Raw genomic sequence first — 68,141 nt, 5'->3', positions numbered from 1 at the left:
CTGCACGTCCCCAGGGCTGCAGTGTACCCCCATAATGTAAATAGTTGTACATTGAATGTAAAAGGACCTTTGATATGGTCACGTGATAATGGTTGTCACATGTGAAAGAGGTACTCCGCAGCCCTAGACATCTTATCCCCTATCCAAAGGATAGGGGATAAGATGTCAGATCGCGGGGGTCCCGCTGCTGGGGACCCCCGGGATCTCGGCTGCAGCACCCACCTGTATGGCTTCCACCTCACACCGGCAACGCTGAAGGCTTCGGATCCCAACCACAATGGCAGAAGAGCGTGATGTCACGACTTCGCCCCATGTGACGTCACGCCCCGCCCCCTCAATGCAAGTCTATGGGAGGGGGCGTGACTGACTTTCCATAGACTTGCATTGAGGGGGCGGGGCATGACGTCACATGGGGCGGAGTCGTGACGTCACGCTCTTCCGCCATTGTGGTCCTTTGGATAGGGGATAAGATGTCTAGGGGTGCGTAGTACCCCTTTAAAGTCACATGTTTTGTTACCCAGAGAGCACCAGGTGACCAGGTGACCCACAGTTGGCCTATGGGCTCCTTGCTCAGCACCCTTTATAAGAGGGGGGCAGGTACTACAATCTCTCTCTTGTGTTTCACTTTCTGCTGAGGTCAAGTCCAGTCCAGACGTCTCAGGGTCAGTGTCCAGCACATCTGGAGGCCTCAAGCCTAAATTACAGCCACAAGTCAGTAAATCAAGTCATCTCTGTCTGCTGTCACTATCTTCAGTCAAGTCTATTATAGTCAGCGTGGCTGTGCTAAAGTCTGTCAAAGTCACTGCAAGTCCCAGCAAGCTGCGAGGTCCCCTGTGTTACTATCCCCTTCTCTGGGATCCTGGCCTAGCTGTAAGGACTATTTCCATCTGTCTACCTCAGTAAAGCTACCATTAACCCTGACCTGGCCTTGGACTCTTATTTGCCCTGCCTAAACTAGGACTAGCGGTGCTACTGTTCGGGTGGTTCTCGGTTAAAACCACACCCTGGTGTCACAAACATTGAGGGGTTAATACCATCCGCCCCTACACCTTGCATCACCCCCGACTCCATCACATGTGATTTTATTTTAAATTTTTGTATAGATAGAGATTTAACCTAGGCACACATATTGTACATTAAGGGCTACAGTGACCCATTGTCCAGATCAATAAAGTTAGTTGTAGTTATTTATATGTGTAGAAGTGGCCTGTGTGCCACGAAACGGACGTCGTTCCATGTTTGTCTGCTCCCTCCCTGCATGACCTAATGTCATCCCCTTATGTGAGGACAATAAATGTAAAGTTTGTTTGCATCTATCATGTTGGATTTTTCAATCTATGTTCGCTGCTTTATGTCATTATAAGCAATCATAAGATTGCTAATACTAAAAACTTCTATGCCTTTCGCGTAAGAACAGTGTTTCCCAACCAGAGTGCATGCAGCTGTTGCAAAACTACAACTCCCAGCATGTCCGGACAGCCGTTGGCTGTCCGGACATGCTGGGAGTTGTTGTTTTGCAACAGCTGGAGGCGTCCTGGTCGGAAGCCTTGTCATTGCATTACTTAGTGTGATCGGCGATATACTGATAGGGGGGAGATTTATCAAAACCTGTCCAGAGGGAAAGTTGCTGAGTTGCCCATAGCAACCAATCAGATTGCTTCTTTTATTTTTAATAAGGCATCTGCAAAATGAAAGAAGCGATCTGATTGGTTGCTATGGGCAACTCAGCAACTTTTCCTCTGGACGGGTTTGGATCAATCTCCTTCATAGAGTCTGCCTCAGCAGGACCCGCACAGAGCATTGAAACCAATTGGACTCCTGCATATATGTTGCTGGGTAGCGATCGGGCAGCGGATGCGTCATTCAGACTCGTAATGGAGTTCTCCGGCAAAGTGTTTTTTATTTATTTATTTTTTTAAATCAAAATACCTTTTGTGTCAGGAATAAAAAAAATGTAATAAAATAAACCCCCCCCCCCTGGTGCCTCTGTAGTCCCTGGTGCGCTCCTCTTCTGAGTTCCCTTGTGTTCAATACGTCAATCACCAGACTTGGCAGGACGTTGCTCGGTCAGCAATTCGCTCAGCTACAGAGTGACTGTCAACCCCCATAAACATAAAGAAGACCACAGTGGGGACTGCAGCAGGACACCGGAGGCACCATAGGAGCGCTTGAGGTGAGTAGATGTTTATTTTTTTTATGTACCGTGCTATGGGCATAGGTTTCCTTACCTACCTGGGGGGGGGGGGGTCCTTGCCTACTGGGGTTTTTCCTACCTACTTAATGAGTCCTTTTACCTGATAGGGGATTACCTACCTACTGGGGGCTTTTACCTAATAGGGAGCGGGGGGCTACCTACTGGGGGCTTTTACTTTATAGCAGGGCTGTGGAGTCGGAGTCGGACAAAATTTTGGGTACCTGGAGTCGGAGTCGGCAAACAATGCACCGAATCCGACTCCTACTAAATTTAGATTGGAAAAAAAAAAAGCAAGTTTAAATGTCCCAATTTACAAAAAGTTATAATTAATGACTTCTCTACTATAAGAATAAAGACCAATGCATGCAGTGCCTCATGTAACCGCAAAATGAACACGTTAAGTGACTGTGAAGAAGCTTTTCATGTGCTTCACTATATGACACACAACGCACAATTAGGAGCGGCAATACTTATACTTTCCATAGTGTTGTGTCCTGCTGTTACAGGGAACCCATGGGTAACCTAGCCTCTCACTGATAAGGGATTAAGGAAATATGTTTTTTGCAGGACTAGAGACACTTGCATAAGTGAAGGGAATGGAGGGTCAATAGTTCAAGAATGAAGCTGTAAACCATTGGAAAAACTGCTGCCATTCAGCTAAGGCTATAAAAACTTGTAAACTCGATTGTTGGCTTAAAGGGGTACTCCGCCCCTTTACGAGGGGCGGAGCCGTGATGTAGTGATGCTCCGGCCCCTGTATCGCCCGTCATTACGCACAGAGCGAACTCGCTCTGTGCAGTAATGATAGCGCGGTGCCGCAACGGCGATCCCGGGGGTCCCCAGCAGCGGGATCGCGGCGTACTGACATCTTATCCCCTATCCTTTGGAAAGGGGATAAGATGTCAGATCGCCGGGGTTCCGCTGCTGGGGACCCCCGGGATCGCCGCTGCGGCACCGCGCGCTCATTACTGCACAGAGCGAGCAAGTAATGACGGGTGCCGGAGCATTGTTACATCACGGCTCCGCCCCTCATGATGTCACGGCCCACCTCCTCAATACAAGTCTATGGGAAGGGGCGTGGGGGTCGTCACGCCCCCTGCCATAGACTTGCATTAAGGGGGCGGGCCGTGATATCACGAGGGGCGGAGCCATGATGTCACGCTGTTCCATCCCCTGTATAGCCCATCATTACGCACAGAGCGAACTCTCTCTGTGTAGTAATGAAAGCGCGGTGCCGCAGTGGCGATCCCGGGGGTCCCCAGCAGCAGGACCCCGGCGATCTGACATCTTATCCCCTATCCTTTGCATAGGGGATAAGATGTCTAGGGGCGGAGTACCCCTTTAAACTTGACTATGGGATTCTACTAGGGAAATCATGTTTTATAATAAATGCCCCTTCCTGGATCCTCCCACTGCCCTATCTTCAGCAGCAGATCAGCACACAAACTGTTCAATACAGTAGATTGTTGGCTTCCCAGCCAGTAGTCCTGTGGTAATGACATGTATGTTGCCTTTCTTTCCTTCAAAGAATGTATAAAATACATTCACATATTAATACAGAGGAGTCGGAGTTGGAAGCACAGAAAACTCTGTAGTCGGAGTTGGAACATTTATCTACCGACTCCACAGCCCTGCTTTATAGGGGGGATTCCATAGCTACCCACTTGGGGCTTCTACATAATAGGGAGAGATTCCCTATCTATTGGAGGCTTCTACCTAATAGGGTGATTCCCTACCTACTCACTGGGGGGGCTTCTACCTATTAGTGGGGGGCTTACCTACTGGGGGCTTCAACCTAATAGGGGTGATTCTCTACCTACTTACTGGGGTTTCTACCTAATAGTCTTGGGCTTTAAACTAATAAGGGGAATTTCCCGGGCCCGAAGAAGCGCATAATCTCTGTGCGTGAAACCGACGGCAGTCGCCTCTGAGTGCCCCACGCTAAGCATGTTTGCCAGTCTGGCGGAGGACCCGTGAGAGGAGCCAGACGTCCTGTACCTAAGCGGTGATTGCAGGATTGCCTTTTCTTCTGTATATTGCACGTGGAATTTCCAACCTACTTACTGAGGGCTTCTACCTAATTGGGGTGAGCTTCTACCTACCTACTGGAGGCTTTTACCTAATAGGGGGATTATCTACCTAAATATTGGGGCTTCTACCTAATAGGGGGATTCCCTCCCTACCTGAGCTCCAGAGTTATTGTTGACCACCAAAAGCAGAAAGAAAACTGCATCAGGGACCAAAGCAGGACACCAGAGGCACCAGGGGAGTGCTGGAGGTGAGTAAAGGATTGTTTTAATGTACTACGCTATGAGCATACTTCTGAAGAAAAACTTCTGCCGGGGTTATCCAGAAGTAAAAAAAAACATAGCGCCACCCGTGTCCTCAGTTTATGTGTGGTATGGCAGCTGCGTTCCATTAAAGTGAATGGTGCAGCGTTGTTACCACACACAACCTGAGGACAGGTTGTACTCCTGGAACCTGATGAGATAATAGAAGATGATGTAATAGAAGAAATGAGTGTATAATAATAATGTTAATAATTCCGTTCTTTATAGAATGGCGCGCATTGGCTTTACCTTTCATTTCCTCTCTCACTTAGCTGTTTTTTTTTTGGCTTTACAGCTGCTCATAGCAAAACACTTTGAGCATTTCAGGGCCCAAGCAGCAAAAGCGTAAATGAATGCATAAATATTTTACGTGTTGTGCTTCAGTGTTGCGGCCGCAATATCAGATGAGCAAACAACCAAGCTGAAAAGAATAAATATTTTAAATGAGGACCTGTAGTTCATGGTTACACCTTTAGGGGGCAGACATTGAGCATCTGGCCACATGGTGATAAATTTAGGCTCTGTGTTACTGCTGCTCTATATTTATACCCAATTATCGCGCAGACCTGTTGTGATCGGATTTATTATGGGGCTCGCCCTTTCCCTTGCTTGGAAATTGGTCTCCGGCTGCGGATTTACATACAGGAGGATCCTGCTCTGAGGAAGAGTGTGCGAAGGCGGCGTGCGTCAGAAGTGACTGGCCAGAGAGATGCTAACATGCATTGTGCTCAGGGCTGTCATCCCCACAACTGGGGCTATAGCATAGATATGTATAGGTTTACATGTGCCAGGGTGCAACACTCTACTGATCCCTGCAGATTGATGGGATAAAATTTTTTTGCTCTAAAGGAGCAGTTTTTTCCAATCAGTGTGCCTCCAGCTGGGATTTGTAGTTTTGCAACAGCTGGAGGCACACTGATTGGGGAAAACCACTGCTATAGAGATTAAGTAAGGTCACTATTAAACATCTGAAATGTCACCCTGTAATATGCATTATAGTCCTGAATTACTCGTGCAAATGTCCCCGCTACCAGTCCCGATATCTGCAGATCGTACACGCCTGCCTTTTCATTGTTCGCTCTATTATCCAGAGTGGTGCAGGACCTGATGCACGGTGACGTCCTTTCAGGAGAAGGTCCTGCCCCACGAGAGCAGAGGATGCAAAGGCCACAGTGCAGGAGAGAAGGGAAGGTGAGTGGGATTTTTATTGCTTTCTTTTGTGTGCTTCTACCTAATAGGGGGGATTCCTTACTTACTCGGGGCTTCCATACCTACTAACTGAAGACTTCTACCTAATAGGGGGGGGTTACCTACCTACTGGGGGCTTCTACCTAAGGGTATGTTCACACTACGGAATTCCATGAGTGTAATTCCGTGAGTAGAATTCCGCGCTGTGAACATTATCATCAGTGTGAATGGGTCTTCTGCGAGACTCGTTCACACTGCGGAATTTCAGTGGCGAACAATTCTGCCGCTGAAATTGTTCTGCGCAAACTGTAATACTGGATTAGGCCTACTCCTCAGGATGTGGCGGATTTAATTGCTCGGGTTAAATATATAGTCAGATTGGAAAAGGGGATCTACCTTAACCCCTTAAGGACCAGGCCATTTTACACCTTAGGACCAGAGCGTTTTTGAACATCTGACCACTTTAAACATTAATAACTCTGGAATGCTTTTAGTTATCATTCTGATTCCGAAATTGTTTGTTAGTTTTTTCGTGACATATTCTACTTTAACATGGTGGTAAATTGTTGTGGTAACTTGCTTCCTTTCTTGGTGGAAAATCCCCAAATTTGATGAAAAAATTGAAAATTTTGCATTTTTCTAACTTTGAAGCTCTCTGCTTGTAAGGAAAATGGATATTACAAATAAATTTTTTTTTTTATTCACATACATTCAGTCAGCGTTTTAACCCTTTAGGTGTTTCACAGGAATAGCAGCAAAGTGAAGGAGAAAATTCACTATCTTCATTTTTTACACTTGCATGTTCTTGTAGACCCAATTTTTGAATTTTTACAAGGGGTAAAAGGAGAAAATTTATACTTGTATTTGTAGCCCAATTTCTCTCGAGTAAGCACATACCTCATATGTCTATGTAAAGTGTTCGGCGGGCGCAGTAGAGGGCTCAGAAGGGAAGGAGCAAGAAGGGGATTTTGGAGAGTACGTTTTTCTGAAATGTTTTTTGGGGGGCATGTTGCATTTAGGAAGCCCCTATGGTTTTTTCACTAAAATGTGTGTTTCCCCCCAAATTTCCCCACATTTTTGCAAGGGTTAATAGCAGAAAATACCCCCCAAAATTTGTAACCCCATCCAAGTATGGAGGTACCCCATAAGTTGACCTGAAGTGCACTACAATGCTCAGAAGAGAAGGAGTCATATTTGGATTTTTGAGAGCAAATTTTGCTCGGGGGGGGGGGGGGGGGCATGTCACATTTAGGAAGCCCCTATGGTGCCAGAACAGCAAAAAAAAAAAAAAAAAAAACACATGGCATACCATTTTGGAAACTAGACCCCTTGAGGAACGTAACAAGGAATACAGTAATCCTTAATACCCCACAGGGGTTTCACGACTTTTGCATATGTAAAAAAAAAAAAATATGTTTTCACTAAAATGTGTGTTTCCCCCCAAATTTCACATTTTTGCAAGGGTTAATAGCACAAAATACCCCCCAAAATTTGTAACCCCATCTCTTCTGAGTATGGAGGTACCCCATAAGTGGACCTAAAGTGCACTGCATTATCTGCATAATGCAGGCATTTCCGAATGGCCTCGAACCGCCTCCGTGTGATTGCCATACTGTAAAGCGGGGTCTGACAGCGGACGTCCCCGTTCCAGTAATGACAAGCTCTTGTTTTTTTTGTCCAGGCCCATATGCAGCGTGAGGCCCCAAAATGTCCTCATTTCCGCTGCATCAATGGCGTACCATTCATTGGGCCTGGCCAAAAGCGAATGGGGGTGGTGGGCAATGAACTGCTGGGCATACAAGTTCGTTTGCTCCACCATGTGATTTACCAGGCTGTCACTGTAAAAACTTTAAAAAGTCCAGATCATTGAAGTCAGCATGGTGAATCCGGATTCCTGAGTCGCCAACAAACGAATGGCGCACGCAGCTCCCTGAACCCCTAATAGAACCTGGGGTCAGGGATCAGACCCTAACAGGACCCTGGGGGACCTATTAGGGGGTCAGGGGGGATTTTTATTTTTTTTTAATAAAAACTGCGGCCAAAAAAAAAAAAAAAACGAATGGCGCACGCAGCTCCCTGAACCCCTAATAGAACCTGGGGTCAGGGATTAGACCCTAATAGGACCCTTGGGGACCTATTATGGGGTCGGGGGACTTTTTTTTTTTTTTTTAAACTTTTTTAACTCCTACCTGTCCCTACAATCCGCTGTCCCTATTCTGAGGCTGGTGAGGGGGCTCCGGAAAACCGAGGGGGGATCCACGGTCTTCTCCTCACTGCTGCACCCGCTGACTGAACACAGAGAGCAGGTGCAGCAGCGGGAAGGGACCGTTAACCCCTCCTCTGCCGCGCTACTATTGGTCAGACGATTGCCGGCCAATAGTAGCATTGCTGGGGAGGTGACAGTATTGTCACCTCTCCCAGCAACGGCAGGTGATTGACGGTGTAGCGTACGCCGCCGATCACCATCTAGTTCCGGGTCATCAGGTCACCACTGACCCGAATGACCGGAATCACCGCAGATCGCCCGCAGATCGATCGCCGACATGTGGGGGTCCCCGGGACCCCCCTCGGCGTTTGCCTCGGACGCCTGCTGAACGATTTCAGCAGGCGTATGGTTTCGCAACCCACCCGGTGCGCGGCGGAATGCGAAATTCGCCAGGACGTACTCATACGTGCCTAGTCCTTAAAGGGTTAAACAAAAGGTGGAGCAGAAGTTTGATGGCATATGGGGTCCCTGGGTGAAGAAGTTTAATCCTCCTGAAGTTGGGATGTAATTGCTCGTTTCTATGCTCCTTACATGTGTGTGGGTGAGATCGTTGTTTGTATTGTTGGCCTGAAAGTTTCCTGTTTGGTCTGAGTGATGGTTGTGTGATGGTGTGGAGTCTGATGTGCCCTTCCTTTTCCTTTGTCTCCCTGATATTTGCCCTTGGGAGGCCATGTCTTACATACTACAACTCCTTGTCTCTCAGGTTTGCCTGACTCTTTTGCAGCCTGATGTGTGAGGGTTAAAGGGTTGAGACAGATTGTGTGTATGTTTCTTTATTTCTATGTTTATGAAAAAGTTTCAATAAAAATTATCTGATTCAGAAATTGTTCCGCACAAAGAAAGAACATGTTCATTCTTTGCACGGAATTCCGTGAGTACTGCATAGCAGATCAATGGTGACGGCGCAGGGCCCCGCGGTCCTACCGCCGAAGTATTTTTTGCGACGGCGGCTGCCTGAAGGAATCTCCGTGAGCGGAGATTCCGCAGTGTGAAAATACTCTATCTACTCTTGGCTTTTACCTAATAGGGGGATTCCCTACCTACTTACTGGGGGGGTTATACCTAACAAAGGTGGGAGGTTAACCAGCTACTTGGGGCTGCTACCTAATAGGGGGGATTCCTTACCTACCTACTGTCAGCTTCTACCTAATGGGAGGTTCCCTACCTACCCACAGTGGGGCTTATACCAAATAGGGTAGAATTCCTACATACCTACTGGGGGCATCTACCTAATAGGGGGGTTTTCTAACCAACTTCAGGGCGCATATCTTAATTATGAGTGTAATAATGACATTAAAAAAAGATGGATTGATAACTGGTATTGGTGAGTACTAGAAAAAAAAAAGTATTAGTGCTTATACTGTCTTTAAAAAAATGGTACACTGCTCAAAAAAATAAAGGGAACACTAAGATAACACATCCTAGATCTGATTGAATGAACTAATCGTATGAAATACTTTCGTCTTTACATAGTTGAATTCGCTGACAACAAAATCACACAAAAATGATCAATGGAAATCAAATCAACCCATGGAGTTCTGGATATGGAGTCACACTCAAAATCAAAGTGGAAAACCCCACTACAGGCTGATCCAACTTTATGTAATGTCCTTAAACAAGTCACAATGAGGCTCAGTAGTGTGTGTGGCCTCCACGTGCCCGTATGACCTCCCTACAATGCCTGGGCCTGCTCCTGATGAGGTGGAGGATGGTCTCCTGAGGGATGTCCTCCCAGACCTGGACTAAATCATCCGCCAACTCCTGGACAGTCTGTGGTGCAATGTGGTGTTGGTGGATGGAGCCAGACATGATGTCCCAGATGTGCTCAATTTAATTCAGGTCTGTTGAACGGGCGGCCAGTCCATAGCATCAATGCCTTCCTCTTGCAGGAACAGCTGACACACTCCAGCCACATGAGGTCTAGCATTGTCTTGCATTAGGAGGAACCCGGGGCCAACCGCACCAGCATATGGTCTCACAAGGGGTCTGAGGATCTCATCTCGGTACCTAATGGCAGTCAGGCTACCACACCTGTGACAAGCACATGGAGGGCTGTGGGGTCCCCCCAAAGAAATGCCACCCCACACCATTACTGACCCACCACCAAACCGGTCATGCTGGAGGATGTTGCAGGCAACAGAATGTTCTCCATCGCATCTCCACACTCTGTGACATGTGCTCAGTGTGAACCTGCTTTCATCTGTGAAGAGCACAGGGCGCTAGTGGCGAATTTGCCAAACTTGGTGTACTCGGGCCCTCATGGAGTCTGTTTCTGACCGTTTGAATGCACATATGCACATTTGTGGCCTGCTGGAGGTCATTTTGCAGAGCTCTGGCAGTGCTCCTCCTTGCACAAAGGCAGAGGTAGCGGTCCTGCTGCTGGGTTGTTGCTCTCCTACGGCCTCCTCCACGTCTCCTGGTAGCGCCTCCATGCTCTGGACACTACGCTGACAGACACAGCAAACCTTCTTGCCACAGCTCGCATTGATGTGCCATCCTGGATGAGCTGCACTACCTGAGCCACTTGTGTGGGTTGTAGACTCTATCTCATGCTACCACTAGAGTGAAAGCACCACCAGCATTCAAAAGTGACCAAAACATCAGCCAGGAAGCATAGGAACTGAGAAGTTGTCTGGTCACCACCTGCAGAACCACTCCTTTTATTGGGGGTGTCTTGCTAATTGCCTATAATTTCCACCTGTTGTCTGTTCCATTTGTGCAACAGCATGTGAAATTGATCGTCAATCAGTGTTCTTCCTGAGTGGACAGTGTGATTTCACAGAAGTGTCATTGACTTGGAGTTACATTGTGTTGTTTAAGTGTTCCCTTTATTTTTTTGAGCAGTGCATTAGGAGCACTATGTTCAAAACATTGTCTTGTTTTATATTATTATATTAGGAAAAATTTCAATAACTATTATTGAAAGAAAAAAAATAGTATTGGGATGTCCCTAGTCCGACTGCAATAAAGGCCAAGGCGATTCAGGGAAGGCCACAGCTTGTTTATTTAAAGGGGTAGTCCAGTGGTGAAAAACGTATCCCCTATCCTAAGTATAAGGGATAAGTTTGAGATCGCGAGGGGGTCCGACCGCTGGGGCCCCGGCTCTCTGGCCAGATAGCAGGTGTCGACCACTGCACGACGCGGCGGCCGACACGCCCCCTCAATACATCGCTATGGGAGAGCCGGAGATTGCCTAAGGCAGCACTTTGGCTCTGCCATAGAGTTGTATTGAGGGGGCATGTCAGCTGCCGCTTCATGCGGTGGTCGACACGCCCCGTTCCCGTGAGCTGTCGGGGCCCTGTACAGGAGATCACGGGGGGCCCCAGCGGTCGGACCCCCCCCCCCTGCGATCTGCAACTTATCCCCTATCCTTAGGATAGGGGATAAGTTGTTCACCACTGGATATCTCCTTTAAGCAATCGTTTGAGAACAAGGTTCAGACCTCCCCGATGATACCACTTTATGTAGTATTTTGGCTACAGATTCACAGAAACCCGTAGGTGTGCAATATAAGATCATAATGTTTGCTGCGGGGATGAGAATAATGACTAATAATAATTGTGGTCGCCCAGAAATCCAGCAGGTTTGGGTTGAGAGTCACCACATTCAATATCATTCTTTGTGATGTAGCAATGGAACATTGTGATCTTAAGGGTGCGTTCACACGGAGTAAATGAAGAGTAATTCACACTGCAAAATTCGCACGAACATGGGGGAGAAAGAAGTAAAGTGTTTTTCATCCCTTTCTGTGCAAATTGCGCGCGAATTCCGCGCAAAAACGATGTCGGGCGGATTATTTTTTTTTTTACCATTGACTTCAATTGATTTCTGCTAGCGGATTCCGCTTGAAGAATGAACATGTTCTTTCTTCAAGTGGAACGGAATTCAGCTTCGGAATTCTGCTAGCAGAATTTCCGCAGTGTGAACAGGGCAGCAGAAATAACATTAAAGTCAATGGGCAGAGGAGATGTGAATTAATTTGTAGCGGAGAATTCAAGAGGAATTACTCGAGTAAATTCCTCTTGAATTACTCCGTGTGAACGAGCCCTAAGGGTGGGTTTACACTGTGGTAGAGATTTATCAAAACCTGTCCAGAGGAAAAGTTGCTGAGTTGCCCATCGCAACCAGTTCAAATCACTTTTCATTTTTCAAATGCCTTTTTAAAAATGAAAGAAGCGATCTGATTGGTTGCTATAGACAGGCATATGTTGCAACTTTTTATTATAATGTAAGTCAATGCCAAATAGTAAATGATGTCACATTGTGAGCAACTGTGACAATCACAGAAAAACATGCACACATCCTTGATAGATTTTTGGTGGCAGGTTGTACACAATTTTGCAAATAAAGTATAATATATGTCAATAAAAAGGTTCAAATGAAAAGAAAAAGGCAGAAATTGATGTTTTTCTCAGACTCAAATGCAGTCAAAAAACTAAAATATGTGCACAAATAACCTAAGGCTGGAATCACATTTTTTTTGTAAAGTTCTTTTTAGCCAAAGTCAGGAGTGTATCCAAAAAGAAGTACAGATATAAGAGTAAGGCTAGGTTCACACTGTAGAATCTCCGGGCGGAAATTTTCTGAGATTCTGAGAGCGGCCAGTCTCCAATAGACTCCAAACACTGCAGCCTCCAATAGACTGCAATGTGTTCTGCAAGTATTTCCGCCTGAAGAATGAGCAACACCATTCTTCAGGCGGAAATTTCCAAACGGATTTTCCGTTCACAAATTCCGAAGTGCGAATGGAAACCCATTCACTACACTTTACATTTTAGCAAGCAGAAATGCAGGTGGAAATTCTGTAGTGTGAACCTAGCCTAAGGCTACATGTACACAACAGATATTCCGGGTGGAAATTCCTTCTGCAGTGGCAGCAAAATCCATCGGCACTAGGAGAGTTGTGGACATGCACCTCACTACTGATGGTCCAAATGGATTTCTACCCAAAGAATGATTATTTTTTTCAGCTGCTGCATCAGAATTTAAATTCTACTTGGAAATTCCATAGTGTTAATGCAGCCAGAGTGATACTCAAACTGCATGTAGGACTCCAGTTATAGGGTACATTCACGTGTACCACGTTTTTGCTGCAGATTTGCTGCTGTGTAAATCAGTGTAACTGAATGAGTGAACACAGCATCAAATCTGCAGCGTAAGCACGGTCAGTGTGAATGCACCCTTAGGGTACGGTCACACTGTGTATTTAATGTGTTGGACTAAAGGTCAGCCTCAGACTTGTCACGTGTCTTCCTTGCAGTCATGGATGCAGATCCCAGTACAATGGTGTTTATTAGTGACGAGTTAGTGACATGTGACTTACAATTGTGTATTTCAAATATGTGCTACAATTCAGTGTGAACTGTGTTGTGTAACGTGTCTTTCAGTGTTCACATGACAAAAGGCGCACCAAAAGAACTCATTATAAACCTGGTCTTAAGAGGTTTATCCAGGGAGGACAGCCCCACTAGCAAACTGGTGAGTACTGGTATTAAAGGAGTAGTCCAGTTTAGGAAAATGTATCCCCTGACCAAAGGAGAGGGAATAGGAGTCTGATCATAGAGTCCAACCACTGGGACCCCCCCCACTATCTCCAGCATGGCGCTCCAGCTCTCCTTGTGCGTGGAGCAGGGGTGGGCATGCACCCTCCATTTATTTTTATGAAAAAGCTGAAGCAAATACTTATGTATCTCTGGCTCTCCCATAGAGATGAAGAGGAGGCAAGCAAGGGGGGAGACAGGGAGATCACAGGGGTCCCAGCAATCGGACCTCACAATGAGACACAGCCTTTAGATAGGGGATACCTTTTCCTAAACTGGAGTACCCCTTTAATGTTGCCAAAGCCTGCACTTTTGTAGTATGAGGCAATGCCCATTATGATCCCATTCTAATGGCCAGGCCATTTTTACACAGGTGTACCCTGAAATGACACCCTTCAAACTTTCATTTATACCTACCTAAGGTTCACTTACCTAGGCATAAGGCGGTCCCCTGATGAAGATCCTTGTAATCCACCAGGAAACATGTATAGAAAATAACTCTTTTTCATTTTATTATTTATATGAAATGCAGTCATCCATGTAACAGCATATTAAAGTTTATTTTCCAAGACCTGGGTCAAACACAGTACATGATATTCTTGTGCCTGTATTGTCTTTCCTTTAGAGCAGGAGTCTCTGTGCTTAGTGCCTTAGTCAGTGTTTCCTAACCAGTGTGCCTCCGGCTGTTGCAAAACTACAACTCCTAGTATGGTGGGAGTTGTAGTTTTGCAACAGCTAGGGCCACACTGGTTGGGAAACACAGCCCTACACTATGGGTTATGTATGTTAGATTACCTGGAAATCGAATTAGAAACATGGGCCCTAAGACAAACCTCTGTAAATGGGAGTTGGTTTGTTTTTTTGTTTACAGATTTATACATGCCAAGTGTGACCCAACTACAATATGAACAGGTAATGCTGGGCCACTTAAAAGGTACCTAAAGTTTTAAAAAGTAGGGCATCCAGGTGCTCAGTCCCCCACCGATTGCTAAAACAAAGGGCAGGAATGGTCAGCTGAGTACACTGTATCCTTGTCGTCGCACAGCTATGGCTGAAGAGCAGTTTACGGATTTAAATATTTTCTAATCTAAATCAGTGTTTCCCAACCAGAGTGCCTCCAGCTGTTGCAAAACTACAACTCCCAGCATGTCCAGACAGCTGTTGGTTTTTCAACAGCGCAAGGCAACCTGGTTGGGAAACACTAGTCTAAATGGACTGCATCATGCACATAAAATAACAGTACAATGGACAAAATTGTGTCATGGCTTTAAATGCAACAAATTAGTGCAAACCAACCAATAGATGGTATAAAATATCAGACTCTAAATATACACCTATGGAGACACCTATAGTGATGGGATGTACCAAAGCACTCCCCTAGGCAGGGAAAAACCACCAACAGCAAAAGGGGAATCAGTCCAGAGATAGAGAGCGGACAAGATCCCGGGCAGAGACAACCAATGCCCACAAAATAAGCTCCCGGAAGAACCCCTGTCCATGGAGAAGAAGGACTAGGACACCAAGGAAGAGACTGTCCTATGTAGAGACTCCAAAGCTACAGTCCATAACACCAGCGCATCAGACATGGGAAACGGAGGTTCCCAAGTCGCTTGGAAGGACGTACACCTGTAGAGTAAGTAAACCCAACGTCCACAAAACGCTCCAGTCACAAACTTCTACATCTATAAGAAGTGCGGTACAGAAAAACCGCCCCACAAATGGGACAGCGGAGAAGTCGGGGCAGGAGAGCTAACCTGCCCGAGTCCACAACCATCCCTAAGGCCCAAAGAACCAGAAGGGCCGACCTAGAAAAGAAGACACGCCACAGCATACTAGGATAGTGTCCAAGACACAGACTAACCAGACATGAACCCCAGCGGTCTGAGCGGACCGGAGCAACATTCCATCAGGACAGGAACGGGGGGGGGGGGGGGGGGGGGGGAGAGAACAAAAGGGAAGGTTACTCCAGAAAACTGTAGTGTCAGTGTAGCGCAACTGACACAGACAAGGAAGGAGGAACAAACCCCTCCAGGGAGACTGCACCGAGGGAGGAGGAGAGCATTGGCAGGACCCAACAACAGACTGTGCTAGACCAGCTGTTGCATAGCCATACCATGAGTGCATAAACTCCTCCAACAGAGGAGAGTGCCAAGTCTGTATGAGCACCAGTAGATAACCAAGAAAAATGAAGAGATTCAGGCTGCAAAAGTGTGCAGCTCAGCTGATTGTTCTCCACAAAAAACAAGGGCCAAGCCAGGTACCCCACCTATATAGAGGAGGGGAAAACAAGGGGTGGTCGCTATAAAACCCAGGCCCAGACCATGCCAAGCTCCCTGATCCCCATACCTCCTGAGGAAGGGGGATGATCAAAGTGCACCATGCACTATAGGAGCAGTGAAATGCCAACCAAAAAGTAAGGGGGGCAAAGTACTGGTGGACATAGTGCCCAGGAACCCTGCAACAATATATCAAGGAATGGAGGAGCTAATTAGAGTCCTGACTACAAAAGTAAGAAACACATATACCCAAAGCGTTGTGAAGAATACTTCAACGTGGTGCAACCCTGGACCAGAAGGGCATCAACAGAGCCGGTGTCTGAACCACCCTGCACAGGAACCCAGGACAGATACCTAGCGGGGGCTGAACCGACTGTTGCCCCATGCTATCTGGCATAGGGACCATGGCCACACCGGGTGCTGTAGACAGATCGCACACAGAAAGTGGGTTACCAGCCTTCAGCCGTGAGAGAGGCGCAGGCATATAGGGAGGAACCTGCTAAAGGAGGGAACCCCGCGAACCAGTATGTGGTGTATTGTATAGGGCCCATGGAGCAACACTGGTAGACTCACCTGTAACTACACCTTGGCAGTGGATAACCTGAACTACCGTCCACAGTGTGAGAAGTGTATGGTAGTGGACTTGACGTAATAGTAGTAGACCATGGAGAACCGTCAGGCTGATTGGTATAGGCTTCCTGAATGCTCAGGGACACTCCATCAAACCCCCCCCACAGAAAGCGGGGTATTGGAGTACGACTGAACTAACGAGCGTCCCAAGTAACTGAAGGGACCCTCATCCAGAGCCCTTACACCAGCAGAGGTGTACGGGGAAACCTGACCAAGCCCGCAGGCACCCAGACATAGGAAACAGGTAGCGCCATGCTCCTGAACCCTGACCTGAAAAAGGGAAAACAAAAGGGGAGATAAAAACCTAACTAAACAGCCCCACTAGGAGAGGGGAGGGGAGAGAAGAAAAGAAAAAAAAAAAAAAACAGGTCTGGGTAGCTCCCAGACCTGTGTCTTGGCCTCCTACTTACACTAGCTAAAACTGATTAACTCACTTCCAGTAGGCGGGTATATCCTGCCAGGGAGGAGACTACTTTTTTTCCCCCCTAGTGTCCGCGCATATACCCATCAGTATAGATGTCGCCCAATGAAGAGCGACCGAGAAAAGTAAAATGGAGCTGCTCTTACTTGGTGTCCAAAAGACAGCAAACCCTGGAACAGGTAAAGAGTATTACAGAACATGTAATACCTCCCTGCACTATACAGGAGGTGTTACCTGACAGTCCGTGGACACACTCGTAATACAGGGATCATCAGTGAAATGCCCATTCTTCAAGCCACTGACACTTTGGAGTAGTGTTGTATGGAGAGTTTGGTTTTAACCAAATCACAGGTCACTTAGACTGTAAAAATATGAGAGTTGAGCTGTGGTTGGTTTCTATGGGAAACTGGTCCAATCTGTCCTAGACAAACTGGAGGAAGTGTTTCCCAACAAGTATGCCTCCAGCTGTTACAATTAAAGATGTAGAGATATCTTAAGGCAGGTCGACACTGGAATTTCGTTTAAATTCTGGTCCAGCAGCACCCTAAAGTTTTCACTAGAATTCTGCTGCTCTGCTTATTCTTTTGGCCAATCAAAAAAATTCTGCAGTGTAAACATGTTCATTCTTTTCAGTGGACATCTGAAGGTGAGGACACATCTGTGCACTTTAATTCGTAGACCCTGCTAGAAAGGAGGTCAAGTGTTTAGAGCTATGGCTGAGAAATAACCTGTGTGTTATCTTTCAACAATGACGACTATGGGGGAGATTTATCAAAACCTGTGTAGAGGAAGAATGGAGCTGTGCCCATTTTTTTTTTTTTTTTTTTTTTTTTTAAAAGGCATCTGAAATATAAAAGTAATCTGATCAGTAGATATTGGCGACTGCACCACTCTGTGCACAGCTTTTGACAAATCTCCTATGACTTTCCTTGAACAGCATTTTTCTTATGCTATGTTTTGGGCATTTATATTGGCACTCCTATATTCACTTACTTGCCTGGCAGCTGTAATAGGGAAAGCGTGAACAAGTGTTTCCCAACCAGGGTGCCTCCAGCAGTTGAAAAAATACAACTCCCAGCATGCCTGGACAGCCAAAGGCTGTACAGGTATGCTGGGAGTTTTAGCTCTGCAACTACTGGAGGCAGCCTGGTGTAAGCAAACGGTGCATGGACTTCTCCCGATTCCAAGACAAAACCTTGTTACCTCTACTTCTCACCCGTGGACCAAAGACATTCCCAGTCAGTATTGATGTTATGCCAAAGTCTTACATGTTGGTAGGATATTATAAATTAAGGCTGCCCATTCTGCATAACTTTCAGTAAAGCCACCATAGAGCCTTGATTATTCACATACATTAGAGCAACCCAAAAAGTAAGAGTGGTATTTAGAGCTAAAATTACTTATCCCCTAGCCACAGTGCAAATAAAGCTACTAGAGATGAGCGAACTTTCAGTAAATTCGATTCGTCACGAACTTCTCAGCAGTTGATGACTTATCCTGCATAAATGAGTTCAGCTTTCAGGTGCTCCCGTGGGCTGGAAAAGGTGTATACAGTCCTAGGAGACTTTCCTAGGACTGTATCCACCTTTTCTAGCCCACGGGAGCATCGGAACGCTGAACTAATTTATGCAGGATAAGTCATTAACTGCCAAGCCGAGAAGTTCGTGACAAATCGAATTTACTGAAAGTTCGCTCATCTCTAAAAGCTACCACAGTTTTCATAGCTGAAGCATAAGTGCCTCAAGTAAAAAAAAATGGGGGGGGGGGGGGAATTCTCAAAATCAGTTTGGTTGGTATGAGCATCTGCACTTTCCTTTAGGTTACATTCACACATACAGGATCTGCAACATTTTTGGTAGCAAAACCAGCTTCAGAAAATATGCAAAGGTTTGCAGAAGATCCTGTACATGTGAACATATCCTTCATATCCTTAGAAATATGTTATGGGCACCTGCACCACTCTTCCCCTACACAGGTTTTGATAAATTTCCCTCAGTGATTAATTGTAAACACATGCAGTACACTGGACCCAGCCTAAAGTTACCTCTAGCCTTTGTAGTACAAAGTAGGAGTTGTCAGCTGTAGGCAAAAAGATGACATTCACAAGTCAACAGCACAATTCCGCTGTAGCCAGCCATCACGTAGATTTGCTGAGAACCACATGCAGTGATTGGCCTGCATGCAGGGGGCCATGTTTTTCCACTGAGAGAAGCCTAAGGCAGGGTTCACATGGCACAGTTCTCCATTGCACACTGCGGCTCCATGTTTACTATGCAGTGACCGTTTCAGTTACATGTGAAGTACTGTATTTTTGTATTTCATCTGTACATAAACCAAGTGCAGTTTTGCCACTGTTCTTGGGCAGAAGACACAACTGTTCTGCAGCTGCAGTCTGAACCAAAGCCTAAAAAGGGGCCTTTTAGATAAGCTGACCCCATTTCCTAAAGAGTTCTAATCATAGATCAGTATTTACAGCACATAAGTGGAGTAGCGATGATCCCTTTTGGTTATACAGTATAATTGCTACTATACACCTATATTTCTAACACGTTAACAAACTCCTCTTATTTACAGAGCCAGTCAGGTTTAAATTGTAATAGAATACAAAGCAAATAACGTATTCAAGAGAAAGCTCAGTCATTATGTGTTCTTCATTAAAGGGGTTTCGAGCACCGTGTGCACATGCTGTGGGGGTCGGCCATCACTCCCCCTCCCATAGACTTGCATTGAGGCAGTGTGGCATCACAAGGGGGCGTGGCCAACCCCCGCAGCGCGCACACAGCGTTCGGAACTAAATGTTCTGAACTCTGCCAGTGGAGTACCCCTTTAGCGATCTTCATGGCGTGTGTGATTATATATCTCTATCTACACAAAACACTAAGTTAAAGCCCTGTAGATCTGCCTTCTGTGATCTGGATTTAGATATAGATTCAAATATTGGTCTTCATGCAGTTATCCTCACAAGGAGCAGTGAATAAAGTGACAGCTTTTGTGTATTGAGATGTTTTATTTGGAAATGTGTAACTGATGCCCAGCAGCAGGCGCATCTTTACCATACGTCAAGATTTTGCTTTTAAAATATTCTGTCACCAGTTAACACGGACGGGAATCATTTTTTTCTTCTTGTATTAAAACAAAAGAACTAGAACAAAATATATATATTAGACCTCACTCCAATGTCAGAACATTACAGCAATCTCGAACCAAATTACATCCAGGGAATTCTCAGCACTTACAAGGAAACCCCACACAGATATACAGCTAAAGATTAAATATATATGCAGCAAAGGGAAGGGGGGCTGGGAAGAGTAACAAGAGGAAAGAAACAGCTGGCTCTCAGTTTAAGTATGAACAATGAAGAATTTTTGTATTTATAAATAAAACATTGAATGAAATAGGGAAATTACAGTCTAGATCATTTATACATGGTACCTTTGTTAGGAAACATCCAGAGTCGATATGGGAGGCAAGAAAAAAATAAAATTTAAACACTGCACGCAGAAGGGGCAGTTGTTGGGTGAGGATTGTGGAAGTGATGCCTGCTTCCTGCCCACAACAATGGCATCAGGACCCCATATTGCCCTGAAGTCCTCTTGATGAATATAGCTAGAGGGTTACACACAACAGTCACTAACTTACAATTGCGCAGTTACGGGGGATAGAAGGGGGAGAAACTACTGAATAAGGGTGGGTGAAGGATGACTGTACACATGAGATAAAACCATTTTGTAAGTGGCGATTTCTGGAACGTCAAGGAAGGGGGAAGAAATTTCTTCTTTATTTTGTGGACAGAATAAGGGCCACGATCAGACCGTAAAGACCCAAGACTTCAGCGAAAATGAGGATCAGGATCATGCCTACAAATAGTCGAGGCTGTTGCGCTGTACCCCGCACTCCTGCATCTCCAACAATACCAATGGCAAAACCAGCAGCAAGACCACTCAGTCCTACGCTCAAGCCGGCACCTAGTTGTAAGAAACTCCTAGAAAGAAAAAAAAAAAAAAAAAAGTTAGACTGCGAAATTGATTAAACCTAAAAACAGTCTGGTAAATGCACTTTTAGGCTTCGTTTTAATCAGCACTCAATCATAGCTCAGCTTTCATTTGCAAGTACTGTTTAAGATGGTAATAGGCATTGACTGGCTACCATGCTTCTGGTCTGGTAACAAAACCAGACAGTCCAAAAATGAGCCAACCGAAGTCACTAGCCGACTCCATCCAGCTTATTCAAATGAATGGGGTGCAGCACGGGTCCAGTGGTTATTAGTCAGAAGCCGGTTTTAAAATTCTCCAGCCAGTGTCATGTGACTGAATATCATGTAATAAACAGGTTATGCAAACTATAAAATGTAGATCTTTAGTCCCAGCACAGTATGTACGTGTATAAGCAAGCATCTCATTTTGACAGTTTTCTGACATTTAGTACAATGGGAAGTCTTAATGCAAAATCCCCCTCAGACCAAGGCCAGCACATCTGACCCCGAAGACATTTGTCAACAGAAATGCCTTGATTCCTACTCCCTGAATTGAGGAGACATGCTTGGCTGATCCAAACAAGCATGTTTACAGGTAATCATGGGAGATTGTTGGCTGCATAAGGTAAACATTCACAGACCGTGCAAACTTAAAAATCAAACCTGTAATGTGCAAGAAGTATGTTAAACCACCAGCATGGCAGTCTGCATGTCTGGAACCTGAATGGGCCATAAAAGTATGATTTTGCATCATGGCCGTGTCTCTCCAGTGCCCATGCCCTAGGGCAGTGATATTCAACCTGCGGACCTCCAGATGTTGCAAAACTACAACTCCCAGCATGCCCGGACAGCCGTTGGCTGTCCGGGCATGCTGGGCGTTGTAGTTTTGCAACATCTGGAGGTCCGCAGGTTGAAGACCACTGCCCTAGGGCAAGAGATCATTAGAGCAGCTGTTTACGCTTACCATGCTTTTGCTGGAAGGGAAGTATAACATTGCATTGGAATTGTCCTTTAACCCCTTAAGGGCCAACCTTTTTGCACTTGTTTTTCCCCCTCACATTTTAAAATCCTAACCCTTTCAATTTTACACCCAAAAATCCATATGATTGCTTTTTTGCACCAACAATTCTACTTTGCAATGACCGTAATTTTACCCAAAAATCTACAGCGAAAAGGAAACGAAAGTCATTGTGTGACAAAATGGAATAAAAAAAAAAAAAAAAAAAAAAAAAAAAAAAGCGCCATTTTATAACTTTTGGGGGCTTCCATTTCTACGCAGTACATTTTTTGGTAAAAATTACACCTCTAATTTCTGTAGGTCCATATGATTAATATTGTCGTACTTCTGGAAAAAATAACTACATGCACAAAAATTTATAAGTTTAAAATTGTCATCTTCTGACCTATAACTTATTTTTCTGCGTATGGGGTGGTAGGAGGGCTAATATTTTGCGCAGTGATCTGAAGTTATCGTACCATTTTTATTTTGATCAGACTTTTTGATCGCTTGTTTTTTAAGGTATAAAAAGTGACCAAAAATATGCCATTTTAAACTTTGGAATTTTTTTTGCGTGTACGCCATTGACTGGTTTAATTAACTGCATTTTTGTAGTTTGGACATTTACTCACGTGGAAATACCACATTTTTTAAAAATTTTTATGGAAAAAGGGGCGATTCTAATTTTTTATTATGGAAGGGGCTATAACATTGCATACACTGATTGCAGGCACTGTTCAAAGCATTGCCATAGGAATGCATTGATCAGTTTTCTGCGCTTTATTGCTTAAGCCTGATTTCAGGCTTGGAGCAAGCAAATGCCGATCGGACAGTCAGGAAGAAGGCAAGGCACCTCCTGCTGTCCTCAGCTGTTCAGGATGCGATTTCACCACAGCGGTCCTGAACAGATCCGCTGAGCTAGTCTGTATGGATGTCTCCTGTTTTAGACGCCACAATCAACTTTGATTGCGGCATCTAAAGGGTCAATACCGGCCATTAGCGACGGGTCATGGTTGCTGATAGCAACTGGGACCCAGCAGTTACGAGGCACGCTCAGCTTTTGAGTGCACGCTTCACAGATTGGGAGCCGGCCACGGACGTAAATATACGTTCGTTAAGGGGTTAAGGATGTTGCAATTTTGTCGTGGATTTTTACCCCACAGAAATTACTAAAGCCTACTACAAAAGACTCCATGTAGTGTTTTTTTTGTTTTTTACACACTGAACTGCCAATAGTCTAAAATATGTAAACCATGTAAAAAAAAAAATCCTTAACAGTAGCTTTAAAATAGCTGTCCCTGTTTTGTTTAATTATAATAAAATTTTACACATTAAGGAGTTTAAAAGAATGTAGCAACAAAATTTTACCTGATCACAGACAAATACTAACATCAATCATCTGTCTATTTTCTTATTGCATTTTTTTACATTTAATTTTGTGTAATGTTATGGGGGCTGCCAACTTGCATGATCTATTAACCCCTTAAGGACCCGGGCTTTTTCTGTTTTCTTCATTTTCAATTTTTCCTCCTTAACTTTAAATAATCATCACTCTAAAATTCTATATGATGGCTTATTTTTTGCGTCACTAATTCTACTTTGTAATGACATTAGTCATTTTACCCAAAAATCTACGGTGAAACGGGGGAAAAAAAAAAAATCAATGTGCAACAAAATTGATGAAAAAACTATTTTGTAAGTTTTGGGGGGGCTTCAGTTTTTACGCAGTACATTTTTTTGGCAAAAATGATACCTTATTCTGTAGGTCCATATGGTTAAAATGATACCCTACTTATATAGGTTTGATTTTGTATCACTTCAGAAAAAAAAAAATCATGAATACATGCAGGAAAATGTATATGTTTAAAATGGTCATCTTCTGACCCCTATAACTTTATTTCTGTGTTCAGGGCGCTATGAGGGCTCATTTTTGCCGCCGTGATCTGAAGTTTTTAGCGGTACCATTTTTGTTCTGATCAGACTTTTTGATCACTTTTTATTCACTTTTTAGTGATATAAAAAGTGATCAAAAATGCACTATTTTGGACTTTGGAATTTTTTGGGCGCGTACGCCATTGAACATGCGGTTTAAAAAGTGGTATATTTTTATAATTCAGACATTTCCGCACGTGGCGATACCACATATATTTTTATTTACACTTTTTTATTCTTTGAAATGCCGGGTGATTCAAACTTTTATTAGGGGAAGGTATAATTGAAAGTTTATGATAAATGTTTTTTTTTTTTTTTTTACACACACTTTTCTTATGCAATATTATAGCTCCTATAGGGGGCTATAACATTGCATTAACTGATCTTTTACACTGATTGATCCATCTCCATAGGAATGGATCAGTGTTTTCGGCGATTGAATGCTCAAGCCTGGATCTCAGGCTTGAAGCATTCAATCGGCGATCAGACTGCAGGAAGGAAGGTAAGAGACCTTCCTCCTGTGCTACAGCTGTTCGGGATGCCATGATTATACCGCGGCAATCCCGAACAGCTCCCTGAGCTAACCGACAACTTTCACTTTAGTTTTTAGCCGAGCGGCTCAGCTTTGAGCGTGCGGCTAAAGAGTTAATAGCGCGGCACTGTGATCAGTGCCGCGTGCTATTAGAGGCGGGTCCCGGTTTCACTATGACACTGGGCCCGCCGCGATATGATGCGGGGTCACCGTGTGACCCCGCGTTATATCGCAGGACTGGGACCCAGGACGTACCCATACGTCCTGGGTCCTTAAGAGGTTAACAGCATTTAGTGTAGGACCCATGAGCGGACCATAGACAGTACCTGCCCCAGATGAATTGGAAAGTTACTGGGGATTCACTGTGACCTTTTCAAAGTTCATTCTACAGGGAAGGGAATGCTGAGTGTCAACTGCTGATTGAGCCAGTGTTCCCTCTATTGGTGTCACCCTTCACTGTACTCCTTCGTGCTTAGAACAGGAAGTCAGTTTCCATCCTGGCCACTGGGCCTAAAATTAAGCTTTTTTTTTAGAGAAATCCTGCATAGTAAATTGGAAAATTTTTACATACGGTTAACAAACTGATGAATAGGCAATTTTCTGACATTTCTTTTTGTGCAGTTTATTTGCTTGGGGTGTCACACCGACAAATGTTTCTACAGAAAAATGAGATGTTAAAATTGAACTTACTTGTATAATGTGATTGCTGATGTTAAAGAATTTGCAATAAGCACTGCAACTACCAGTCCATAAATGGCAATGATACCCGCCATGACCACAGGAATGATTGATTTCATGATCAGCTCAGGCCGCATGACAGACATTGCTGCAATCCCTGTGCCACTCTTTGCGGTGCCATAGGCAGCTCCCAGTGCTGTGAGGAGACAAAATAAAAGAGGTGCAATCTTAACTTATTGGATTTTCATACAGGAAAAGGCAAGGGAAAAAAGGTACTCTTAGTATTATATTAAGTAATATTTTACAGCAGCACTCAGCCAGGCTGTGTTTACGCAGGAATTTGTGCTTGCGCTCAGATTCCTTTCTGCTGAACTGGCTGATGTTTTTGTAGTTTCACAAGTTCTGTGCTGAATTTATGCAGAATCTCTTGTGCTCAGATTCCGGACTGAGTCCCATTGACTTCAATTTAAAAAAACTAAGATACAGTGTTTTTGCAGAATGCATAATTTCCATAGCGGACAATCTGCTGTGTGAGTAGGACAACAGAAATTTTCACCACAATGTAAACTTCAGATAGTAGAATCTCTCTTCTGGATTCTTCCGTGTGAAAATTGATTTTTGTCTCCATGCATTTGAATGATTGTATAAGGCCAAGTCTCATGGCAAACAAAAACAACCTACTACAAAGCATGTCTGTCAAAAAAAACAAACAAACAAACAAAAAATGCCTTGTAGAGCTTAAGATCTGCATTAAAAACAAAGCAATGTACTTAGTTTGCCCATTTCCATCCCCATGATGTAGACAGGAAATGCCCGCTCAGCAACAGGTTAGAACTGACCTCAGCCACTGAGCAGGCATTTCCATCCACATGGAACATCAGCAGAAGCAGTGAAGAGGATAGCTGGAGGACCATGCAGTCTGGAAACTGGCAGTGACCGGGGAGCAGGCCAGGTAAATATACAGTTTATGTTCAATGCAGCCCAGGATATATTTAGAGATCTCTACACAGACTTTCCAGACTGCAGTGTAAGGAGACAGAATCCCCCCACCCATTATCAGTACTATGTTACTGATATGGAAGAACTGATTTTTGGGTGCAAAGTCTACGCTGCTTGTTTATCACTGCAAGACAATTAAATTTAATGTTAGGATTAAAGTTGATCGATATATCATAGAAAACTCTGCACATCCACCGTACTTGCTGCTGCAACAATGCATGAAGTTTGTAGCTTGTCACATGGCCAAAACTCTTTACGACCTAAAGACTGAGCGGAATACTACAGAAAGACTTCAAAGCATCATACTGGTCACATGACTACAACATGACCACATTCACATGACTTTCATGAGTAGCTGCTACAAAACCATCATTTCCTCATCCAGATTTCATGACTAGGCAGCAATTTAGATTCTCTGAACATAATGATTATGCAACAGCAGAAACTACCCCCCCCCCCTTATAATAACACCCATCACCTGATCTTCACTCAATATTAAGGGAATCTGTCACCATGAAAGCAATATCAGCACAATGGTTTAGAGCAGGAAGCGCTCAGCTATAATTTCTTTTCCCACAAAGATGTAACTATTATCTGGACTCTAAAGAGAGCTGAGATTTTAGTGTCACAATGAGAAATCCACGAGGGATCCAGACAAGAAGCTTTACTGAATCTTTTTACAGATATACACACACACACACACTAAGATAACACATCCTAGATCTGAATGAATAATCGTATGAAACTTTAGTCTTTACATATTTTGTGGGATTTTGTTAGTTGAATGTGCTATCAATGGAAATCAAATGTATCAACCCATGGAGGTCTGGATATGGAGTCACTCAAAATCAAAGTGGAAAACCCCACTACAGGCTGATCCAACTTTATGTAATGTCCTTACTACAAGTCGCAATGAGGCTCAGTAGTGTGTGTGGCCTCCACGTGCCCGTATGACCTCCCTACAACGCCTGGGCATGATCCTGATGAGGTGGAGGATGGTCTCCTGAGGGACGTCCTCCCAGACCTGGACTAAAGCATCCGCCAACTCCTGGACAGTTTGTGGTGTAATGTGGCGTTTGTGGATTGAGCGACATGATATCACAGATTTGATCGGATTCAGGTCTGGGCAACGGACGGGCCAGTCCATAGCATCAATACCTTCCTCTTGCAGGAACTGCTGACACACTCCAGCCACATGAGGTCTAGCATTGTCTTGCAATAGGAGGAACCCAGGGCCAAACGGACCAGCATATGGTCTTACAAGGGGTCTGAGGATCTCATCTAATGGCAGTCAGGCTACCTCTGCACATGGAGGGCTGTGCGGCCCCCAAAGAAATGCCACCCCACACCATTACGGACCCACTAAACCGGTCATGCTGGAGTATGTTGCAGGCAGCAGAACGTTCTCCATGGCATCTCCAGACTGTCACATGTGCTCAGTGTGAACCTGCTTTTCATCTGTGAAGAGCACAAGGCACCTGTGGTGAATTTGCCAATCTTTGTTCTCTGGCAAATGCCAAAAGTCCTGCACGGTGTTGTGCTGCAAGTACAACCCCCACCTGTGGATGTCGGGCCCTTGTGGAGTCTGACCGAGTGGACACCTGCACATTTGTGGTCTGCTGGAGGTAATTTTGCAGGCTCTGGCAGTGCTCCTCCTCTCACAAAGGTGGAGGTAGCAGTCCTGCTGATGGGTTGTTGCCCCCCTATGGCCTCCTCCACGTCTCCTTGTAGCGCCTCCATGCTCTCACTGCACTGACAGACAGCAAACCTTCCTGCCACAGCTCGCATTGATGTGCCATCCTGGATGAGCTGCACTACCTGAACCACTTGTGTGAGTTGTAGACTCAGTCTCATGCTACCACTAGAGTGAAAGCACCACCAGCATTCAAAAGTGACCAAATCATCAACCAGGAAGCATAGTAACTGAGAAGTGGTCTGGTCACCACCTGCAGAACCACTCCTTTATTGGGGAGTGTCTTGCTAATTGCCTATAATTTCCACCTGTTGTCTGTTCCATTTGCACAACATCATGTGACATTGATTGTCAATCAGTGTTGCTTCCTGAGTGGACAGTGTGATTTCACAGAAGTGTGAGTGACTTGGAGTTACATTGTGTTTAAGTGTTCCCTTTATTTTTTTTGAGCAGTGTATCAATCTGCTCAGCATTTCTTTAACACTATGCAGATAGATTAGATAGCATTTTCATGGTGACTGGTTCCTTCTTAAGTTTACCCCCCATTTCAGATATTCCTGAAAGGTCATACTATAAACTCATCTCTGGTTGCCCACAGGTCCTCCAAGTCCTTAAGCCTTTTTGGTGCTAGTAGAGAAAAATCAGCTTTAGGTCATGGATAACTTCATACAGAAACTGCACCCAAAAACATTCCATCCTCTTATACTATATGAACTATAGCGCAAGCTGCCATCAGTTTCTCAAACAAGGAAACCACATTGGACGCGAGGTAGATCGGTTAGCCCGCAGCATTTTAGAATGAAAAGCTGCATGGGAAGTTGCCAAGCTAAGGGTGCACTCAAACCACGATTTAGGCATACGTGTCGTATACGATGGGGGGAATTTAATAACCATAGTGTAACAAAATCAAAAGCACATATTAATGTGCACACCAATACCATCTCACTAATTCTTTATTGTAGTACACAACATGTAACAAAATAGACTGCACAATTAAACACTAAAAACTGAAGGGGCCAGATGACTCACAGCCTCCCTAAGCCAGAGGGGAACCCCAGAATCCCGGTAGCTCCCCTCAGGGACACGTGTCTTGACCATGCACTATTTGAACGATTGAATATTCATGCAGCTGCTATATAGTGCAATATTGTGCTTACTTGTGTTATGCATAGGGTGTTCAATGGTCTAGAGGGAGTGTTTATTGTGCAATTAGAATTAGGTGGGTGTCCCTGTGGGGGAGCTACCAGGATTCTGGGGTTCCCCTCCGTGGCTTAGGGAGGCTGTGAGTCATGTGCCCCCTAGTTTTTAGTGTTTTTAATTGTGTGGTCTATTTTGTTACATGTTGTCTACTACAATAAAGAATTAGTGAGATGGTATTGGTCTGTGCCTTTATCCCTTGACAGAAGGTTTTCCAATTTTTGCACTTTTCGTTTTTCCTCACCTTTTAAAAATCATAACCCTTTCAATTTTGCAGCTAAAAATCCACATGATTGCTTATTTTTTGCGCCACCAATTCTACTTTAATGTCATTTTACCCAAAAATCTACGGTGAAACGAAAAAAAAAAAAATTTACGATAAAATTGAAGAATGCAATTTTGTAACTTGGGGGCTTTTGTTTCTACACAGTACATTTTTCGGTAACTGACATTCTGTAGGTCCATATGATTAAAATGATACCCTACTTCTATAGGTTTGATTTTGTCGTACTTATGGAAAAAATCATAACTACATGCAGGAAAATGTATACGTTTAAAATTATCATCTTCTGACCCCTATAACTTATTTTTCTGCGTATGGGGCGGCATGAGGGCTAGTTTTTTGCGCCGTGATCTGAAGTTTTTAGCAGTGCCATTTATCTATTGATTTGACTTTTTGATCATTTTTATAAATTTTTTAGGATATATATTTAGGATATACAATATATTTTTACAATTCAGACATTTCCACACGCGACTATACCACATGCTTACAGTTTTTTTTAATTGGGAAAAAGGGGGTGATTCAAACTTATTAGGGAAGGGGTTAAATTTATTCTTTTTTTTGCAATGTCATAGCTCCCATAGGGGGCTATAACACTGAGAAACAAATGATCAATGTAAAAGATCAGTGTGCGCAAAGAAACCACTGATCAGTGATTCTGCCGCTTGACTGCTCATGCCTGGATCTCAGGCCCTGATCAGTCATTCAGCGATCAGACAGCATGAGGAAGGTAGAGACCCTCCTGCTGTCTTTACAGCTGCTCTGGATGCCACGATGTCACCGCGGTGATCCTGAACAGCACCCTGAGCCAACCAGCACTTCTTTACTTTCACTTTTGAAGCAGCGTTCAACTTTGAACGCCGTGTCTAGAGGGTTAATAGCGCGTGGCATTGATTGCAGTGCCTCACGCTATTAGCCACGGGTCCCGACCCACTATGACGTGGGGCCCCGCGTTATAGGCAGGGAGCAGGCTGAGGGCGTATAGGTCTGTCCTAAAGGAGTTAAGGACCAGGCCCATTTTGGCCTTAATGGGGTACTCCGCCCCTAGACATCTTATCCCCTATCCAAAGGATAGGGGATAAGATGTCAGATCGCCGCGGTCCCGCCGCTGTGGCACTCTGCTCTCATTACTGCACAGAGAGAGTTCGCTCTGCACGTAATGACGGGCGATACAGGGGACGGAGCAGCGTGATGCCATGGCCCTGACCCTTGTGACATCACGGCCTGCCCCCTTAATGCAAGTCTATGGCAGGGGGTGTGACGACCACCTCCCTCCCACAGACGTGTATTGAGGGGGTGGGCAGTGACATAACGAGGGGCGGAGCCATGATGTAACGATGATCCAGCCCCTGTATTGCCCGTCATTACGTGCAGAGAGAACTCGCTCTGCGCAGTAATGATCGCGTGGTGCCGCAGCGGTGATCCCCGGGGTCCCCAGCAGCGGGACCGTGGTGATCTGACATCTTATCCCCTATCCTTTGGATAGGGGATAAGATGTCTCAGGGCGGAGTACCCCTTTAAGGACCAGACCTATTTTTGCATTTTCATTTTCCTACTCGCCTTCTAAATAGAACTTATATTTCCATCCACAGACCCATATTGTACCCAACAGTACTTACACTCATTTTACCATAAAATGTATGGTGCAACCATACAAATATTTATGGGAAAATTGAAAAGTAAACCGCAATTTAGCAAATTTTGGAATGTTTTGTTTTCATGCTGTACACTTTCCAGTAAAAATGACATTAATACGATTAAAATGATATCCATGTTATATGCTTTTCTATAATTATACCACTTAAAAAAAAATCTCAAACCATTTTAACAAAATTTGTATGTTTGAAATTGCCCTAACTTTCTAGTTTTTCTGTGTATGGGGCGGTATGAGAGCTAATTTTTGGTGCCATGATCTGTAGTTTCAGTACCACTTTTGCTTAGGTTTTACTTTTTATAAATTTATAATTTTTTGGGAATATGACAAAAAATCAGCAATTTTGGACTTTACGTTAATATTGTTCACTGTATGGTATAACTAAATATATTTTAATAGTTCAGACTTTTACGGACGCGGCGATACCAAATGTGATCTCAGACCTGAGCAGAAGACCCCGGGAGACAGCCAGTCAGGTGAGGGGACCTCCAGCCGCCATGCTGGATGATCAGATCACCGTAGCAGTGCTGTGATAATCCAAAGTACTGCACTGCCACAGATGCCGTGATCTGTATTGATCACAGCATCTGAGGGGTTAATGGCAGACATCGCAACGATCACGGATGTCTGCCATTGCCGGCGGGTCCCTGGCTACTGATAGCAGCCACGCATGATGCGAGCACTAGTCTGGCAGTCATGGCACCCCCCCCCCCCCCCGTGGTGCCAGAAAGTTACAGATTTGTAAATTATTGCAGCAATGAGATAGAAAGTAAGTAGAGAGCACACAAGAGGTGTACTGGATTACAGCGTGGCCACAGCTAGACAAACTTCTCTCCTGCGGGGTGCACATACACAAGATATGAAGTATCAATGTAAACGAAGAAGCACATACGTGCACTCACCGCTCGGCAGAGAAAGTTGCACGGCCCGGTAACTGGGAGCTGGATCACAGCATCATCGCAGGTGAAATCACCTGCACTGATGCTGTGATCGAGCTCCCTGTTACCGGACCCCGCCACGCAACTGTCTCTGCCGAGTGGTGAGTGCACGTACGTGCTTTATTAGTTTGGATTTGTAAATTACTTCTATTAAAAAAATCTTAATCCTTTAATCCTTCCAGTACTTATTAGCTACTGAATACTACAGAGGAAATTATTTTTGGACACCGTGCTCTCTGCTGACATCTCTGTCCATTTTAAGAACTGTCCAGAGTAGGAGAAAATCCCCATAGCAATCATGCTGCTCTGGACAGAGATGTCAGCAGAGAGCGCTGTGCTTGTGATGTCAGCAGACAGCTCTGTGTTCCAAGAAGAAAATCATTTCCTATGTAGTATTCAGCAGCTAATAAGTACTGGAAGGGTTAAAATGTTTTAATAAAAGTAATTTACAAATCTAACTTTCTGGAACCAGTTGATTAAATAAAAAAAAAAAAGTCTTCCACTGGAGTACCCCTTTAGGACGAAGCCCATTTTGTCCTTAAGGACGCAGAAAATTTTATTTTTAAGTTCATTTTTTCCTCCTCGCCTTCAAAAAAGCAAATCTTATATTTTCGTCCACAGACTAGTATGAGGGCTTGTTTTTTGCGTGACCAGTTGTCTGTTGTAATGCCATCACTCACTTTACCATAAAATGTATGGCGCAACCCAACACTTTTTGGGGTGAAATGGGGCAATTTATGTTTTTAATGGGAAAGGGTTTTTTCTAAACTTATTTTTACACTCTTATAGTCCCATAGGGGACTATTTATAGCAACCATTCGATTGCTAATCCTGTTCAGTGCTATGTATAGGACATAGCACTGATCAGGGTTATCGGTCATCTTCTGCTCTGGTCTGTGGGAAGGCAGATCAGAGCAGAAAACTCCCGGAAGACAGCGGAGGCAGGTGAGGGGACCTCCGTCTGCCGTGCTGGATGATTGGATCGCTGCGGGCGATCCGATCATCCAATTAAGTGAACGCGATGCTGCAGATGCTGTGATCTGTATTGATCACGGCATCGGAGGGGTTAATGGCGGACATCCACGGGATCGCGGATGTCCGCCATTACAGGCTGGTCCCTGGCTGCGATCAACAGCCAGGACCTGCCGCGCATGATCCGGGCATCGCTCCTATGCTTAGGACGTAAATGTACGTCCTGGTGCGTTAAGTACCATGTCACCAGGACGTATATTTACGGCGCTCGTTGTTAAGGGGTTAATATGTGCTTTATGTTACTCTTGTGTTTAGGATATTACCACTGGTAGGACCCTCATGGATATTACTACATAGGTTGAGCCCACTGTCTTGTTTATTGGAATTTAAAGGGGTTCTCCGGTGCTTACACATCTTTTCCCCTATCCAAAGGATAGGGGATAAGATGCCTGATCGCAGGAGTTCCGCCGCTGGGGAACCCCCGGATCATGCACGTGGCACCTCGTCTGTAATCAGTCCCTGGAGCGTGTTCACCCCAGGACTGAATACAGGTGACCACTGGGCTGGTGGCGTGTCACATCACGCCTCCGCCCCCATGTGACGTCACGCTCCGCCCCTCAATGCTAGCCTATGGGGGTGAACGTGATAGCTGTCACGCCCACCCCCGTAGGCTTGCATTGAGGGGCGGAGCATGATGTCACACGGGGCAGAGGCGTGACATCACATGCCGGTGAACTGATTACAAACGGGGTGCCGCGTGCATGATCCCAAGGGTCCCCAGCGGCAGGACTCCTGCGATCAGGCATCTTATCCTTTATCCTTTTGATAGGGGAAAAGATGTGTAAGCACCGGAGTACCCCTTTAACGGCTGCTGCCATCCCCATTCATTTTAATGAGCCAGACTGAATTACCCGACTGTCCAGCTCACTAAAATGAATGGGGTGTGGCATGGGTACCCCAAAATTGTGATTTGAATGCAGCCTAAGGTTAGCTCCAGTTTTTTGCTACATGTTTTAAAGCTGTAATGTGTGATGTCACATTAGCCACTGCTAAAGTGACTTTGTGGCCCAGATTTATCACTGTGCAAAACAAAAACCTGTCAGATTTGCCCATGGTAATCAGAGCTCATTTTATTTCTCACATTGCCCTAGTAAAATGAAAGCTGCCCTCTGGTTGCCATAGCAAGACAGATTGTCACAGTTTAATATGGGTCAGTGCATCTTCATTTATTCAAATGTATGCCTTATGACTCACATTGCTTTAAATTGTACAACTGAAGTGTCTGGAAAATACTGCTCTAGCTGTACAGCCTGTGTAGCCAAACAGTTTCCAGCTGTTGCAAATCTATAACTCCCAGCATGCCCGGACAGCCAAAGGCTGTCTGGGCATGTTGGGAGTTTTTTTGCAACAGCTGGGGACCTTGTTTGGAAAACACTGACCTAGAAAATGAACCATTTTTATCAGCATTTCCACCAACCGGAATTTTATCAATTCCTGTTCTAAAACTGCAAGCTGGACAAATTCTCACATGTAAGGAAGTCCTAAGCTTGGCGGATGGAGAGAATCACAAGATTGTGCTAGACGAGTGAAATGCCAGGGAATCAAACACAGATTCATACAGAAAACTACAATCCCTGAACACCATTTTATGCACTTAAAAGACCACCCCAGGGAGTAGGTGCATTAGACCATGTAATGTGAGCCTTAGTAAAATCTTAAGGGGATATCTCAGCAAGAACAGCTCTTTCCAAATAGAGGTCACCCTCTATGAAGGAGAGCTGCTCCAGTTTTGGTGGGCTCAACAATGTATGAGATGGTCTTCTATACATCGTAACGAGTGCCACATACATTACCCTTGTTAAAAGCTGTTCAGATAAAAGGGCATGCAAAGCTGCGCTTAAAAGCAACAGCATCCAGTCTAACATTGATTTCAATGAAATAAGCAAATAGGTATCCTCCAATGTGTAGACGGGATTCAAAGGCGCTGGACACAAATGCAGGGATCTCAAATTTATTCACCCATGATGCAACGTGTTTCACAGAAAGACTGCTTCATCAGGTATGGTGCCTGATGAAGGAGTCTCTGAAACACGTTGCATCATGGGTGAATAAACTTGAGATACCTGCATTTGTGTCCAGCGCCTTTGAATCCCGCCGACACGTTTTAGGATACCCATTCGCTTATATCTATTTGGACGTGGAGCGGCTGCAGGCACCTTATTTCACTACTTTTTTCCCATTGTTATACTTGGCGGAGTGTAACTGTGTGGCAACTACCCTAACTACTACCCTAACTTCGTTTAACAATGGTATCACTACGGAGCGCTGTCTGTTTATTTCAGATTGATTACAATGATGCAGAGTAGCTGTAGTGTATAAACAGGTCTATGCGGAAGGCAGTGCAGCAGTTGTCTAAGCCAGTAATGAGACAGTATGTATGTTTTACACTATCTGGATAATGTAGAGCAGGAAGACCAAAGTCTCAACTGTTCCAGATGGAATTATGCTCCTTTTAGATTTAGAGACTCATTCCTAGTGTTAGCATGATTGCTGAAAGCAAAGTGCTGCACATTCCCTCATTTTGTTACCCATCGACTTAAATGGGTAGGAAAATCCGTATGAATGCGCCCCTACACAAGGATATGCAAGGCCAACCAACAGGGATTTTTAGGGCTGCAGAATTCTAACACAACATTGCACGCTCGTAAGCTGATTGCTGGCTCTTTGCACAGAGCAATAATTGGCCTATTCAGCTGATAATTTACTTAAGACCTAATGCATGTTGATTTCAAGGAGAAAATCTGCTGACAGCAGGTAGTTTTCTTCCTTTTGAACAAAAGGCCAAAATTGACTAAAGGGAGCTTGCTCCTAGACTGTATGGGGAGACAGATTCTAAGAATAAGCAACTGGTTCTGTAGTGGTCTGATCCAAGCTGTGGCATTTGGTCAACCCCTTTGTTTACCAGGCACAATGCCATACCTTTTCTAGTGGATGTGATTGGTAGTGCAACTGACCACTGCTCAGTCCTATTCAAGTCTGGTTGCATCATCATTTGTGTAAAAAAAAAAAAAATTAAATTAAATTAAAAAAAAAAAAATGGTCTGGGCAGTTGAAGCCCATTTCAATTTACATCAGAGGCAGGCTCATTTTATTTCTGTATATAGATATTTGTCCACTCAATGTCATCAGTGTTCAGATTGTCCTTATGGCCAAGTTATTAAAAAAAAAAAAACACAAAACAAGGAGACCAGCCATGAAGAGCAAACAATGCACTTACCGTGTACAATACAAGCTGTCCAAGTCACACTACCAAATCAAAAAAGTCATGTGAATTCCTCTGTTTACTGCATTTGTTCTTCCATGTCCTGACCAGATCACATGCACTCAGACAGCTGCTATAAAGTACAACCTTTCATAATGACTTCTCTTGAAACAAGCAATTTATTCCCTTGCTAACTTCATGGTACTAATAAGGATCACATATGATCACGCTTCACTTGCCATTTCTGGACAATGTGGGATAAGTCCCTTCAGAGTATTTCCCTGGCCCACTGACCCCACTCTAAGGCACGTTCGCATGATAAGTGTCTGACCCACATCCAATTTAAGTCTCAAATTGTATCTGTGCAGAGACACGTTCCCTACTATGGTGCCAAACAGTCCACTAGTGTCTACATTCAGGTCATTTTCCAATTGCCTGAGACTTTGGACTGACAGAATTGTGGACAATCACTTTTAGTCCAGAGGCACTCAGAAAATGCCCTAACATAGTCACTAGCTGACTTATTGGGTCTGTGCACAGATACGACTGCAGCTGATTTGAGCTTCAGAAATCATATCAGTGCCAATGAGGTATTAAAGGGGTATTCCTGGAAAAAAAAATGTTTTTGGTGCCAGAAAGTTAAACAGATTTGTAAATTACTTCTAATTAAAAAAAAATCTTATTTTTAGGGTCTGTATACTACAGACAAAATTGTTCTTTTTGGAACACCGAGCTATCTGCTGACATCTGTCCATTTTAGGAACTGTCCAGAACAGCAAATGTTTGTTATGGGGATTTTCTAGAAACTCTGCAGACATCTGTCCATTTTAAGAACTGTCCAGAGAGCACTGTGTTCCAAAAAGAAAACCATTTCCTCTGTAGTATTCTGCAGCTAATAAGTACTGGAAGGATTAAGATTTTTTTTAATAGAATTTAGAAGTCTGTTTAACTTTCTGGCACCAGTTGATAAAATATAAAAAAAGTTTTCCGTGGGAGTACCCCCTTTAACGGTGATATGAATGCAGCCTTTATAAAGACTACTCTTCAGATGGATAGAACTTTCGACCGATATCGTTTTTTTAGGGCCGATAGCCGATAACTTATATCGGTATAAGTTATCGGCTATTTATCCCCCTGCGACACCGCTGCAGATCATTGATTTAAAGCAGGAGTTTTAAATCAATGCACTGCAGTGGCTTTTGCGGTGCCATAGACCGCCGCCGCCACCCGCTTCTCTCCCCCTGCCTGTCCGGGGGTCCCGAGTCCTATCACCGCCAACCCCGCACCGCTACCCCCACCGCCGCAGCCCCATTGCCTCCCCCATCCCCAGTTTTATAATTGCCTGGGCCCGGGTCCACTCTAAATCTGGCTCCGGTCGTGTCCTCCTGAGCTGTCACTGTGTGCACTGACGGTGACGTCACACCGCGCATGTCACTCGTCATTGCGCACAGCGTAACGCAGGACGCAGCAGGAGCCAGAAGTAGCGTGGGCCCCGGTGCGGCGGGTCGGTGCATTATGGGCAAGGTAATTGCCAATACCAATAATTAGAGATGAGCGACCTTACAGTAAATTCGATTCGTCACAAACTTCTCGGCTCGGCAGTTGATGTCTTATCCTGCATAAATTAGTTCAGCTTTCAGGTGCTCCGGTGGGCTGGAAAAGGTGGATACAGTCCTAGGAAAGATTCTCCTAGGACTGTATCCACCTTTTCCAGCCCACGGGAGCACCTGAAAGCTGAACTAATTTATGCAGGATAAGTCATCAACTGCCGAGCCGAGAAGTTTGTGACGAATCAAATTTACTGTAAATTTGCTCATCTCTACCGGTCGATCCCTAGAACTTTCCCCAGGTTCACACACCCTACTTCTAGACCATCTATTTTTCCCTTTTGCTTTGCTATGATTCCTGTCCTGACTGCAGGCTCTCTTGCTAGCATTTTCATGGAGCACTTGAGGCTGCAGAAAGTAGCTCAGACGTAGCCCAGTTGAAAAGCTCGCCTCAGTCTGGTTCTCCAAAGCTTCTATATCAGATGTATTCCATCATCTTTGGGCATCACCAATATCGCCATTAGAAGTTACAACATAAGAGGAGGCTAAAAACCGTGCAGAGCAAAGTGGAGCAGTTGCCTATAGTAACCAGATTATAACAAATGTAAGAATCAAAGGGCCTGTGAAAAAGTTAAGTACCAATCTGATTGGTGGATATTGGCCGACTTCTTCACTTTTTCCTCTGCACATGTTTTGATAAATCTCACCAAGATGGACCAGACTCATTTTTCTTTTATATCTAAGGGAAGATCACTTGAATGAGAACTAGTATAGATGAGGCATTTACAACAATAAGCAGGTTTTAAGAAATTAAGCAGAAAGTGTCCCAGCGATCTGACCTTTATTCTGTGGCACACAAACTCGATCTCTATAATATAGCTTTCAAAATAAAGCAGGTAGTACAAGATCTACCCAAGGTCACCAAGTCTTCATTGTGATACAGAAGGGTACTAGAAGAAACCAGAACCACCCAAAACTTATTTACTACCAGCAGAGACTTTATTGTGAGTATCAACACTTACCTGTACATTACCTTTCCCCAACCTTGGGGGGGTGTATGCATGTTTATGGAATTAAACAGGTTTTCCCAGACACTAATAGATGATCTAGCCTACAGCTAGGCTATTAAAGGGGTTATCCAGAAAAAAAAAAAAAGAGGGGGGGGGGGGAGGAGAATGGGGGTTAGGGGGATTAAAATAAAAATGTAAACCGTTACTTACCTCCAGCAGTGCCTTCGGTGTCCTACTCCAGCCCCCAGCTGCAATCATCTTCCTGTCAGAAATCATGACACTTGGGCCTGGAGTGACATTGAGGTCCAGAACTGCCCCACTACCAAATACTGGTCACAGTGATGTATCCGCCTCAGTCAGTAATTGGCTTAGCAGTAATGTGACACTCTGGGCCAAAGTGTCACGATTTCTGATGGGAACAGGATGGCAGTCGGGCACTGGAGCAGGACTCAGGCTGGAGTTAAGTTTTTTTTATTTGCAACTCCGTCCAATTCATATGAAAATGATTGAGCTGAAGGGAGCTGTGATACCAGGTAGAGTTACAAGATTTATTGTGATGAGCTAGAGGCAGCCAAGCCCTTCAGTCTGGTTAATACATTGTTAAATGACAGACTAGATATTGCAAATACAGGTCCTCTGAACGTAGAAATGGAGTTACTGATTAGAGATGAGTGAATTTACATTGATTCAATTAGTCACAAACTTCTCGGCTCTGCAGTTGATGACTTTAGCCGGCATAAATTAGTTCAGCTTTCAGGTGCTCCGGTGGGCTGGAGACTCTCCCCAAGGAAAGTATCCACCCTTTCCAGCCCACCTGAAAGCTGAAGTCATTTATGCAGGATAAAGCCATCAACTGCCGAGCCGAGAAGTTTGTTACGAATCGAATCACTAAATTCGCTCATCTCTATTACTGGTTTCACTGGAGAAACCCATCAGGACTCCTGGCAGCAACCAATCAGTTTGTTGAACACTTGTTGAGTCGCGCTTCCAACAGAACCTATAAAGGAGAGCATAGAGCCAGAGGTTTATTGGTGTAACGGCACATGTAGTGCTGCTCTATTATATAGACTGTAGATGTTGACCTACTGACCCAGCACACAGCTATCTAAAGTCAATTCTGTAACACTTCAGATAACTATGGATTACAGCCACAAGATGCCAAAGCAAATACCTCCTTAGGTTTTCACACTATGCAGCAGCATTAACAGGTTTATACCATCACTCATCACCAAACGCAAAATAAAGCTCGAGAGAAAAACTGACAGATTTTGCTACAATTTCTCAGTATGAAAGCCTTGTTTTTTTCTTGTTTTAATTGCGATTAAACATGAGCCAGGGAATGGTGTAAGGTGGTGGAAGCCACAGGCTAAAGGAAGTGTTTCCCAACCAGGGTGCCTCCAGCTGTTGCAACACTACAACTCCCAGCATGCCCAGACAGCCTTCAGCTGTCTAGGCATGCTGGGAGTTGTATTGCAACAGCTGGAGGCACCATGGCCTAAGGTAATATCTGGGACTAGGGTTACTGTAATGTGGCTACTGGGCAGCCAAGTATAAAATCAGACAAGGCTTGTTTGAGCTACAGCCATCTCTGTAGGATGGCAACACCATTCAGGAGTATTAGAATCTTCGCTCCCATTTGGAGGTGGTATACAGAACACCTCCACCTCGTTTTTCCAAATTCTTGCTATTTTTTATTTATAGCAGCAGCAGGTCTAGGAGAGATTCTAACACTACTTCAAGTTGAAATCTGATTACAGCATCCCATTCAAAATTGTGTATGCGTGTCTTTGTTATCCAGTAAGCAGTTCTCAAATATCGCTGTACATGAGACCTCCAGACACTGCAACACCCCTGCTGTGTTTCCCACTGCTGACTCAAGATTGAAGGGTTTGTATTATAAAAAAAAAAAAAAAAAGTGGTGACAATGGTGTTTTCTAATTCTCACTGCTGTCAGTGAGCCCCTGAGATTACCCTTTATTACAACCATTTATTTTCCATTATGGGTGGGAGGGCCAGAGTTGAGCTGTTTGTCAGTAGTACTCACACCTGGACTTTCCCTCCCTTACTTCTCAGATTAATAGCACCTATTACTAACGGCCATGATGTAGTGCAGGTAAAAGTGTAGAGCACAAGCAGCACTGTGCTGGAGGAGGATTTACAATCAATACTATAGATTGCTTTGCAAGAGGGATTGTGAACAGAAATGAAACTGCAGCAGCACAGCAAGAGATGGGTTACACTTAGCATTAAAGGGGGTACTCAGGTGGAACATTTTTTTAAATCAACTGTTGCCAGAAAGTTAAACAGATATGTAAATTACTTGTCCAAAAGAAGATTTTCGAATCTCTTTTCTGTCTGACCACAGTGCTCTCTGCTAACACTTCTGCCCATATCAGTATCTGTCCAGAGCAGGATAGGTTTGCTATGGGGAATTGCTTCTACTCTGGACAGTTCCTGACATGGACAGAGGTGTCAGCAGAGAGCACTGTGGTCAGACAAAAGAAATTCAAAAAGAAAAACTTTTGGAGAAGTAATTTACAACTCTGTATAACTTTCTGGCACCTGTTAATTTAAACTCTTAACGATCCAGGCAGTAGCAGTCAAGCGTCAGAATCACTGATCAATGTTATCCTATGGGATAATGATCAGTGTAACCCTATGGGGCTATAACACTGCATATAAAGTTGAATAGATCATTTAACCCCTCCCCTAATAAAAATTTGAATCCCCGACCATATGTGGTAGCTTTTACCATAAAAAAAAAAAAAAAATCAAAAAGTCCGATCAAAACAAAAAAAATGGTACCGATAAAAACTTCATATCACAGCGCAAAATATGAGCCCTCATACATGGAATAAAAATTCTAGGGTTTTCGTGCATGCAGTTATGATTTTTTCCATAAATACGACAAAATCATACCTCCATAAGTAGGGTATCCTTTTAATCGTATGGACCTACAGAAGAGAAGGTGTAGTAATTTTTACAGAAAAATGTACTGCGTAGAAACAGAAGCCCCCAAAAGTTGCAAAATGGCGTTTCTTCACTTTTGTTGCACAATGATTTTTTTTCTGTTTCGCCATATGTTTTTGGCTAAAATGACTCATTACAAATTAGAATTGGTAGTGCAAAAAATAAGCCATCATACGGATTTTTAGGTGCAAAATTTAAAGGGTTATGATTTTCAAAAGATGAAGAAAGAGCAAAAGTGCAAAAACAAACACTGGGTCCCTAATGGGTTAAAAAAAATTCTACTGAGTACCCCTTTAACTTCTATGAGGGAAGTCCTAGCTTTCAGGGCCACTGCCAGTGATCGAGTGGACAATTCATGTAGAGACTGCTTGTTTTAGAAGGAAGAGGTGACCAGTTGACATGAACAAAATATTATAGTACTCTGGTGGTGAGGATCCACGCAATCCACATAGTATCCAGAAAGTCCAAAATGAGATGCAGCCTGTGTTAATGCCATTAAATCTCTTGTGACTATACATCTTGTCCAACATTGGGTGCGGGAGGGTGCACAGCTTAAAATAAGTTAAAAATAAATAAATAAATAAATACACACCCAAACAGCACCACACCTATCTACATGTTGTGGGTGGTATTAAAATACAGCCCCATTGACTAATTAGGCTTTGCTATAGGGGTGTATAGCAGGTGTAGGGGCTGCTCCTATAGGATTGCAGCCATATTTGATCTACCCTTTCACAACACCTCTGTGCTTATATTGTTAACATTGGAATCTAATCTTAAGCTATCTGTACAAGTGTGGTACCATTAATATGAATGTGACTTCACATTAGAGGACACTGCAAATGAGACAATATGTAGCTTTCATTTTCCATTTTAGCCATAAGTACATTATTGCATTAATTGCGCTGAAACTGGAAGGCTACATGTGATGATAGATCAGGCTACTGAGGTTAGGGATGTTGCAGGCGCTTCACAATAAGTCTCACCCACATCCATTTGCAGAGTGTTAATGTGAGCAGTATCAGGGGGAAGGAGGGATGTGATCACACCATCTGTCAGCAGAAAGAACCTAGGATTTCATACCTTCACAGATAAGCAGTGAAGAATCTACAGCAGCTTAAAGCACAGCGAGGACCAGTCCAAAAATAGATCATGTCTACCAAACAATCCATCTCCCACAATGATCTAGAGAACGTAGAACCTGAGAAGGCACTGCTGATTCTGCGCTACCCTCCTGAAGGTCACATGCTGACGGACATCTGCAAGGCCCGGCATCCCTACCAGCATCTTCCCGACCGGGAGAAGTGTCGCCATTGTATCCTTTACATAGAAGATCTGGGATACGTTGCTTTTTAAAGAATCAGTAAACAGGATGAAACCCTTGACCTTGATGCGAGACTAAGGTGCTTCAGCTATATGACAGTCCAAAGGTGGATCTGCCCATCATACACTCAATACATTATGATGTTAACTGGATATGTAATCACAAGGCCTTACACAATACCTCAGGTCATGGTGACCAGCCCAGAGCACAAAGAAACCATTCTCCACACATGAATAACCTAATACAGACCACAAAAATCCTGCACCTCCAAACCAATATAAGTGCTATTGTTTCCTATAGCTACATGTATATTAATACAGACACTACAACTGGGAAGAGAGTTCTCATTGAAATCATACAATCTCCTCTGTCAAGCTGTTAATGGCTACCATTCAATAAAGCAGTGGTCTCCAAACTGCAGACCTCCAGATGTTGCAAAACTACAACTCCCAGCATGCCCGGACAGCCAACGGCTGTCCGGGCATGCTGGGAGTTGTAGTTTTGCAACATCTGGAGGTCCGCAGGTTGGAGACCATTGATAAAAGGGACCCCATTCATATGGGATAGTCTAAGTGGAGAACTGAAAATTGTATACAACTAGTAATTCATTTACATCTCTGCCCATTAGGAGTCCAGTGGGTGGTCCTACAAGGTGACTAGCAGGCTGCATATAGAGATGTCAGACATTGAGATATGGAGCCCATTGGTCAGTGCCTACCATGTGGAAATCTATCCAACAAGACTACACATCAGTCTGCTCGCCTTCTGTGGATATAACCATGCAGATCAGACTGCACTCATGTTAACATGTACCATATAAATATCTGGGCTACAACCAAAATGGCCCTCCATACACAGGTAATCCAAACAATATGGCCGCCATTACCACTCATGTAGCCAAATCACCCATCTTCCCCTGCCTTTTGAAGAAACTGCTTGACCTAGGAGTCAGAATGCATTTGTGCCTAAATCAGGAGTGTAAGAAAGCTGGGTTTTAGTCAATATAGCCCCTATTACGGCTCCTGTGGGCATGTCGCCCATCAACTCGCAGGCAAAGGCATGCATCTATACAAAATGGCTAAGTATGGGAACGCTGGTTCCAAACATGGCCACTATTCCATCTTTTCATGACTTCTACAGATTAATTCTCTGCCTCCTGCAACTATGTGGAAAGCTGAGTTTAAACCAATATGGCCCTTATTAGCGCTCATCTTGCCTTTATTCCTTTACAAAAACTTGCAAACATTCTCTGGTAAACTCCGCATTGATGCATCATTGGAGATGGCAGGGGGATGCATTTGTGCACAACTACTGTCAGACTGAATTGTACGCAAGTATTGTAAGACCAATCAAGTTGCAATAGTCAACCAGGAGCTGATACTTACAAGTGTGCATTAGGCCCTTTAGATATTAATGGAGATTTGCACGATATTTATATGGGCAGCAACAAAAAGAGGGATATTTATCAAAACCTGATCAGAGTAAAAGTAGCTATTATCTATATAAGCCAATCAGATTGATTTTATTTTCAGAGGCCTTTTCAAGAATTAATTTGATTAGTTGCTATGGGAAACTGCTCTACTTTTCCTCTACATAGATTTTGATAAGTCACTTCCATGCATTCCATCTAATTCGATTTAGTCTGCTGAATACTATGAATCCTATTTATAGGCCCCATCTTATACTGGTAGCCTTATGCCTATCCCATTCATGCTTAAAAGCGTCGCCCAGTGTGAGAAAAACTACTTTTAGCAAAAACTGAACCACTTGTTTACAGGATGTGTCCGGCATTGCATCATAGCTGTACTAAAGTGAATCAAACCGAGTTGCAGTACTACACACATCTTGTGGACAGGAGTGGCACTGTTTTGCAACAGCTGGAGGCAACGCATCTATCATCTTTCTAATATCTATGTAACCTATTCTCACTTTTTATCCCTTATGTAGGTCCTAAAAGGGGTTGTCCAGTTTTGCAGAAGCAGCTCTTCTCCTGTCCACCGATTGTGCATTTCTGCAACTGTCCATGTGCATTTCTGCAACTGTCCATTTCACTTCAAAGGAGCTGAGCTGCAATACCAGACACAACCTGTGGACAGGAGTGGTGCTGTTTTTTGTATAAAAAAAAAATAAAAATAATATTATATTTATATATATTTTTATATACTTTTTATTTTTAAATATTTATCCTTTTTCTCTCTTTATTATATCTATTTTATTCTATATATTTAAAATTAATTTTATTTTATATTATTTTTATATATCTCTCACCCTTTAAAAAACTACATAAGAGATACAAGGTGAGGATAGATTAAATAGCTATTAGAAAGATGACAGATCAGTGTTTCCCAAGCAGTGTGCCTCCAGCAGTTGCAAAACTACAACTCCCAGCATGCTGGGAGTTGTAGTTTTGCAACAGCTGGAGGAACACTAGATGGGACACTGATCTAGATTACATGCACTAAAATGCATGTAGATGGGTATATGTCTTCATAGCCCTTGATGCTGGGAGTTGTAGTTCAACAGCTGAAGGTACACTAACTGGGAAACACTGATTTCAGACAATCAATGAACTAACAAGAAAATGGTTCTAACCAACACTAGAAATAGTTCCTGAATTTTTCTCCAAGAACAAACAATAGAATACAATGTATTAATGCACAGTGTATGCAAAACATTGTCACAATACAAAAAAAAAAAAAATTTTTTATATATCTCCAAAGAATATCCTGTTGCGCTAGATTTTATAAATATTTAAATATATATAATTTTTTTTTATTAAAAAAAAAAATTGCCCCCTCCTCTTCCAGATGACTAGCACTGCCCGACCCCTCCCCATCAAGCGCTTCTTCCCTCCGCAGTCATGTGACCGCTCACCAGCTGGAATCACCCGGGTGACGTCACTGCGCCCCGCTCTCCCCCAGCACCGGGGTCAATGATCACCCCCCCCCCCCCCCCCCTGATCTAATGATTGACATGCGTCACTACGAGTCGGTTCGGCGGAAATGACCGAAGTGTGACCGAGGGGGGAGAAGGAGACTGGAGCCTAATGAACCGATGGAAAAAAAAAAAGATGGCAGAATGGAAACGGTCACATGACACCCAATACATCTCTATATATACAGTATAAGACATGACAGATAATAAGACATTATATACAACGTCCTCACCGCTGAACACCATGGCTGACGAGGCGCCCATCACCGCGAAGAAGGCGGAGTATTCGGGAGAGGTGCCGGTCTCTGTGCTGGACATGGCTGCTGCTTATGACAGACGTCTCCTCCGACCGGAACAACGGCAAAAATACTGTACGTATAAAAAAAGGTATAAAGGGCAAGAGAAGCCGAGGAGGGAAGAAGGGAGAAACTGCCGGAGACACGGAGCTAACGGGAGGAAGGAAGGAGGGGAGCGGGGCTGTACGGGCGTCTCCTGTCACACACCGGGGACTACTGCGGCTCTCACACTGGAGGAGCTCAGGCGCCGCTCACTGCTCTAAATACCTCACCGCAGCACAAAATGGCTGCCGGCCGCGCGTCACGTGACGAGGCGCTTCCCTACTCCGCCTCCTCCTCCTGGATCCTGCCCGCTGCTGGGCTGAACCATTTCACCACAGCGAAGATGGGAAGGGTTGTACCGTGCTCGAGTCAATATATTTATATAATATAATTATAAAAAATGCGACTTGTTGTGTAAGTTATTTTATAGTGTGGTGTTGGTTTAATTTTAATATTTTTTTTCATGTTTTCCTTATGGTCGGGCGCAGTTGGTACGCTCCGAGCTGGGTGTAGCGCAAGGACAGGTGCGTCAGTCAGGGAGCGTTCCCTTGGATCCTGTCATGGTGCGGGGCCGAGCCGGTTCTGTCAGGGACGGGTGTGTGCACGAGGGGGTGCGGTTTTTTCTTCTCTTTTTTCTTTCCATTCCATTGACTACACACAGTATAGATAAGATCGTAAAAAGTGACAGGTATATCCTGTTTTTAGGTTAGATAGAGCGAGGAGGAAAAAGGAGTCGGTGACAAGATGGCAGGTGGTGTCATAGCGCTCTAGCTGTTGTAGAACTACAACTCCCAGCATGTCCTGACAGACTTATGTCTTATAGACCATTTAGCATGCAGAATTCTGCTGCGGTGGTTCCACAGTGTGCACAGAGCTGCAGAAACACATCGAAAACAATGGGAGTCTGCTGCAAGTGGAATTGTCGACGGAATGACTGCAGTGTGAATGAGCCCTTAGGCTACTATATTTCCGGGACCCTCCTTACCATTTCCCCACTCATAGTGCCCCAAACAGTAATAATTCCCCCCCTTGGTGCCTTGGACAGTAAGAATTGGTAAGTAGTTCCCCCATTAGGTACATAGGCTCCCCATTAGGCAGGTTTCCTTCCACGAATAGGTAGTGGCGTCTCACCAGAATGAAAAGATAAAGACATTTTCTTATCATTCCTATGCCCAACGTCAGGCCCTTCCTCTACAAGGAGCCGATGGGTCGGTAAAAGCTCCCAAGGATGCGCTTACAGTTCAAGGCGGTGGCCGCTTGTCCAGGTTCTGGGGCTATTGCCCTAGGTTCCCCTCTGTTCACTATCGGCAGCAGTTGCACCTCACAGTCCAGTTAGTAAGTGGTGCCCTAGGTGGGTTCCTACTTATCATTCCAGTCCTGAGGACTCCCGTACAGATGAAAGGGACAAGGGTGGGGACACATGTTCCTGAAATCAATCCATGAGAATTTCCAGCCATATTGGGTGGATTTATTAGTTAATAAATTGTGTTGGTCTAAAATCATGAAGCCATCCTCTTTTTTTGGGGATTTTCTAGTGATTTTGATGTGGAAGTTGGGTGGTGCACAATCCAGCAAAAATGAGTCAGGAAAACAATAGTAAATCAGGGCCTATGTTTAGTTAAAGGGGTACTCCGGCGCTTAGCTATCTTATCCCCTATCCAGCTGTCACGCCCCCTCCCATAGGCTTGCATTGAGGGGCGGAGCGTGACGTCACACGGGGGCGGAGGCGTGACGTCACACGCGGCAGCCTCGTGGTCGCCGGTAATCAGACCCAGAGCGAACATGCTCTGGGGACTGATTTTAACTGGGGTGCTGCGTGCAAGATCACGGGGGTCCCCAGCGGCGGGACCCCCACGATCAGGCATCTTATCCCCTATCCTTTAATTAGGGGATAAGATGTCTAAGCGCCGGAGTACCCCTTTAAGCCTTAGGGTATGTTCACACACCGGAATATTCCACACAGATATTCTGCTGCAGCAGAGTCCCATTGATTTCAGCATCTGTATAAAGAATAGATGTATCTATTCTTTCTGCAGATTTTGCACTTAAACGCATTGCCAACTATGACACAGCGCATTTCCGAGAGGTCTTAGCCATGCTGAAAACTCGCAGCAACCAGATAACCACTGGAATAACACCTATTTCTAAAGACAGCAAAATATGGTAAGTTTTATTTTACATAATCAAACCAACAAGGCCAAAAAAAATAAAAAATCAACTTTAAGAAATGTTATTTATGCGTGCAACTCAGTTATTCAGGTGGTACATATTAAGGTACAAAGGAATAAAACAATACTCATCTGTCCTAACATTTCTGCCAATAAGGGATCACCAGGGGGCCATAACATTAGGTGGCCGATATTAGACATATTGAAGCTGTAGCCCATAAAATGCTGAAGCATCCCAGATGTTCAGTAAATAGCAGCATGTATTGCTGTAGTTGGCTTAGACTCGTGGTGTCCAACCTGCTGCTCTTCATCTGTTGCAAAACTACAACTCCTAGTATGCGTTGGCTGTCCAGGCATGCTGGGAGTTGTAGTTGTGGATGACTTAGATCTTGCAGACAGAAGGATTGAAGCTCATAGTACACTGCTCCAAAAAAAAAAAGGGAACACTAAGATAACACATCCTAGATCTGAATGAATGAACTAATCGTATGAAATACTTTCATCTTTACATAGTTGAATTTGCTGACAACAAAATCACACAAAATTATCAAATTTATCAACCCATGGAGGTCTGGATATGGAGTCACACTCAAAATCAAAGTGGAAAACCAAACTACAGGCTGATCCAACTTTGATGTAATGTCCTTAAAACAAGTCACAATGAGGCTCAGTAGTATGTGTGGCCTCCACGTGCCCGTATGACCTCCCTACAATGCCTGGGCATGCTCCTGATGAGGTGGTGGATGGTCTCCTGAGGGATGTCCTCCCAGACCTGGACTAAAGCATCCACCAACTCCTGGAAAGTATGTGGTTCAATGTGGCGTTGGTGGAGGGAGACATGATGTCCCAGATGTGCTCAATCGGATTCAGATCTGGGGAACAGGCGGGCCAGTCCATAGCATCAATGTCTTCCTCTTGCAGGAACTGCTGACACACTCCAGCCACATGAGTTCTAACATTGTCTTGTATTAGGAGGAACCCTGGGCCAAACGCACCAGCATATGGTCACACAAGGGGTCCAAGGATCTCATCTCGGTACCTAATGGCAGTCAGGGTACCTCTGGCAAGCACATGGAGGGCTGTGCGGCCCACCAAAGAAATGCCAGCCCACACCATTACTGACCCACCGCCAAACCGGTAATGCTGGAGGATGTTGCAGGCAGCAGAATGTTCTCCACGGCGTCTCCAGACTGTCACGTGCTCAGTGTGAACCTGCTTTCATCTGTGAAGAGCACAGGGCGCCAGTGGCGAATTTGTGTTCTCTGGCAAATGCCAAACATCCTGCACGGTGTTGGGCTGTAAGCCCAACTCCCACCTGTGGACGTCTGGCCCTCATACCACCCTCATGGAGTCGGTTTCTGACTGTTTGAGTGGACACATGCACATTTGTGGCCCGCTGGAGGTCATTTTGCAGGGCTCTGGCAGTGCTCCTCCTTGCACAAAGGCAGAGGTAGCAGTCCTGTTGCTGGGTTGTTGCCCTCCTACGGCCTCCTTCACGTCTCCTGATGTACTGGCCTGTCTCCTAGTAACGTCTCCATGCTCTGGACACTGCACTGACAGACACCGCAAACCTTCTTGCCACAGCTGGCAATGATGTGCCATCCTGGAGGAGCTGTACTACCTGAGCCTCATGCTACCACTAGAGTGAAAACACCGCCAGCATTCAAAAGTGACCAAAACATCAGCCAGGAAGCATAGGAACTGAGAAGTGGTCTGTGGACACCACTTGCAGAACCACTCCTTTATTGGAGGTGTCTTGCTAATGGCCTATAATGTCCACCTGTTGTCTGTTCCATTTGCACAACAGCATGTGAAATTGTCAATCAGTGTTCTTCCTGAGTGGACAGTGGGATTTTACAGAAGTGTCATTGACTTGGAGTTACATTGTGTTGTTTAAGTGTTCCCTTTATTTTTCTGAGCAGTGTATATAACAAGTAGCATTACTTGTCATTATACAACCATTTATGCTTCTTTACTTAAGACTTTTCCACTACGTTTGCATAACTAGTGCTGTGTACTCTAATAGCAAAAATACCTTGCTTTCCCTGGCTGTCAGTGATTTCCTGCACCAGCGACCCTGCAGTCTATAGAGGTAATGCACACAATAGCTGTAGTCACAGCAGTCCTTCACATGGACTGCCGAGATACAGGACAAGAAACATTAAAATGATTTCTGTTCATTACATGAGTTTGGAGAACCCACCAAAGTTACCCATCTAGAAATGTGCTGAAAAATGAAAGGGCTCGTTCACATGAACTAAAGGGAACTCCATTGTGAAAAGACAGGAGTACTGCAAGTCTGGTATTTTTCTCCGTGCAACTCCCCGAAAATAACGGATACCCAAAGGGTCCGTTCAGCTCCTTTGGCACCAAATAGACCCTGAATGGGATGGAGCTCTGCGGTGATGTGAACTTACTCTTAGTGAGTCACGTTGACACATTTACATACTGGGCACTTTCCATTGAGATACAGGGTCGCTCTTTGGAGTTCTTTAATGCTTAAAAATATTGGGTGACTATATAATAGAGGGTCACACTGAGTCCCCTTATAGAGATAGTTATGCTTTGCAGCTTCACTCAGCAGGAGGGGTCTCTTGGGTTGTCCCAGTTGGCAGGACCTCTCTCTATGTTGTCCATGGAAGGAGGTTATCCTGATGGGACAACCCCTTTTAATGACTATGATGATATTCGCGTTCCATCTACTACGTTCTGTAAAACAGGAAAGGAATCATTTTATGCGTTATATTCAATAAAGGCCAGTATTTGCAAAATGCATTGTCTTTGAAGACATTTGACTAAGGTTGTAACAGTAGTTGGAATAATAATAGGAATTTGTACTTAAAATCTACAAATCTATGGTTCCAAAACTATCACAGAGACATCAAATGCTGCCTTACTTATTGTGTAATGTAGTAAAAGGCTGGGAATTTCCCTTTGGAAATAATAAGTGTCCTATCGTACAAGTTTATGATTAATAATAATACAGTAATAATAATAATAACTGTTTCCCTTATAAAACACACACAAAAAAAGAAAACAACCTGCATGTATGTGCCTTACCACTTAACAGGGCTGTAATATGAATTTATATTGTTCACTTTTTAAAGGGTGGCAATAGAAATCGATGGGCTCATACTGTGTACACATGCCTTCTAGGGGAGAATATGGTGCCAAACAGGTACCAGATAGCAGCACAAGACAGGAGTACTGCAAGTCTGGTGTTTTTCTCCCCCAAAATAACGGACACACAAAGGTCCTCAGGGCTGGAATGATGAGTAAGCACCCACCTAGGGCACCACTATCTAACTGGCCTGTGAGGTGCAACTGCTGCTGATAGTTAACAGGGGGGAACCTAGGGCAGTGCTTACATATCTGTAAAATTGAACCATAAGGATTCTAAGGCTGGGTTCACACAGCGTTAATGCTGTACATTCCAGCTGTACATTGGTATCCTGTCAAAAAAAGATGCCAACATATATTCTGGTGCACAGCAGTGGGTCCATTCACTTCAAAGGTCAGAACATAGTCAGCCATTGACCACGTTAAAGGACAACTACAGCGGTAAACACTTATAAGCGTTTGGTCGCGGGGGGTCCGACCGCTCGGCCCCCCCGCGATCTCCTAAATGGGGCCCCAGTGTGAGCACTATTGCGCGTAGCGTCGACCTGAGAGGTCGACGGTTATGCCCCCTCCCCACACAGTTCTATGGGAGAGGCGAGGAGGCAAGAACGCTGCCTCCCTGCCTCTCACATAAAAATACATGGAGGAGGCGTGTTGGCCACAACGTCATGCTGCGGCCAACACGCCTCCTGCACGGGAGAGCCGCGGCAGAGCCATGGCTCCATGCAGGAGATTGTGGGGGGTCCTAGCGTTCGGATCCCCGTGATCAAACACTTATCCCCTCTCCTGATAAGTGTTTTCCGCTGCAGATGTCCTTTAAAGGGGTTCTCCGGTACTTAGACATCTCATCCCCTATCCAAAGGATATGTATGGAGCTTACGTTGCTGAAATTACGATGTTGAAAGAATGATCTTGCTCATTCTTTTGGTGGAATCCGTGCAGCATACATTGCTGTCTGTGGTGATGGCAATGTCTGCGTGATCCAATTTAGTTGGCATTAAAGGTTCCTCAGTATGAATCCAGCCTTAGGCTAGGTTTCCACTTGGTTTTTTTCTGTCAGTTTTTGGAATACTGCCACTGCAGTTTTTGAGCCAAATTCAGAAGTGGATCCATAAGGAAGGAGAAGTATAAGTCCTTCCTTTATATGTCCTATTCCTTTCGAATACATTTCTGGCTTTGGCTCAAAAACTGCAGTGGCAGTATTCCAAAAACTGCCAGAAAAAAAACAAAACAAGTGGAAACCTAGCCTAAGTAAGCATCCATTTTTTTGAAGGAATGCTGACGTATAGCAGGGACATACCCACATAAAAGTTTCCTCTGTATTGGCTAAGAAGAGACAGATGGTAAAACATTGTTTTGTTTTTTTAATCAGTTGCTATTTTCTGATTGTCTTTTTATTTATTTATTTATTTATTATTATTATAGGGGCTGCCATCTTTCCTGAGCTGTTTTTAACAGCATTTAGAGAAATGCCTTGCATCAGGACTTATGGACATAGGCAACAATAAACAGGACCTGCCTAATCACATGCATTGGAAATCTTACTGAACAGTCTCTGTGACCTGACAGATGTCATTCTAGAGAGTGTGAGGCAGTGAATGGTGGTGGATCCAGTGTTATCTCTCTACTGTTGTTACCTGTTACTGTACTCCTGTCTTTAATGATAAGGAAGAGACTGCTGGGAAATGAACTGTACAGAACAGGAAGTGGCAGCTTAGTTTTAGGCCTAGTTGCTAGAATGGATGTCACGATTCGGCTTACAGGTTGTGGATCCACTTTGTCAGCGAGGGATTGGCGTGGACCGTGCCGGTGGACCGGTTCTAAGTGGCTACTGGTGTTCACCAGAGCCCGCCGCAAAGCGGGATGGTCTTGCTGCGGCGGTAGCAACCAGGTCGTATCCACTAGCAACGGCTCAACCTCGCTGACTGCTGAGAAGGCGTGGGACAGAAGGACTAGGCAGAGGCAAGGTCAGACGTAGCAGAAGGTCTGGGCAGGCGGCAAGGTTCGTAGTCAATATGGATAGCAGGAGATCAGGTAACACAGGCTTGGACAACACTAAACGCTTTCACTGGCACAAGGCAACAAGATCCGGCAAGGGAGTGCAGGGGAAGTGATGTGATATAGCCAGGGAGCAGGTGGAAGCTAATTAAGCTAATTGGGCCAGGCACCAATCATTGGTGCACTGGCCCTTTAAGTCTCAGAGAGCTGGCGCGCGCGCGCCCTAGAGAGCGGAGCCGCGCTCGCCAGCACATGACAGCCGGGGACCGGGACGGGTAAGTGACTTGGGATGCGATTCGCGAGCGGGCGCGTCCCGCTATGCGAATCGCATCCCCGCCGGCAATGTCAGTGCAGCGCTCCCGGTCAGCGGGTCTGACCGGGGCGCTGCAGGGAGAGAGACGCCGTGAGCGCTCCGGGGAGGAGCAGGGACCCGGAGCGCTCGGCGTAACAATGGAGACTATGGAGACTGCAAGACCGTACGAGTATTTTACAATATAGATAGTAAAATGAAAAAATCACCAAGATTCTTTAAAAATATTGTTAACATAAAATGTTATAGAAAAAAGTAACAAAAAAATTGGGAACGGTACTGACGACAACAGGCAGGCATTCTATACACTGGAGGCAGGCGTTTCTCCTACTCGCCCAAGCTGTAACCACTATCTATTAAGTATTAACTATTAAGCCTCTGGTCTCCACAGTCTCTTTCCTTGGTCCCTCCAATTCTACCATTCAGTCCATAGAACTGTCTAGTGACCCGCTTGGTTTGGGCTGATGGAAAACTGTTCTATAGTATTAATATTTAATACTTTTATATTCAGCAAAACTGTACTGAGATTTACATCATTCCCGTCGGTCCCAGTCCCCATTGGGGCTAACAATCTGAACTTGTATGTTGTCAGAGTGTGGGAGAAAACCCAAACACAGGGAGAACCTAAGAACTCCATGTAGATGCTGCAAGGCAAGAATGCTATCCCGAGCTCCTGTGAGGATATCCCATGATATGCAGTTGACTCATTGTATTTTCTATGGAAAGATCATTCTCATAATAGCAAAATATCTCTGCATGTCTAATACAATGTGATGTATGATGTGATACAGAATATGTATAGGATTGCATGATTGTTAGAAAATCTATGGCCACTATAAATAGCTGCCATTCTATTGGTAAACTGGATGAGCAGTCATAAATGTAAGGACAGGTGCTCAGATATAGACAATCGTGAGGAATCTGATGATTTATCAAGATAATACTGAGTAATACTAGATTGTAGGATTTGTGCATAAGGCTGTGACCCAACATGGCAGACAGAAAATACAGGATTATGTCTAATGTAGCAGGAAATGATGAAACGCTGTACCCAAGATTAGGGAAGCCGAATGCTACAGAATGAGAAGTGAATGCAGCACCATAGTATAGTATCACAGAGTGCTGGAGAATAGTGATAGCCATGGATCTGATGGAAGAGACAGGAGAATGAGAGGGGGTGGGGAAGGAAAACCAATGGCCGGTGAGGGGGTTGTCTGAAGCCTAGAGCTGCTTGTAGGATACACAGCCACTGTTTTATCAATGGCTTTTCCTGCAGCATTAGACAGTAAGGGATCCTCTGACAATTGCCGTAATGTGATCCAGTCTGCAAAGCTATAGTCTCAGCTAAAAATGGCACAGAGCTTTACATAGAGTCCCTTACTACAAAGGCACCTCTGCCCTTCCTCTAAGGATGGATTGTACTGCGACAGAGGCTTCATTAAACATAATTTTATTATTCCTCTGGCCGATGAGGAAAGTAGGCTCTATACATGGAATAATGCATGGAATATAGGTTATTATTGTTACTACATCTCCACCATCAATTGTTCTTCTCTTCCATGGGATAGTATTTGTGGATGGATGTAGATCTCGTCCAGCCGTGACATCTGAAAATAAATGCAGCAATTTATTTTCTAAAGCGTTGCTTAATAATTTATTGACTGCTAAATGCATAACATGTAAAAATGGTATAGAGGCCTGAGGCATCGCACTGCTGCTCTCTCCTCCTGTACCTCACGTGGAGATGGGACTAATGTGTAGTCTGAATAAATAAGTCTATACTGTAATATGTGACACTGTCATTTCTGTGATGACCATCAAGTAGAACACAGGAGATTTTCCTTAGGATTTACTGTATATCCTAGGTTTCCAGACTTGCTGGGAGTTGTAGTTTCGCAACAGTTGGATGTCCACAGTTTGATGGCAGAGCCATCTTACCTGAGCTCTATTTAACAGCAGTTAGTGATATGCTCTATAATAAGCCCCGTGGACTTAGGCAACAATGGACAGAAGCTGTACCATTCACATGAATTGAAAACGTTACCAGGTATTCTCTGTGACCTTTTCAGAGGCTATTCTACAGGGAGGAGAAAGATGAACTCTAGATAATGTTACGGGTGTCTTATGTATCTCTTTGTGTCACCTTTCGCTGTAATCCTGTACTGCTCACTTTCTCCTTAGTTTCTCCTTAGTTTTAGGCAGAGGCGTTGCTAGGTCTCCAATAGACCGGGGGCTAGAGCCCACAGCCTGACTCCGCCCCTAACCACACCCTCAAACATGCCCCTAACCACACCCAGCCTCCTCCTTTAAAGGGTTATTCTACTGGCCAGTGTTTGGAAAATTTAGTACCGACCCCCGCAGCACGCACACAGCGTTTGGAACTAAATGTCCAAACGCTGGCCAGTGGAGCTCCCACTACTGTACACAACACAATGCACATACACAACAACACTCCCCCATCAATTAGTTATTCGTATCCTCTGAATTGGGGATCATTTTACATTTTAGGAATACCATTAAGACAGGGGTCCCAAACTCAAATTATCTGGGGACCACTGGAGGTAGTGGCTGGGTGAGGCTGGGCTGCATGCGCCCCTCACATATAATGCCCCCATCATGCGCCCCCACATATAATGCCCCCATCATACGCCCCTCACATATAATGCCCCCATCATGCGCCCCTCACATATATTGCCCCCATCATGCACCCCTCACATATAATGCCCCCATCATACGCCCCTCACATATAATGCCCCCATCATGCACCCCTCACATATAATGCCCCCATCATGCACCCCTCACATATAATGCCCCCATCATGCGCCCCTCACATATAATGCCCCCATCATGCACCCCTCACATATAATGCCCCCATCATGCACCCCTCACATATAATGCCCCCATCATGCACTCCTCACATATAATGCCCCCATCATACGCCCCTCACATATAATGCCCCCATCATGCACTCCTCACATATAATGCCCCCATCATACGCCCCTCACTTATAATGCCTCCATCATGCGCCTCTCACATTTAATACCTCCATCATGTGCCCCTCACATATAATGCCCCCATCATTTGCCCCTCACATATAATGCCCCCACCCTGCGTCCCTCATCATCCACCAGCAACACCCCCCACCAGCAGTAGCACCCCCATCATCCACCAGCAACCCCCCGCCCCATTCCCCCTACCCCCTGTGTGTGTGGGGGGGTGCATTAGGTAGGCAGCAGTTTCCCCATATTAGGAAGGTAGCAGTTTCCCCACATAAGGAAGGTAGCATGTTCCCCACATTAGGAAGGTAGCATGTTCCCCACATTAGGAAGGTAGCGGTTTCCCCACATTAGGAAGGTAGCGGTTTCCCCACATTAGGAAGGTAGCGGTTTCCCCACATTAGGAAGGTAGCATGTTCCCCACATTAGTAAGGTAGTGGTTTCCCCACATTAGGAAGGTAGCATGTTCCCCACATTAGGAAGGTAGCGGTTTCCCCACATTAGGAAGGTAGCATGTTCCCCACATTAGGAAGATAGTGTTTTCCCCACATTAGGAAGGTTGTATGTTCCCCACATTAGGAAGGTAGCATGTTCCCCACATTAGGAAGATAGTGTTTTCCCCACATTAGGAAGGTTGTATGTTCCCCACATTAGTTCCCATGAAACACACAGACAGACACACACACATATGCACACACACAAAAAAAACTGTCTAAAGACAATAATAAATGTTGGCCAATGTGAATTCAAATAGTTTAACTTTCTGGAGCCAGTAGATATAAAAAAAAAAATGTTTCCACCGGAGTACCCCTTTAACTTTCTGATATAGGTCATAAGAAAATGTTATTTCTTATTTATAGAAATCATGGCTTATAAAATCATGGCCTTGTCCAAGCTGAAGCACAAGCATGGACAAAGTCCAGGAAGTCAGGGTGGGCTAGCACACCTCTGTGTTCTCTCCTATCTGATAGGACTCCTCTGTGCTCTCTCTTGTCTGATAGGACTCCTCTGTGCTCTCTCCTATCTGATAGTACTCCTCTGTGCTCTCTCCTGTCTGATAGCACTCCTCTGTGCTCTGTCTTGATAGTACTCCTCTGTGCTCTCTCCTGTCTGATAGTACTCCTCTGTGCTCTCTCCTGTCTGATAGGACTCCTCTGTGCTCTCTCCTGTCTGATAGTACTTCTCTGTGCTCTCTCCTGTCTGATATCACTCCTCTGTGCTCTCTCCTATCTGAAAGTACTCCTCTGTGCTCTCTCCTGTCTGATAGTACTCCTCTGCGCTCTCTCCTGTCTGATAGGACTCCTCTGTGCTCTCTTCTGTCTGATGCAGAGAAGTATGAAAGACAAAAAAGGGACAATGCGCCTATCTATGTGCCGTTATCCTTATTACAAGTGACAGGTGAGGAAGCGTAAGGAATGCTCTCACCTGGTGGTGTTATGCTGAGAGCATAACACCTGTTGCAGCTTGAAGGAGCCCAACTGGTGTGGGTAAGTGGAAATCCACGGTGTGCTGCCCGGATCCACCCGTCCGGCCGGACGGTCTGAGAGTATGAGTGGTAGCGGTGAAAAAGGAATCCGATCCTGGCGCTCACCCGTGCGGCAGCTGAGGAAATTATGTCAGGAGCTGTAATGAGGTAAAAGATGCACTTTATTTAGAATAAAGAAGGGACTATGCATTGCGAGGGGACACGCTCCCCTCTTCCTCAGATCCAATCGTCGATTGGACCTGAGGAAGAGGGGAGCGTGTCCCCTCACAACGCGTAGTCCCTGCTTTATTCAAAATAAAGTGCATCTTTTACCTCATTACGGCTCCTGACATAATTTCCTCAGCTGCCGCACGGGTGAGCGCCAGGATCGGATTCCTTTTTCACCGCTACCACTCATACTCTTCTGTCTGATAGTACTCCTCTGTGCTCTCTCCTATCTGAAAGTACTCCTCTGTGCTCTCTCCTGTCTGATAGTACTCCTCTGTGCTCTCTCCTATCTGAAAGTACTCCTCTGTGCTCTCTCCTGTCTGATAGTACTTCTCTGTGCTCTCTCCTGTCGGATAGGACTCCTCTGTGCTCTCTCCTGTCTGATAGCACTCCTCTGTGCTCTCTCCTGTCTGATAGGACTCCTCTGTTCTCTCTCCTGTCTGATAGTACTCCTCTGTGCTCTCTCCTGTCTGATAGGACTCCTCTGTTCACTCTCCTGTCTGATAGCACTCCTCTGTGCTCTCTCCTGTCTGATAGGACTCCTCTGTGCTCTCTCCTGTCTGATAGGACTCCTCTGTGCTCTCTCCTGTCTGATAGTACTCCTCTGTGCTCTCTCCTATCTGAAAGTACTCCTCTGTGCTCTCTCCTGTATGATAGTACTCCTCTCTGCTCTCTCCTATCTGAAAGTACTCCTCTGTGCTCTCTCCTGTCTGATAGGACTCCTCTGTTCTCTCTCCTGTCTGATAGTACTCCTCTGTGTTCTCTCCTGTCTGATAGTACTTCTCTGTGCTCTCTCCTGTCTGATAGGACTCCTCTGTGCTCTCTCCTGTCTGATAGGACTCCTCTGTTCTCTCTCCTGTCTGATAGTACTCCTCTGTGCTCTCTCCTGTCTGATAGTACTCCTCTGTGCTCTCTCCTATCTGAAAGTACTCCTCTGTGCTCTCTCCTGTCTGATAGTACTCCTCTGTGCTCTCTCCTATCTGAAAGTACTCCTCTGTGCTCTGTCCTGTCTGATTGGACTCCTCTGTTCTCTCTCCTGTCTGATAGTACTCCTCTGTGCTCTCTCCTGTCTGATAGGACTCCTCTGTGCTCTCTCCTGTCTGATAGGACTCCTCTGTTCTCTCTCCTGTCTGATAGGACTCCTCTGTTCTCTCTCCTGTCTGATAGTACTCCTCTGTGCTCTCTCCTGTCTGATAGTACTCCTCTGTGCTCTCTCCTATCTGAAAGTACTCCTCTGTGCTCTCTCCTGTCTGATAGTACTCCTCTGTGCTCTCTCCTATCTGAAAGTACTCCTCTGTGCTCTGTCCTGTCTGATTGGACTCCTCTGTTCTCTCTCCTGTCTGATAGTACTCCTCTGTGCTCTCTCCTGTCTGATAGGACTCCTCTGTTCTCTCTCCTGTCTGATAGCACTCCTCTGTGCTCTCTCCTGTCTGATAGCACTCCTCTGTGCTCTCTCCTGTCTGACAGGACTCCTCTGTTCTCTCTCCTGTCTGATAGTACTCTTCTGTGCTCTCTCCTGTCTGATAGGACTCCTCTGTGCTCACTCCTGTCTGATAGTACTCCTCTGTGCTCTCTCCTGTCTGATAGCACTCCTCTGTGCTCTCACCTGTCTGATAGGAATCCTCTGTTCTCTCTCCTGTCTGATAGTACTCTTCTGTGCTCTCTCCTGTCTGATAGGACTCCTCTGTGCTCACTCCTGTCTGATAGTACTCCTCTCTGCTCTTTCATGTCTGATAGGCGAGAGCACAGAGGAGTCCTATCAGACAGGAGAGAACACAGAGGAGTGCTATCAGACAGGAGAGAGCACAGAGGAGTACTATCAGACAGGAGAGAACACAGAGGAGTGCAAGCCCACCCTCACTTACTGGACGTTGTCCATGCCTTTGCTTCTGCTTGGACAAAGCCATGATGTTATAAGCCATGATTTCTATAAAAAGGAAAAAAAATGTATGAAGTTTATTGGAAAAGTTAATGTTTTGCCAAGATGTGCAACATATAAAAAGTTTTTGTGTCTGACAGTGCAAAATTCTGCTTTGAAATTTCACTTAGAAATTCTGATGCATGGGACTCCGCTGCAGAGTGCAAACTATTGAATTTCTGTCACGGAGCGCTCCACCGCTGAAATTTATCCTCTAAAACAATTAACGGAATACCTTGCCGTCTCCAGGTCCTGTGTTCTTATATGGCATTTTGTACAGTATTATTTAACTAAAATCTGGAATGGATCCAATACAGAGAAAAACTATAAAAACTATAATGGAAACACTTGTTCTTTGTTTTGGACTCACCACTCCTGATTTTGGCTACAAATACTGACCAAAATGAGGAACAAATACTGACCATAATACTATGTGAGAACATAGCCTTATACACGTGCAGGGCGGCTCCAGACATTACCTGGATCACAACCTGTTTGCTGGCATAGGTTTGTTAAACGTGGCAGTATTTGGATCAGTATTTTGTATAGGTATTTGTAAGACAAAATCAGAAGTGGAACCTACATAAAAAAAAAACATAATAGAAAGATTGTGACTTTTCTGTGTTTTGCATCCACTCCTGGTTTTGGCTTACCTCCTTAAATGTATGCACGCTGCAGTGTGTTACTATGTGCATAGTGCCGTACATTTACTGCACAGCTATAAAGCAAGCTCAATAATAATTATATAATAACTACCGTATTTTCTGGCATATAAGACTACTGGGCATATATATGACGACCCCAACTTTTACAGTTAAAATATAGAGTTTGGGAATTACTCGCCATATAAGACTTCCCCTCTACCGCCATACGGTACCTTACCATTGTTCCCCCACACTAGGTTGTCAGTATAGTTCCCCCACATTAGGTTGGCAGTATAGTTCTCCCACATTAGGTTGGCAGTATAGTTCCCCCACATGAGGTTGTCAGCATAGTTCCCCCACATTAGGTTGGCAGTATAGTTCCCCCACATTAGGTTAGCAGTAGAGTTCCACCCACATTAGGTTGGCAGTATAGTTCCCCCACATTAGGTTGGCAGTATAGTTTCCCCCACATTAGGTTGGCAGTATAGTTTCCCCCACATTAGGTTGGCAGTATAGTTCCCCCCACATTAGGTTGGCAGCATAGTTCCCCCCCACATTAGGTTGTCAGCACAGTTCCACCACACTAGGTTGTCAGCATAGTTCCCCCCACATTAGGTTGTCAGCATAGTTCCCCACATTAGGTTGTCAGCATAGTTCCCCCACATTAGGCTGGCAGTATTGTCGTGTCCCCCCCCCCCCCACATTAGGTTGTCAGCATAGTCTCCCCACATTAGGTTGTCAGCATAGTTCCCCCACATTAGGTTGGCAGTATAGTTCCCCCACATTAGGTTGGCAGTATAGTTCCCCCACATTAGGTTGTAGTTCCCCCCACATTAGGTTGGCAGTATAGTTCCCCCCACGTTAGGTAGGCAGTATAGTTCCCCCACATTAGGTTAGCAGTATAATTTCCCCCACATTAGGTTGTAGTTCCCCCACATTAGGTTTTTATTTTTATTAAATTTTAAACAGGGATCAATTTATATGGGTGGGCAGGGCAATAAAAATGTAGCCAACAATAATAAAAATGTAGTGTGTGGGTGTGTTTTTCACTTTTTTTAAAATTTTTTTTTTAAGTAGCATTACTACTCCCAGCATGGAACACATTGTTCCATGATGGGAGTAGTAGTACCTGTACTAATTGACAGATCGCCCCAGGTCCGTTGCAATCCTCCTGTATAATGTATAGATGCGGCCGGCCGCTCTTCTATGGTCCCCTGCACTGCCGTATATATACACCTATTCATATTTCCCGCAGAGAGCTGTGATTGGCAGATGGTTTCAGCCAATCACAACTCTGTGGGAAATATGAATATGTGGATATATACGTCAGTGCAGGGGACCATAGAAGAGCAGCCGGCCGCATCTAAACATTATACAGTAGGATCACAGCGGTGGTCAGGAGTGACACCCGCTGTGATCTGTCCTTAACCCCTTAAGGACCAGGCCCATTTTGGCCTTAAGGACCCGACCAATTTTATTTGAGCATTTTTGTTTTTTCCTCCTAGCCTTCTAAAAATCATAACTCTTTTATATTTCCATCCACAGACCCATATGAGGGCTTGTTTTTTGCATCACCAATTGTACTTTGTAATGACATCACTTATTTTACCATAAAATGTACGGCGCAACCATACAAATATTATTTATGTAGGAAAATTGAAAAGAAAAACACAATTTAGCAAATTTTGAAAGTTTGGTTTTCACGCTGTACACTTAACGGTAAAAATGACATGTTTTCTTTATTCTGTGGGTCAATACGATTAAAATGATACCCATGTTATATGCATTTCTATAATTGTACCGCTTAAAAAAAATCTCAAACAATTTTAACAAAATTAGTATGTTTTATAACTTTCTAATTTTTCTGTAAATGGGGCGGTATGAGGGCTCATTTGTCGCCCCACTACCTTTAGTTTTTATCGGTACCACATTTGCTTAGGCTTTACCGTATTTATCGGCGTATAACACGCACTTTTTAGGCTAAAATGTTTAGCCGATACACCCCCAGGAAAGGCAGGGGGAGAGAGGCCGTCGCTGCCCGCTTCTCTCCCCCTGCCTTTCCTGGGGTCTAGAGCGCTGCTGTCGGCCCTTTTCACCCCCTGACGTCATGCGCCGCGCTGTTCAGCGCATAGCAACGACGCTGGCGACGAACGACGGAGGCCTGGAGCAGCGCGGACCGGACTCAGGTAATTATGCCACCGGGGATGGGGGAAGGCAACGGGGCAGCGGCGCCGGCAATGGGTGCCGCTGCCCCTTCTCTCCCCCTGGCTATCGGCGCCGGCACCGATAGTCAGGGGGACAGAACGGGCAGCGGCGCCGATAACCAGGGGGTGAAAAGGGCCGACAGCAGCGCTCTAGACCCCAGGAAAGGCAGGGGGAGAGAAGCGGGCAGCGACGGCCTCTCTCCCCCTGCCTTTCCTGGGGGTATATCGGGGTATACACGCGCACACATGCACCCTCATTTTTTCATGGATATTTGGGTAAAAAACTTTTTTTACCCAAATATCCTTGGTAAAATGAGGGTGCGTGTTATAGGCCGGTGCGTGGTATACCCCGATAAATACGGTACTTTTTATTCATTTTTTATCAATTTTTTTTTTAATCAAATGTGACAAAAGAGTGGCAATTTTGGACTTCTTTTTTAATTTTTTTACGTTTATGCCGTTCACTGTATGGGATAATTAACAATATATTTTAATAGTTCAGACTTTTACGCATGCAGTGTGTAAATATGTGTATTTATTTTTTTTAAAGCTTTTTTGGGGGGTAAAATGGGAAAAACTGATGTTTTACCTTTTTATTGGAGATTTTTCCCATTTTTTTATTTAAAATTTTTTAACTTTTTTTTACACTGTAATAGTCCCCATAGGGGACTATTTATAGCAATCATTTGATTGCTAATACTGTTCAGTGCTATGCATAGGGCATAGCACTGATCAGTGTTATCGGTGATCTTCTGCTCTGATCTGCTCGATCTCAGAGCAGAAGACCCTGGGAGACGGCCGGAGCCAGGTGAGGGGATCTCCGGCTGCCATGCTGGATGATCGGATCCCCGCGGCAGCGCTGTGAGCGATCCGATCATCCATTTAAAGTACCACACTGCCGCAGATGCCGTGATCTGTATTGATCACGGCATCTGAGGGGTTAATGGCAGACATCGGCGCCATTACGGATGTCCGCCATTACCGGCGGGTCCCTGGCTGCTGATAGTCATGGTGCGTTAAGTACCGAGTCATGGTGCGTTAAGTACCACGGCACCATGACGTAGATTTACGTCCACTGTCGTTAAGGGGTTAACTGCAAGTACTACTATTCCCAACATGGAGCACACTCTGCTCCATGCTGGAAGCTGTAGTACCTGCATTAATAGCCAGATTGCAACAGGTGACAGAAGTTGCACTCGCTGCGATCTGTCTATTAATGCAGGTACTACAGCTCCCAGCATGAAGCAGAGTGTTCTCCATGTTGGGAGTAGTAGTACCTGCAGTAAGGGACAGATCACAGCAGATGTCACTCATCCTGACACCCGCTGGGATCGTCCTGTCTATTGCAGAGATGCGGAGTGGCTTTCTCCTGCGCTCCGCATCTCTGCACTATACTCCGGCCAGTGATTTGAATATAACATATCACATCACTCATTCATATTTCCCTCTGAGAGCTGTGATTGGCTGCACCCATTCAGCCAATCACCACTTTGGGGGGAAAAATGGATCGAACTTGTTTTTCCAGCACATCCCACAAATGCGCAATTGGAATGGGATCTGGGTAGTTTGGAGTTAACAACTTAAACCCTTTGTCATGTTCCCCCCAAACCATTCCAGGACAAAGTTTGCAGTGTGGCAGGGGCATTATCCTGCTGAAAGAGGCCACTAGCTTTAGGGGATCCTGCTGCCATGAAGGGGGTGGGGGGGGACGGGACTGTGTGTGCAATGTTTAGGTAGGTGGTACATGTCACATTAACATCTACATCAATGCCAGGGCCCAAGGTTTCCCGGCAGAACATTGCTCAGCCCCCGCCGTCTTGTCTTCTTCTAGTAGAGCATCCTTGTGCCATCTCTAACCTGCACCTGGCTGTCCACATGATGTAAAAGAAAAACTCCTATTGTTCTATTGTCCTCTTCTGATTCTTATGTGACTTTTGTGGTTGCTTTTAGTAGTGTACATGGGTCAGCATGGGTACCCTGACCAGCCTGTGGCTACACAGTAAGCTGCAATGTCCTGTGTGTTCTGAAACTTATCTACTACACTTAGAAGAAACGTTTTCAGCAATCTGCCCTACAACAGCTCTTCTGTGGGATTGGACCAGGTGGGATAGCCTTCACTGTCTGTACATAACAATAAACCTTGGCAACTCATGTTCCTGTTGCTGGTTTACCAGCTGTTCTTCCTTGGAGCTCTTTTGGTAGGTCTTATCCACTACATAGAAGGAACACCCCGCATGACTTTCCATTTTGAAAACATTTTGACCCAGTCATCTAGACAAGCGCTTTTAATATTGTGAGGCACGTCATACTATTTGGTGAGGCATAGGTTCTTGATTCACAAAAAACACTGTTTTTTTTTTTTTTTTTTTTGTATAAAATCTCTAATCCATTGAGGTTCCATGATGAGTTCAGCACCTTCCTCAGCCTTCTCTACCTTGCAGGGTGCCAGTGCATTACATTTGTCATATGGTAGCCTCACAACAGTGGTACCAAAATCCTAACAGTCTCTTCTCCTTCGGGTAAGCTGAGGAAAAAAGACTGTGTCACAGCACCATGTAAGCTGTACTTAATAGTGGTAACTGCCAGACAGCTAGCTTTCTCAATGCTGTGATCCAGCCACTCCTCCCCAACTCACCTGGAGGAGAAGGAGAGAAGCTCGGTAATAAATGTGAAATGGTGGGACATTTGTCTTTCCAGTAGGCCCAAAACACCGGTATGGCTGAACTGAGGAGGAGAGACTGGATCACAGCACTGAACAAGTCATAATAACTTTTTCCCATTTTGTATTCTTGTGCCATCTCTTCGAAAGGTAAGTGATGTAAAATAAAAAATGATTCATCAGACTAGTCTACCTTCTACCAATGATCCATGGCAGTAGATAAGCGTCAGCATGGGCACTGACCGTTCTAAGACTACGAGTCTCCATAAGTTCCAAAGCCCTGTGTGTTACAAGTTTCTATCCCAGCCAGCAGTAATTTTTTTTTATCAATATGTGCTTCAGAGTAGCTCTTCTGTGAGATTGGACCATACGTGTAGCCTTCACTCCAGATCCTTACACGTGCCATTATTTCCTGCTTCCCAAAAATTGACTATTCTTCTACTGCCTAATATATCACACCCTCTTGATAGGCGCCATTGTCTTTAGCTAATGTAATACTTTTTTACCTGCCAGTGGGTTTTAATGTCATGGTTGTTCGGTGTACCCAGAAACTTTTCTTTACATCTTGAAGTCAATTTTGAAAACCTGGCTTACATCTTTATATTTCGCTCTTGTGCTTACCTGTTGATATTTCACCCAATTTTCATTTACTCTGTAATCTTTGAGACATTCTCTGTCTATGTCAAGATAGTCTCCTCGGTGTTGGACAAAGAATTCTCTAGGTCCCTGATTCTCTAGGTCTAATCATGACCCATCTCCATCACTAAAGATGCTTCTACTCATCATAGATGTTTATTAGTACATAGGCCTCTATGCAGGGCCACGCATTCATATGGTTTACCTAGAAGATCCCTACAGAAATATGATCACATATATTCTGTGTCTATGTGATGTGCCTGAATATGATAGTATAAGTAGTATGAACTGATAGATAGTATAAACCAAATACACTACAGATTTTACTGTCCTGCCTGGTCAATGGGATATCGCTTATGTCCAGAGCAGATAACTAGAAATATGCATCAAATCTGGATCATTTCTGCTTCAGGCAATGTCCACACGGCCGAAAATGCGTGGATTGCCCGCCCACAAAAAAAAAAATAAATAGGTGGACATTCTGCACATTTGAATGTCCTGCCGGGCACTGGGACCAATTGGAAATATTCTATCTCACAGATGGCAATGCATTTCCAAGTGGAATACGCAGAAAGAATAGATATGTCTGTTCTTTCTGCAGACACCTTAATCGGGACTCAGTGTGCACAGTGCAGCAGAATCTCATTAAAATAAATGGGACTCTGCTGCAGAAGAATTTCCGTGAGGAATATTCCCACAAAATTCCGCTCAGAAATTCCAGTGTGTGAACATAGCCTCATGCAGGAAGATTGCAGATCCACCGTGGAAATTCAGAAAGGGGATGCCATGCTGAATTTCCATAGTGTAAATGAGCCCTTAAAGAAAAAAAAGCAGGCCTTGTTGCTCATAGCAACCAACGAGAGCTCTACATTTATTACCTAAATTTCTTTAGAAAACCTGAGCTTTGATTGGATGCTATAGGCAAAACAAGACCAGATCTTCCTGTTAGACAGTTTTGGTAAATAAGGCCCGATATTTTTATGACGTCTCAGAAATAAGTTCGGATTCTGTAAAGAGTAACACTGGACAGCAAAAAATAGGAACACGTGTATAGTGTGTTTTTACCCAGATGTTATAAAGGCAGATGAAGCTCGGGGCATGAGGAACATGATAAATGTTGGCACGAATTAGACTACACCCTATAACAGTTCTATCTTACGTCTCCAAACAGAGAGGTAAATAAAAACGTGTTTACTAGAAACTGTTCTGCTGTGCTGAGATAACAGGGTGTGAAGGGCTTTCATAAAGAGGTGCGAGGAAAAGTGAGAGATTCATTTTATGTTGGATGTGTCACTGTGCCAACGTGCCTTGTTAGCACTGTCCATAGGGAGCCTGCCATGGGGCGAACCAGGAGGCATTTCTACCATTATAATCCAACATATACAGAGCCAATTGCCTGCAAATCAGATCTGTCCAGGGGTGTGACAAGGAAAATGTAATTTCATAAATGTCTGGAGACCACTATCATAGGAGAAGGATCAAAGAGATTAACGATTAACAAGATTTATAATCCTCCCAGATCACTGCCCCATCATGATAAACCACCCCTTGCCTTTATTTTTATTATTTGTTAGTTTTCTGCCTTGATATTGCTCTGTATTTTCTGCTCAGTCTCAGTCAGATTCACAGACTGGGAAGGGGCGTTCCCCAGCAGGCGTGACATCATCTGAAGCCATACAGGGGAGAACTTCCTCCCTCACTCTGCTACACACAGCCC

General features: G+C 44.6%; 1 protein-coding gene and 1 long non-coding RNA gene across 3 annotated transcripts; one reads left to right on the top strand and one right to left on the bottom strand.

Moving 5' to 3' along the window:
- Window positions 1-19,832: 19,832 nt before the first annotated feature.
- On the bottom strand, window positions 19,833-46,302 carry ATP6V0C (ATPase H+ transporting V0 subunit c). Its single transcript, XM_056536303.1, has 3 exons — window positions 45,974-46,302; window positions 24,970-25,153; window positions 19,833-20,827 (listed from the first exon to the last, which is right to left on the bottom strand). Exons 1-3 carry the CDS (start codon window positions 46,056-46,058, stop codon window positions 20,623-20,625), a joined length of 474 nt encoding a protein of 157 aa, XP_056392278.1. The 5' UTR covers window positions 46,059-46,302; the 3' UTR covers window positions 19,833-20,622.
- Window positions 46,303-46,477: 175 nt separating this feature from the next.
- LOC130285108 (uncharacterized) lies at window positions 46,478-55,773 on the top strand. 2 transcript variants are annotated; one of them, XR_008847252.1, is made up of 4 exons: window positions 46,478-46,689; window positions 48,115-48,241; window positions 52,792-53,110; window positions 53,821-55,773. It is a non-coding gene; the product is annotated as an uncharacterized LOC130285108 (long non-coding RNA). The 2 variants fall into 2 exon arrangements; XR_008847251.1 differs by lacking the exon at window positions 46,478-46,689 and having other exon boundaries at window positions 46,702-48,241.
- The last annotated feature ends 12,368 nt before the right edge of the window (window positions 55,774-68,141 follow it).

This window comes from Hyla sarda, chromosome 8 (genome assembly GCF_029499605.1).
Source record: "Hyla sarda isolate aHylSar1 chromosome 8, aHylSar1.hap1, whole genome shotgun sequence".
NCBI classification, from domain to species: Eukaryota; Metazoa; Chordata; class Amphibia; order Anura; family Hylidae; genus Hyla; species Hyla sarda.
The sequence above is the reverse complement of the archived record's forward strand: the minus strand, read 5'-3'. Positions and strand labels throughout refer to the sequence as shown.

What these genes read in the sequence shown, in the direction of transcription:
- ATP6V0C (XM_056536303.1), bottom strand. Translation starts at nt 46,058, where the DNA reads ATGTCCAGCACAGAGACCGGCACCTCTCCCGAATACTCCGCCTTCTTC. An exon ending in GTCAGCCATGGTGTTCAGCG is followed by an intron (nt 25,154 to 45,973) that starts GTGAGGACGTTG and finishes GTCTCCTCACAG; the next exon opens with CACTGGGAGCTGCCTATGGC. An exon ending in TCAGCAATCACATTATACAA is followed by an intron (nt 20,828 to 24,969) that starts GTAAGTTCAATT and finishes TTTTCTTTCTAG; the next exon opens with GAGTTTCTTACAACTAGGTG.